This window comes from Nicotiana attenuata, chromosome 6 (genome assembly GCF_001879085.1).
Source record: "Nicotiana attenuata strain UT chromosome 6, NIATTr2, whole genome shotgun sequence".
Lineage (NCBI taxonomy): Eukaryota > Viridiplantae > Streptophyta > Magnoliopsida > Solanales > Solanaceae > Nicotiana > Nicotiana attenuata.
This window is the reverse complement of record NC_031994.1, coordinates 79,745,562-79,817,650: the sequence shown is the minus strand read 5'-3', so window position 1 is coordinate 79,817,650 and position 72,089 is coordinate 79,745,562. Positions and strand designations below refer to the sequence as shown.

General features: G+C 41.6%; 1 pseudogene; it reads right to left on the bottom strand.

Annotated features, from left to right (window-relative positions):
- Window positions 11,874–67,497, bottom strand: LOC109228019 (annotated as a pseudogene).

Here is a 72,089-nt window from a genome sequence, read left to right as displayed (position 1 = left end):
ACTTGTTTTGTTCCTGTATATAATGTCATTTGTTGTGTGGTACTCGAGACTGTGATGCACGAGGTTTCTGCCGTGCTGTCGTTGATACTATGATGCACGAGGTTTCTGCCGTGCGGCTGTTGGTACTATGATGCACGAGGTCTCTGCCGTGCGATTGTTGTTGAAGGGTTGCACGAGGTCTTTGCCGTGCTATTGTTGCTATTGATGTTTTGCACATGCGGGGTAATAAGGCGGAATATGTTATATGCTTATATGTGGGTTGTGCATGTGGCGGAATAAGGTGGGAACATTGTGATGCACGTGTAGCAAAATAAGGCGGTGCCTATTATATTATTATTTGCACGCGTGGCAAAATAAGTTGAGCTATGTCAGGGGTTGATTGTAAAGAATTGTGACGACCTGTGGAGGCATTCCTATTTATTTAATATTGTGATTGTGGGTTGCTTACCTCTATGAGCTTATTCGTTTGGAAGTTGTGAGGAAACATCGTACGTGCGGTCCGTTCTCCTTTTCATGTTTACTAGTTGGAAGAATCCTTGTTATAATTAGTTGCACAAGCATACACGTAGTTGAACACCCCCATTAGAGGTGAATTCCTTCCGATTTTTCCAAGGATGGAGATACTCCCTCGTTTATCCATTATATATAAGAGAGTGACCCTAGATAGCCAGTTAGTTGTCATCATGACCATGAGATTGATGGGGCACAGGATGCCAATTGTTAGATTTCAGATGCTGGGTCTTCGTGAGTTGTGGTTTGTCTGAGACTTGGTAAAATTGTGGAAAGAGTTGAATAAGACCTTATGTGAACATCATTGTAGGATATGAGTTATTGACTTGTTTTTCCCTTTGCTGTGTTGTGACCTCAGGATTTGGATTGTGATTCTGCCGTCATTTTGTATCATCATTTATATTCTTGTTGTTACTTGTTGTCCATTTCCCTTGTTGTGAATTGTAGTATTCTTGGCCATTCATGCAGTCTTTACACATTTATATATCGTTTTCGTTATTCCTATGATTATACTGTTATTTAACCGTTAGGTGTCTTGACTGTTCCTCGTCACTACTCCACCGAGGTTAGTCTTGATACTTACTGGGCACCGCCGTGGTGTGCTCATGCTACTCTTCTGCACATTTTTGTTGTGCAGATACAGGTACTCCCACTCAGTTCTGTCAGCCTTGGAAGGAGGCATATCAGTAGAGACTTCGAGGTATATCTGCTACGTCCGCAGACCGAGGAGTCCCTTTCCAGCTTTCTGTAATAAGTATAGCTCCTTCAATATTTCTCCTTTGTATAGACATTCTTGAGTCAGAGCCTCTTATGTATCCCTTTGCTTGTGATTTGTGAGTTTCCGGGTTTTGGAAATTTTGTTAGCTTCGAGAATTGTTGTGGTATGTGCCGAGCGACACCTTAAACACCGTTTTATTTTACTAGTTCAATTTTGTTTACTTTCTTTCGCAATTATGGTTTATCTTCCGCATTGTTAGGCTTACCTAGTCGTAGGGACTAGGTGCCGTCACGACATGTTCATAGAGGGCGAACTGGGGTCGTGACAAGTTGGTATCAGAGCTCTAGGTTCATAGGAGTCACTGATCACAAGTCGGTTTATTAGAGTCTCGTGGATCGGTACAGAGACGTCTGTACCTATCTGCGAGAGGCTATGTAACCGTTAGGAGAATTCTACTTCATTTGATTTCCCTGTCGTGCGAGATTTTGACATTCACAATCCTGAACCTCTGTCTTCCACTCTCTCACAGATGGTGAGGACACGTACTACCCGAGGTGATCAGGCACCCGCGCCCCCTACTGCAGCCGTCGGAGGTCGGGGCCGGGGTAGAGTTCGAGGACGCGCACGTGGTGCAGCGAGAGCACCTGCGCGAGCTGCCGCCGAGGTACCACCAGCAGATCCAGCCGGAGTTCAGGCACCTGACACGCCTATAGCTACTACTACTCCAGTACTTCAGGAGACTTTGGCACAGTTCATGAGTAGGTACAACACTTTGGCTCAGGCAGGATTGCTTCCCCTTGTTGCAGCCACCTCCCGGGCCGGGGGAGGAGCACAGACTCCCTCCGCCCGCACTCCTAAGCAGCGAGCGCATGTCGAGCAGGTCCCTGAGATTATTCTTGCGCCGCCTGAAGCACCAGTTCAGCCCGAGGGCATGGCAGCGGCTTCCGAGCAGGTGATGAGACTAGAGAGGTTCAAGAAGTATGATCCTCTGATTTTCAGTGGATTAGCATCAGACGATGCCTTGGGGTTTCTTGATGAGTGCTACTACATTCTCCATACTATGGGTATTCTCCATACTATGGGTATCTCTGTATCGAGCAGGGTTTCTTTCACTACTTTCCAGCTTCGAGGAGCCGCCTATGAGTGGTGGCGCACCTATGATTTAGACAGCCCAGACGAGGTAGCTTCACTAACTTGGAATCAGTTTTCAGACATGTTCCTGAGAGAGTTTGTTCCTCGGAGCCTCAGGGATGCATGGCGCGAGGAGTTTGAGCATTTACGCCAGGGTGTTATGACCATCTCGGAGTATGCTGTCCGTTACACCAGTCTGGCTAGACATGCCCCAGCCTTGGTTTCTACTGTTCGCGAGAAGGTTCTCCGGTTCATTGAGGGGCTTATTCCCAGCATCAGATCCAGTATGGCTCGTGAGTTGGAGATGGATATTCTATATCAGCAGGTGGTGAACATTGCTAGGAGGATAGAGGGTATGCATGCTAGAGAGAGAGAGGGAAGGTAGGGTCACGAGAGAGAGGGCAAACGAGATCAGGAGAGAGAGTTTGATGAGGCGAGGAGGCCTCGTAGACCGGGGAGATATACTGGTCCTTATTTTGGAGGCAAGGTGTGTCATGGTAGAGGTTTTGCGGGTCAGCCAGTTCAGTTCGCGCTTCAAACTTTGCATGGTGACTTAGGTGCTCGTGGGTCTCGGAGTACCCATATCGCACAGTTCCCACCGCCTCATCAGCAGAGAGGGTGCTTTGAGTGTGGAGATACTAGCCACATGGTGAGAGATTGTCCCAGACTTTGGACCAATGTGTCACAGCGAGGTATTCAGGCAGGTAGAGGGCGCCCAAGAGGGGGAGGCCCGACTCGTTGATGTGTTTCATATAGTAGGCTTGAGGCCGGTGCACCAGTTGAATGTCATTCAGGTACGGATTTGGTTTGTTATAGGGGGCACTATCTATAGTTCATCACAGTTCTGCTTATCGGGGTGAGTTCCCTTATTTGTTGATTCCAGTTATGGGTGCATTTCATGATTTGCACTTTGTTTGTGTGATTATCCCGTTGGTAGGTTTTATGAGTGATAGTCGTGTCTATCGTCTGTTCCTAGCTGTTGTCGAGAGTTATGAGGCTAGTAGTAAATTCATGTTGTCTGTTTCGGTAGGTTTGATGTGATCTCTGAATATTCTTGGTTACGAGCTATGAATTCTACGCTCCACCGGTGTGGGAGCCAGCCTGTGTTGTAATTTGTAGACGGAATTGATCTAGTGAGAGTCTCTAGATGGGTTGATGTGTTCCCTACTTGTGATTCAGTGTTGAGGGCGGGACCCTCGTGATTTTAGGTGATTTGATATGTTGAGACCGGGCTATGTACTACGGTGAGAGTTATATCAGTATAAGATCCTTGTGAGTCTTTTATGTGCTTTCACTCTTTCTTGTTAGATGTTTTTGTCGATTTGTGTTTTAGAAGAATTTGTGCTTGTTTGATTTGTTTGTTAGCTCCCTTATGTGTTTCCTTTCTCATATTCAGTCATTTTCATTCTATGCTTCTTGAGTTTTAGCTTGTGGGGTGTGTACCCGTTGGTATTGGCTGAGATTTGGTTATTCAGGTGTTTTGTTATGCGGTTTTCGTGGTTATTGTATCATCGCCAGTATTGTGGAGGTTTGAAAAGAGTTCCTAATGCATATGAGGCTTATGGCCAGTACGGATTTGATCTCAGGCAAGTATTGCTATCTGAAATGTTATTGTGGCCTTATGTGTGATGTGTCATTTTGTGTTGTTGTACCCTGTGTGTGTTGGCTTGTATTGAAGTAGCTGGTTGAGACTGATACCGGATATGGATTTAGGATCTGGCCTTTTGGAAATGGATGGAAGGTGAGAACTCTGGCTTGAAGGCCAATTGGTATTGCTAGAAAGGTTAAATTTCAGATGAGATGGTGTCGTTGGGCTTAAGTGGATTGGGGTGACGTGAGATCACCCGCGGGTGTATGTTGGAAGTGCGCACTCGGCGGCTTGAGGACTTGGAGGCAAATCTTAGCACGTTCGAGGACGAATGTTGGTTTTAAGAGGAGGAGGATGTAACGACCCGATCGGTCGTTTTTGGAATTTACGCCCCGATCCCCTAGTAACTGCTTTCCCTAAGTTCTTTTCTACTATTTTGGTTTGTCGGGACGTTCGGCTTTGAGTTTCGGAGAGTTTTGGGACACATAGTCCCTAAAGGAGAGCTTAAGTGTTAGAAAATGGTCCATAGTCAGAACAGTGTGAAGACGGCCTCGGAATGGAAATCTGATGGTCTCGTTAGCTACGTTAGGTAATTTTGGGGTTAGGAGCGTGTTCGAAATATGTTTTGGAGGTCCGTAGCTAATTTAGGATTGAAATGCCGAAGTTTGAAATTTTGAAGTTTCCAGTCCGATAGTGAGATTTTGATCCGAGGGTCGGAATGGAATTCCGGAAGTTGCAGTAGCTCCGTCATGTCATTTGGGATGTGTGTGCAAAATTTCAGGTCATTCGGACGTGTTGCGGTTAGGTTTTTGATCGAAAGTGTGTTTTGTGAGAATTTGAAGTTCTTAGGCTTCAATCATTGATTAATTCGAGTTTCCGGCGTTGTTTTAGGTGGTTTAAGGATTGGTACAAGTTTGAATAAGGTATTAGGTGTTATTGGTGCTTTTGGTTGAGGTCCCAGGGGCCTCGGGATGATTTCGGATGGTTAACGGAAAGATTTTTGAAGTTGAGGGATTGCAGCTTTTGCTACTTTTGATATTTTTGCACCTGCAGTTTGGGGACCGCAGATGCGGCTAGGTGTACCGCAGATGCGGATTTTTGGGTGGCTTTCAGGTTCCGCAGATGCGGATGTATAACCGCATAAGCAGTTTTGCATCTGCAGAAGAAAGACCGCATATGCGGCTCCTGGCCCTTTTAATGAAGTCGCAGATGCGGCAAATGAAGCGGGACCGCAGGTGCGGTCCCTTGACTGCAAATGCAGAAATAGCTGGCCAGAAATAGTGAGTTCGAGGGTTTAATTTCAAAGTTAGAAAAATCAATTTGGAGCTCGGGAGAGGGTGATTTTGAGAGGGATTTTCACCTGGGCATCTTGGGTAAGTGCTTCCCAGTCGATTTAGACCAATTTCCATGAATCTCCTCTTAATTTCATCCTATAATTTCAGATTTTGAATGAAAAATGGGTAAAAACTTCATAGACCAAATTATTGAGTTTTGAGGGGGTGTCTGACCTCCGATTTGAGAGATTTTTATTTGGTTAGACTCGTGAGAGTATGAGGGTTATGAAAATGTTAAATTCATCCGATTCTGAGGCGTTGGCCTGAGGGCGTTTTGGTCATTTTGCCTAATTTTGCGCTTTAGCTTTGAATTAAATAGTAGAATCAGTTGCTTGAGATGTTATTTACAATGTGTGATTTAGTTGAATAGATTTGGGCCATCTGGAGTCGAGTACTCGTGGCAAGAACGTGGTTGCTAGTTGATTTTAGACGGATCGAGGTAAGTATCTTGCCTAACCTTGTGTGGGGGACTTCCCCTTAGGATTTGAGTCTTCTTTGTTGATTGTATTCCTTATACGCGAGGTGACGAGTGAGTGCTCGGATTTATTTGTGAAAAATTGCCCCTTTTAGGCTCTTAGATCCTTGTAATCATCGAATATGAAGTTGTTCTTGATACGTTTAAGTTCCCTGTTATTAGTTGCACCTCTACATGACTTACTTGGAATTTATCTGCCCTTTTTGGTTATTCTTGTTGCCTAATTGGCTTTTACTTGTTTAATTGTAGTCATTTACCCTTCTATAGTCACATTATCATTCCTAACTTCTTGTCTTTATCTGGAAAGCATTATTTCTATCTCTCGTGTAATTAATTGGTCTTAATTGGAAAGAAGCTAGCTATCCTATGTTTAGTTGATATTTCCTTAATTGTAATTATTTGATTCATGTTAACTTCATTGTTGTTGAACAAAGCATTATGGAATCACTGTTTCGTATTATTTCTCCCTTGTTGAGTTGTTCTTATTGCGCTTAGTATTTCTCTGTTACGGTTATTCCTTATGAGTTAGTTGTATTGGTGAACGAAAATACTTGAGTTGATTCTCTTGCTTTGTTCCTGTATATATTGTCATTTGTTGTGTGGTACTCGAGACTGTGATGCACGAGGTTTCTGCCGTGCTGTCGTTGATACTATGATGCACGAGGTTTCTATTGTGCGGCTATTGGTACTGTGATGCACGAGGTCTCTGCCGTGCGGTTGTTGTTGAAGGGTTGCACGAGGTCTTTGCCGTGCTATTGTTGCTATTGATGTTTTGCACATGCGGCGTAATAAGGCGGGATATGTTATATGCTTATATGTGGGTTGCGCATGTGGCGGAATAAGGTGGGAACATTGTGACGCACGTGTGGCAAAATAAGGCGGTGCCTATTATATTATTATTTGCACGCGTGGCAAAATAAGGTGAGCTATGTCAGGGGTTGATTGTAAAGAATTGTGACGGCCTGTGGAGGCATTCCTATTTGTTTAATATTGTGATTGTGGGTTGCTTACCTGTATGAGCTTATTCGCTTGGAAGTTGTGAGGAAGCATCGTACGTGCGGTCCGTTCTCCTTTTCATGTTTACTAGTTGGACGAATCCTTGTTAGAAATAGTTGCACAAGCATACACGTAGTTGAACACCCCCATTAGAGGTGAATTCCTTCCGATTTTGCCAAGGATGGAGATACTCCCTCGTTTATCCATTATATATAAGAGAGTGACCCTAGATAGCCAGTTAGTTGTCATCATGACCATGAGATTGATGAGGCACAGGATGCCAATTGTTAGATTTCAGATGCTGGGTCTTCGTGAGTTGTGGTTTGTCTAAGACTTGGTAAAATTGTGGAAAGAGTTGAATAAGACCTTATGTGAACATCATTGTAGGATATGAGTTATTGACTTGTTTTTCCCTTTGCTGTGTTGTGACCTTAGGATTTGGATTGTGATTCTGCCGTCATTTTGTATCATCATTTATATTCTCGTTGTTACTTGTTGTCCATTTCCCTTGTTGTGAATTGTAGTATTCTTGGCCATTCATGCAGTGTTTACACATTTATATATCGTTTTCGTTATTCCTATGATTATACTGTTATTTGACCGGTAGGTGTCTTGACTGTTCCTCGTCACTACTCTACCGAGGATTGTCTTGATACTTACTGGGCACCGCCGTGGTGTGCTCATGCTACTCTTTTGCACATTTTTGTTGTGCAGATACAGGTACTCCCACTCAATTGTGTCAGCCTTGGAAGGTGGTGTATTGGTAGAGACTTCGAGGTATAGCTGCTACGTCCGGAGATCGAGGAGTCCCTTTCCATATTTCTGTAATAAGTATAGCTCCTTCAGTATTTCTCCTCTGTATAGACATTCTTGAGTCAGAGCCTCTTATGTATCCCTTAGCTTGTGATTTGTGAGTTTCCGGGTATTGGGAATTTTGTTTGCTTCGAGAATTGCTGTGGTATGTGCCGAGCGGCACCTTAAATACCGTTTTATTTTACTAGTTCAGTTTTATTTACTTTCTTCTGCAATTATGGTTTATCTTCCGCATTGTTAGGCTTACCTAGTCGTAGGGACTAGGTGCCATCACGACATGTTCATGGAGGGCGAACTGGGGTCGTGACATTATTGCTCAACATGGTAGACTTTGACGTTATCTTGGGCATTGACTGGTTGTCTCCCCATTCTGCTATTGTTGATTGTCCCACCAATACCGTGAGGCTGGCTATGCCAGGTTTACTGCGATTAGAGTGGAGGGGTACCTTAGATTAACTCCCAGCAGAGTTATTTCATTTCTTAAATCTCAATGAATGGTTGAGAAGGGGTGTGACATGTATGTAGGTTTTGTGAGAGATGTCAGTATTGATACCCCTACAGTTGAGTCGGGTCCAGTAGTGAGGAACTTTCTAGATGTGATTCTAGTTGATCTTCAAGGAATGCTGCTAGATAGAGATATCGACTTTGCTATTGATTTGTTGTCGGGCACTCAACCAATCTCTATTCCTCCTTATTTTATGGCTCAACCTGAGTTGAAGTAGTTAAGGAACAATTGTAGGAATTGCTTTTTAAGGGCTTCATTGGGCCCAATGTGTCACCTTGGGGTGCTCCTATCTTTTTAGTGAATAGAAAGAATGGTTCTATGTGTATGTGCATTGATTATCGCTAGTTGAACAAAGTTATAGTGAAAAACATGTATCCTTTACCTCGTATTGATGACTTATTTTATCAGTTACAAGGTGCCAGAGTGTTTTTCAAGATTAACTTGCGTTCAGGCTATCATCAGTTGAAGATTCGAGTGCCAGACATCCCGAAGATTGCTTTTAGGACTCAGTGTGGTCATTACAAGTTCCTTGTGATGTCATTTGGACTGACCAATGCCCTAGTAGCCTTTATGCATTTGATGCAGATTGTATTTCGACCATATCTTAACTCTTTTATCATTGTGTTTATTGATCACATTCTGGTGTACTCCCGAAGTCGAGAGGTTCATGAGCAACACCTGAGGACTGTGCCTCAGACCTTGAGAGAGAAGAAGTTATATGCAAAGTTCTCAAAATGTGAGCTTTGATTAGATTCTATGGCATATTTGGGTCACATAGTGTCGAGTGATGGGATCAAGGTGGATCCGAAGAAAGTGGAATCAGTGCAGAGTTGGCCCGGACCTTCCTCTGCTATAGAGATCTGGATTTTTCTTGGCTTGGCGGGGTATTACCGTCGATTTGTTGAGGGATTCTCATCTGTTGCAGCACCTATGACCAGGCTGACCCAGAAGGGTGCTCCATTCAGGTGGACAGAGGAGTGTGAGGAGAGCTTTAAAAAGCTCAAGACAACTTTGACTACAGCCCCAATATTGGTATTGCCTATGGGTTCAGGGTCTTATACAGTTTATTATAATGCGTCGCAGATTAGTCTAGACGCGGTGTTGATGCAAGATCGTAGGGTGATCGCCTACGCGTATAGACAGTTGAAGGCACATGCAAATAACTATCTTGTCTGCGACATTGAGTTTGCTGCTATTGTTCATGCCTTGAAGATTTGGAGGCACTATTTTTACGGTGCCCTTATGAGATCTACACTGATCTTTGGAGTTTGCAGCATCTGTTCAAGCAGAAGGATCTTAACTTGCATCAGCGAAGGTGGTTAGATCTGCTTAAGGATTATGATATCATTATTCAGTACCATCCCGGGAAGGACAATGTGGTGGTCGATACCTTGAGTAACAGGGCAGAGAGTTTGGGGAGCTTAGCATATTTGCCAGCAGTAGAGAAGCCATTATCATTAGATGTTCAGGCCTTGTCCAACCAGTTTGTTAGATTAGATATTTCTAAGCCGAGTAGAGTTTTGGCTTGTGTGGTCACCTAGTCTTCTCTTTATAATTGTATCGGGTAGCGTTAGTATGATGACCCCCATATGCTTGTCCTTAAGGACACGGTTCAGCACGGTGACACTAAGGGGTCATTATTGGAGGTGATGGTGCATTGAGGTTGCACGGCGGGCTATATGTGCCAATGTAGACAGATTGCGTGAATTGAATCTCAAAGAAGCTCACTGTTCGTGATACTCCATTCATCCGGGTGCCACGAAGATGTATCAAGACTTGAGGCAGCATTATTAGTGTGGTAGAATGAAGAAGGACATAGTGGAGTATGTAGCTCGGTGCCTAAATTTCCAGCAGGTGAAGTACGAGCATCAGGGGCCGGGTGGATTGCTTCAGAAGTTGGAGACTTGAAGTGGAAATGGTAGCGGATAACTATGGATTTTGTTGTTGGACTCTCACGAACTCAGCAGAAGTTTGATGCAGTTTGGGTGATTGTGGATAGGCTAACCAAGTCAGCTTATTTCATTGTTGTGATGACTACCGATTCATCCGAGCATCTGGCTCGAGTTTATATCCACGAGATTGTTGGGCTCGTGGCGTGCCGATATATATCATGGCTGACCGGGTATGCAGTTTACATCACAGTTCTAGAGGGTCGTACAACACGAGTTAGGTACTTGGGTTGAGTTGAGCACAACATTTCACCCTCAGACAGACGGACAGTCCGAGTGCCCTATTCAAATTCTAGAGGATATGCTCCGTGTCTGTGATGGAGTTTGGAGGTTCTTGGGATCAGTTCTTTCCACTTGCTGAGTTTGCCTATAACAATAGTTATCAGTCCAGCATTCAGATGGCTCCGTATAAGGCTCTGTATGGTGGGCAGTGTCGATCTCCCGTGGGTTGGTTCAAGCCGGGCGAGGCTAGATTATTGGGTACAGACTTGGTTCATGATGCTTTAGAGAAGGTTAAGGTGATTTAGGATAGACTTTGCACAGCCCAGTCCAGACAAAAGAGTTATGCAGATCGGAAGGTTCGCGATGTTGCAGTCATGGTTATAGAGCAAGTCTTGCTTCGGGTTTCGCCTAAAAGGGCTTTGTGAGGTTCAAGAATAAGGTCAAGCTAAGCCCAAGGTTCATTGATCCATTTGAGGTGTTGCGGCGAGTTGGCAAGGTTGTTTATGAGCTTGCCTTACCTCCTAGTCTAGCAGGAGTTCCTCTGGTATTCCATGTTTCTGTCCTCCAGAAGTACCACGGTGATCCGTCTCAAGTGTTGGATTTCAGCTCAGTCCAGGTTGACGAGGATCTATCTTATGTTGAGGAGCCAGTGGCTATTTTGGACAGGCAGGTTCGAAAGTTGAGGTCAAAGAACATTACTTCAGTGAAGGTTCAGTGGAGGGGTCAGCCGGTCGAGGAGACGACTTGGGGGACCGAGCAGGATATGTGCAGCCATTATCCTCATTCACCGCTCCAGGTATGTCTCTATACTCATTCGAGGGAGAACAATTATTTTTGTTTTTCGAGTGTTTTGGGACACTTAGTCCTAAACGGAAGCTTAAGTCCTAGGATTTGGACCGTAGTAAAAACTATGTGAAGACGACTCTGGCATGGAGTTTCATTTGTTTCATTAGCTCCGTTCGGGGATTTTGGACTTTGGGGCATATCCGGATTGTGTTTTGGAGGTCTGTAGCTTATTTGGTCTTGAAATGGCGAAAGTTTAATTTCTGGAAACATTGACCGGTAGTTGAGTTTTTGATATCGGGGTTGGATTACGATTCCCGAAGTTGGAGTAGGTCCGTATTGATGAATATGACTTGTGCGCAAAATTTGAGGTCAATCGGACGTGGTTTGATAAGTCCGGCATCGGTAATTTGATCAAGTTAAATAAGTTTGAATTGGAGGACGATTTGTGATTTTAGCATTGTTTGATGTGATTTTAGGGCTCGACTAAGTTCGTATGGTGTTTTAGGACTTGTTGGTATATTTGGTTGAGGTCCCAAGGGCCTCGTGTGTATTTCAGATGCCCAACGGATCATTTTTGGACTTTGGAAGATAGCAGATTTTCTAGTATTTTTGTTGCAGACGTTTCTACATCGCGTTCGCGAGAGAGGTCTCGCGTCCACGTAACGTATCTGCGACGCCAGCTGAAGTTGTTCTTCGTGTTCGCAAAGATGGGACCGGGTTCGTTAAGGGGTTGTTAGGCAGTGCATCGCGAACGTGAGAAGGGCATCACGTTCGCGTAGAGAAATTTGAGCGGCTAGGACCCCAGGCCTTTTTGCCTACGCATTTGCGATGTTGGTCCTCCGTTAGCTAAGGGTTGAGCTGAGTGTTCTTTGCATGCGCGAAAAGTTTACCATGTTCGCGATGAAGGGATTCTGGGCTAAAGTAAGTTTGTGCTTCGCGAACGGAGGGTCTTTCCGCGTTCGCGAAGAAGGAATTATCTGGACAGAATATAAAGTATCAAAAATGAGGGTTTGGCCATTTCTACCAAAACTTGAGTTAGGGAGCTCCGATTTGGACGAGATTTTGAGGGATTTTCAGCGATATTAATAGGGTAATGATTCTACATTTTATTTGGGTTACATGCCACTAATCTATCATTAATATCATCATTTAATTTCGGATTTGGGGTGAAAATTTGGAAAAAATGGGAAGAAGTTCTTCAACTAAGATTTTGGGTTTTGATTGAGATGTTGACGTTGGATTTGGATAATTTTGGTACGAGTGAACTCGTGCGTGAGTGGGTTTTGTAACTTTTACCCGATTCCGAGTCGTGGGCCTGGGGAGACTTTTTAGAACGATTTTCTAATTTCTTTCTTTAGCTTTGATTTCATTAACTAGATTAGTTTCATATAGTTATATTTATAATATGTAATTTATTTTGGCTAGATTTGGGCCATTCAGAGTCGGATATTCGTGGAAAAGGAATTGTTACAGATTGATTGAGCTTGGTTCGAGGTAAGTGGCTTGCCTAACCTTGTGTGGGGGAAATCCCCTTAGGATTTGGTGTTGTCATTATATGTGAGCGTCATATACGCGAGGTGACGAATGCGTCATGAGCTACTTGTTGAAAAACCTAATTTTACTGAGTAATAACCAGTTTTTCATCCTATTTGAGAATACTAGCATGTGTAGTTATTGTGTCAGCCTAGAATAGCATGCCTACGTGTCTTGAATGCTCATCTGTACTATTTGCAGCATGTTTAGCATATCCTGCTTCCTTCTCGACTTGTACTTAGTCTAAATTTTTGTTGTTGTAACTGTTATCTTCATTATGTTTGAGGTGCGTATTTATTTTGGGACTACGGGACGGTATCCCGGGAGCACATTTACTTTTGAGACTATGAGGCGGTTCCTCGGGAGTTGTCCCTGTACATTTACCTTTGAGACTACGAGGCGGTTCCTTAGAAGTTCTCCTTATATATTTACTTTTGAGACTGTTGGCCGGTACCTCAGGAGATCTGTTTGCACATTTATTTTGGGACTACGAGACAGTATCTCGGGAGGTCCCCTACTGTTTATACCTATGTACTATATTGCTGTCATTGATGTGCTTTCTTTTGTTTCCGTCTAGTCTTTTATTATACAAGTACCAAACGAGCGGTTTTTAAACCGCGTCGGGGTACCAAACAGTGGTTGCATAATCAAAATAAGATCATTTTTAGAAGGGGGAAGAAGGGCAATAAAATGTGCTCGAGGTAGGGGCACTTACACTTCATATTCTATTCCTCCGGGAATGGCATCCTATCAGTCGGGATGATGTCCGAGGTCCGTACTCTGACAAACCGGCTCATCCACCCCCGGTCCTTGTCCTCATCGATGCTTAAAAAGAACATCTTCGCGGATCGAGGATGAAGCTTGATAAAACCTCGAAAGAGACGGGGGCTATATAATACGACCAAGTGAGTGAGGGTGAAGCTCATACCCTCGACCGGGTTGGAAAAATATTGGAGCATGCAAACGATCCTCCAAAAAGGAGGATCGATCTGACCGAGTGTCACTCGGTACTCACGACAAAAGTCGAGAATCATCGGATCTATCTCCGGGGAAGAAGGATCTATGGGACCTAGAGTGAAGGGGTATGTATATATGCTGAGGAAGCCAACTTTGTGGTCTACTATGCTTTCCACAGGATTGGGGATCTCTACTTGCACTGCCTCCCCCCATCGACAGTCTTCCTTTACCCTCTTCGTGTTGGTCACCATGCTGATGTACCGAGACACGGGCTCACATCGGCCTGATGTAGAAAGGGATTTTTGATGGAAAAATCGGAGACCGCATCGAACTGACCAGGGGTACATTGCTCGATAGTTGGAGGTATTTTTGGTTTTCCCCTGGACGGGCATGACGAAGAAGTGGTGCCCTTTTTCTGAGGTACCGTTCTAGAGGTTCTAGCCATAACAATAAAAAAGGTTTCTAAGAAAGAGGATGAAGAGGCAAGCATAGAAGGGGGATGAATGCAGAAGATGGTGAACTTAGCTTTGGAAACTTGAAAATATTGTAAAAGTGTGAATGATAAACGATTAAGGTATTTATAGAAACCATTTGGGAAACGTTTGAGAAGCGGAAGAGTCGAACCACTAACGGTTCGTGGGCTTTTCGATAGTCATGTTGAAAGCGACCCCTGCGCAGTCTTAAGTCATGGCATTTAATGCTCAGACGGCCAGACGTCATGATGATAGTATCGAAGAAGCAAGAATTCAAGACCGTTTCTTATCGTTTTCATTGTAAGAAATGCGAGGATTATCTATAAATGGTGAAAATCAGAGAGTCCGATTTTAAGGTCATTATGGCACTTCATAAGCTCGTCTCTAGAAGGCTCGAGCCGCAGCTCGAGGTTCGACCCCGAGGGTTCTCAATGTTCGACCCCGGGGCAGTAAAAATCGGTGGCTATGATGGACAAATGGGAAATTCCCAAGGCAGTAAACCCGCTCATGACTCGTAAGACCTATGTAACCTAGGCTCCGATACCAACTTGTCACGACCCAAAACTAACCCTATCGTGATGGCGCTTGTCGTGGTACTAGGAAAACCGACACAATACCAGAATAAAACAATATTTTTAATTTTTAAGAAAATTTCAAGCTACTTAACATAAAACCTTCATAATGAGTTCAAATTAAAACAAAAGTGCAGAAAGGAAAAGCCCGACACCGAGGGGTCACTAGCCATGAGGATCTACTATAATGTATCTGATAATATCAAGACAAACATTGTCTAGAAAGTAACTAAATAGATCCAAAGGAAGATAAGAGGGAGGAAAGAAGGGTTGTGATCGCGAGGCATCTACCTTGCTAACTCTGATGGATCTGCAACTGATCAATCAACACTCGCTACCGAGTCTAGAAACGCGTGGATCTGCACACAAGGTGCAGGGAGTAACGTGATTACGCCAACTCAGTAAGTAACAAAAGTAAATAAAGGCTTAGCAGTAGTGACAAGCAATAAAGCATGTAAAGTTCATATCATGAAATCTCAGTAAAAATATAACAACATTTAAAAGTAGAGTTTGAATCAAATTATTTTGTTTAAACTCAGTTCCCGTAAAATCACTTGAAGATATTTTCAACAGTTCTCAAATAGAGACTCAATGCAATAATGAGTAAAATAATGGAATCATAAACAGCCCCTCGGGATAAACATCACTCATATACAACCCTTCGCTTAAAACATCACTCATATACAACCCATCGGGAAAACCTCACACTCACTCATATACAGCCCATCGGGCATACCTCACCATCACTCATATACAACCCCTCGGGAAAAACATCACTCAGTAGGTACCAGCGTTTACTGGGGGCGTGCAGATTTTGGAGGGGCTCCTTCAGCCCAAGTGCTATAATAAGCTACCTCGTGGCATAAATCAGTAAGGCCCTCGGCCTCACTGAATCATGAATCAGTAAAACATGCTGCGGCGCACAGCCCGATCCCATAAATATCCTTACAAATTAGGCCCTCAGCCTCACTTAAACATGAATGAGTAAAATATGCTGTGGCGTGTAGCCCGATCCCATAAATATCCTCACATATCAGGCCCTCGGCCTCACTCAATCATAAACCTCTCAAGCCACTCGGGCTCTCAGTAAAAAACAGGGTACTCGGCCCAAAACAACGTTTATATGCATCAAAATAGAGTAATAAAGACTGAGTTATGAAATCAGTAAGTATAACATCACTGAGTATAGATTTTCAATCAAAAACAGTGAGAGGATAGTAAGAACAAGGCCCCTAAAGGTCCAAACAACTTTGGCATAAGGCCCAAACATGGCATTCAGCCCAATTTACAAAAACTCTTTCTAAAACACATAAGTATCATATAGTTTCAACAAAATACGCAACTTATAGTTGCTACGGGACGGATCAAGTCACGATCCCCAATGGTGCATGCCCACACGCCCGTCACTCAGCATGTACGTCACCTCAAAATAGTAAAATGATACAAAATCCGGGGTTTCATACTCTCAAGACTAGATTTACAATCGTTACTTACCTCAAACAAGCCAATTCAATACCGAGCAAGCCAAGCGATGCTCCAAAAATGCCATCTCGCGCGTATCGACCTTTGAACGGCTCGAAACTAACCAAAAACAACACAAATACATCAAATAATGCTAAAGCAACCAATCCCAATCAAAACGGTCAAATTTTTAATTAAAATCTCAAAATCGGCCTAAAAGTCCAACCTGGGCCCGTATCTCGGAAAACCAACAAAACTCACAAAATCCGATAATCCATTTAATTGTGAGTCCGACCATACTAGTTTCATTCAATTCCGACTCCAAATCGATGTTCACAACATAAATATTCACTTTATGAAACTTTAGGCAAAACCCCCCCCCCCCCCCCCAAAATTTCACTTTGTAATCATCAATCAAATGCCAAAATAAAGATGGATTCATGAAATATAACTAAAACCGAGTAGATAACACTTACCCCAGTACACATGGTGAAAATTGCCTCCAAAATCGCCCAAATCTGAGCTCCCCAACTCAAATTATGACCAAATGAACCACCCTTGTTTTATATAAATTTCTATTAGTTATTCTGCCTCACTTCTCATGCCAAACAATATCGAAAATCTCTTTTTGATGCCTCTAAAGGATTCCTTGTGGAATTTTAGTCATGTTAGGCTCTTGAATCACTCCATTTGACCTTATATTGAAGGAGAAGTATTGGTTTCAATATTTGAAAATAGTTCAGATTTGTAAATACGAATCCAGTGGCAATTTCATAATTAATCTGAAAAATCTGACAACCCATGTCACGGCCCAAAATCCACTAAGGGTCGTGATGGCGCCGGACACCACTGTCAGGCAAGCCAACACCATTTAACTAGAAATTTCTTGTTTTAAATATTTCTGAAATCACTTCTTTTATACATTTAAATAATAAATAATAAGTTCCACTGAATAAATAATGATTTCTTTACAAAACTACTGAATAATCCCGAAATCATCCCAGAACCCAGTGTCACAAGTGCATAAGCAATTACTAGGAATCCAGTAAAGTACAATAGCTGTCCGGAATACAAACTTGGAAAGAAAGTAAATATAATACACTGAAAGGGACTCTGCTGGCTGCGGGTCATCTCGAGGTATGCAGCTCACCTAAGTCTCTGTATCATCTGTACTGCTACGCCCATTAGGCCACTAGAGGTAAATGTTCCTATGCAACAAAAATGTACAGCAAGTGTAGCATGAGTACAACAATAACGTGTACTCAGTAAGTATCCCGACTAACCTCGAAAAAGTAGAGATGAGATGTCCACTTCAACACTTACTATTGGTCTAATAATAAAATACCAATTGTACAATAAATCAAGGATTTCTATAAACATGGCTATAACTCAATAGAATAATGGTCTAATAATAAAATACCAATTGTACAATAAATCAAGGATTTCTATAAACATGGCTATAACTCAATAGAATGGAGTAAGTAAACAATTCTTTGTTTCATAGGGAAATTTCAAAATTTGTTTTCATCATTTATACATTTATTCTTAATCCGGGAAAGCCTCATTTATAAATATCAAGGCAAGCAATACAAGCATACGCAAATCATGCCGAGGTCCTACGGCCCTATCCAACAATATTAAACTATGCACTGTCAGAGGGTCGAATGGCGCGAACCATAGATGCATCTATTACCCGCTCGCGAATCATACATGTGACGTGGTCAAATATAAATAAAAAATTACCCTGCTCGCGAATCATACATGCGACGCAGGTACACATAGAAACACACATTCAAACAATCAGTCAAGACTTCATCAGGGAAACAATTATTCAAGGAGCTATAAATTTCTCTTTTACAAGTCAAGAAGATGATGTTTGATTCTTTTAAAAAGTCATTTTCCACTTTGATATGATTTGAGAAATTTAAACTATCAACAAGGTTACAATTATCACAAGTAAAACATGATTTTGGGTCCTAGACTACCCGGACATAAGCATGATAGTAGCTACGCACAAACTCTCGTCACCTCATGCGTACATAGCCCCCACAAATAGGAGCACATAACCAATTAAATCACCTATGGGGACAACTCCCTACAAGGTTAGAAAGGAGACTCACCTTGCTCTGAAGTTCCATAACCGTTATTCCATGCCCTTCCGAAAACTGAAATCGATGCACATTGCTCCAAAACTAGCCAATAATTATGTAAACACATTTATATATGACCAATTAATTATTATAATCCAATTTATAACAATTCCTAGCCCCGATCGAAAAGTTGAAAATATTAACCCCGGTCCCATGTGCCCGAATTCCAAAATTTTTCGAAGATAAAGTCTACCCATAACCACACAAACTCAAATATAAAATTTACTCCCAATTTTGTGCCCAAATCGTGGTCAAATTCCAAGTATACCAAATTTCTAAGTTTTTCTTCAAAACCCCAATGATATTTCATGTTAAAATATCAAAGCAATTAACTTACAATTGGTGGGAATCACTTACCTTGACATGGATGATGAAAATGGAGCTCCAAAATCACTCCTAGGTCGGCTCCCATGGAGGAAATGAGATGAAATGAGCCAAACCCATTTCTTTACACTTATACACTGCCCAGACGACTCATCTTCGCGTTCGCGAGAACCCCGTCGCGTCCGCGAAGAAGAAAATTTCCGAAAACTATTTTTCAAACTCTTCTCAAACAGCCTCTAGTATAATGGCCATAACGTTTTAAACAAAACTTCAAACGACAAAACGTTTAATGTTTTGAACACTAGACACCAAGATCTACAACTTTCATGTTTTGTAAATTACTCAATTCTTTATAGATTTTGAGATATAAGCTGCCAAAGTAAGCCTTGTGCAACACAAATTTCTTCTTCATCTTCCCGGACAGCCTGTAGTGTACCAGCTATAATATTTGGTACACAAATCCAAACTCTAAATGGTTAAAATTTCAAAAAACTAAAGACAGAGGGCTACAACTTTTATTTTTGGATGATCTCCAAATTCCTTGTACATGGGGAGATATGAGCTTCTGAAGTCATACTTGTGCAATAAGATTTCCTTCTCTGCGAACGCGAGGATCTCTTCTCGAACGAGGAGAAAAGAGTCCCTGAAGCCAAATCCTTCTTCGCGAACGCGGGGGGATCCTCGCGAACGCGAGGAACATTACCAGACACCGGCAACACCTATTGCAAAATAGCCCGAAATGATCTGAAACCACACTGAAACACCCCCGAGGCCCCGTCCAATGACACAAACAGTCCCTTAACATAACATGAACCTGTTTGATGCCTCAAATCACATCAAACGACATCAAAATCATGAATGACTCCCCAATTCAAGCTTAATGAACTTTAGAACTTCAAACTTCTACATTCGATGACGAAACCTATCAAATCACGTCCGATTGATCTCAAATTTTGCACATAAGTCACATTCGACATTACAGACCTACTCCAACTTCCGGAATTTGATTCCGACCCCGATATCAAAAAGTCCACTTCCGATCAAACTCCTCAAAAACCTACAATTTTCTATCTTTAGGCAAATAACTCCAAAATGACCCACGGACCTCCGAATTCACCTCCGACCGCGCTCCCAGCAACAACATTACCATACGGAGCTATTCCCAGACTCAGAATCCCAAACTTATGAAATTCTTCCAAAAATGCTAACTTCCATAATAGGTGCTGAAATGTTCCCGGGTCTTCAAAAACCCGATCCGGACATACGCCCTAGTCTGAAATCATCATACGAACATGCTAAAACCTTCAAATCCCGATTCCGAGAACATTTACTAAAAAAATCCAATCTTAGTTAATTCTTTTAACTTAAAGCTTCCGATATGAGAATTCTCTTTCCAAATCAACTCCGAACTTCTAGAAATTCAATTCCGACCATGCGTACAAGTCATAATACGTGAAGTGAAGCTGCTCATGGCCTGAAACTGCTGAACGATGCGGTAGAGTTCAAAACGAGCGGTCAGGTCGTTACAACCCAATTCATAGTAAAATGACCATAAAATCCTCATACGATTTCAAAATTTGGTGATTCTTTTTGTTATGGCTCCATAATTACAATATAGATCTAATTATTCAATAAAAAAGAAATCATAGGAGGTTCGCTTAATATAGTACCATTTATGCTTGAAAAATAACATCCAAACATGAAAAACATTGATATATATATATATATATATATATATCATACTCGAGCAAAAACTTTGAACATGGTTGAAATCATATCTCGACTACCGACATTCAACTAAAACATCAATATGCATCAACTGACTTTTAAGAAATTTCTGAAACATCACAAAATAACAGTAGCCTTAGAAAACAGAGGAACCAATTCAAAAGCAATAGAGTAACAGAGGAGAAATCAATTCAATCAATCGACTATCAATCTAACAACAACCAAATATCACAAACGACTTAGTAAACACAGAAAAAGCTATACTTTCACTAATCCCAAAAGGCAGTTGTAACGTACCGACAGTTCCATGAGTTGATTAAACATTGATATTGAAGAGATTAGGGGTGAAAAATTAGGAATTGGGGATTGAAATTGGGAATTTGAGGGACCATTTGAGTTCCAATTTTGATGTTTTTGTTATGCATGGACTCGTTGGAGGATAAGGATTCTAGTGATGTAATTTTTATCGAATTCCGAGACGTGGGCCCAAGGGTCGGGTTTGGCTAATTTCGGGATTTTTGAGTTGATTTTATTATTTTTGTGTGGACTTTGTTCCTTTAGCTAGTATTAATGATGTGACACTGATTTTGGTAAGATTTACAGCATTTGGAGGCCGAGTCAATAGGAAAAGTCATCGCGGGTTAGAATTTGGACCGGTTTGAGGTAAGTAATGATTGTAAATGTTGTCCTGAGGGTATGAAACCCCGGATTCTACATTGTTGTACTATTTTAAGGTGACACACATGCTAGATGACGAGTGTGAGGGGCGTGCACCTCTAGGGATTGTGACTTTGTCTGTCCCGTAGCAACTATTAAGTTTCGTATTTGGCTGAAACTACTTGATATTATCTTATGTTCGAAAGTATTATTATATTTGGGATGAATGCCATATTTGGGCTTCGTGCCAACTGCTTGGACCCTTACGGACGTTCTTCACTGAAATTACTCACTTTTTTGATTTAATAACTGTACTCGGTTATGCTATATTTTGCTGAATTCATAATCCAGTCTTATTTACTCTAATTTGATGCATAAATAATATTTTGACTGAGCATCCTCTTTTACTGTCAGCTCGAGTGTCTTAAGAGGTATTCTGACTGAATAAGGCCAAGGTCCTGTGTTGTAAGGATATCATGGGATTGGGTTGCGTGCCGTAACAAGTTGTATAGCTTTTGTGATATATGAGAGGCCGAGGACTGATTTTTTATGCCACGAGATGGCTTGTGATAGCACTTGGGCTGTAGGAGCCCCTCCGGAGTCTGTACACTCAAACTGGGCGTGAGTACCCGGTGTGAGTGATGTGATGTTGCCCGAGGGGCCGATTATGAGTGATTGTAAGTTAGCCTGAGGGGCTGGTTCTGACTGATGTTATGCCCGAGGGGCGATTTATGATACATGTCTTGCTCGAGGGGCAGTTTACGTTTTTCATCATTTTTACTCACTATTTCCTCACTTGTTTGAAAAATTGAAAGGTGTTTTTAAAAGGTTTTACTCAAATTGAGTTTTTATGAGATAATTGATTTATGTACTGTTTTACAAACATACTGTTTTGCTGTAGTGCTATGACATGGAATTACCTGATTTCTTACTGCTCAGCTTGCATTTACTTTTATTACTTATTGAGTTAGCATACTCGCATTACTGCCTGAACCTTGTGTGCAGATCTAGGAGTTGCGGGTCACGATAGCGAGCGTTGATCGTTCTTCTAGAAGATCTTCGGAGTCGGCAAGGTAGCTGCTTGGTGTTCACAGGCCTGCACTTCTCCTTTTTACCTTACTTAGACTGTTCTTAGTAACTTTTTTTCTGGACTATGATAGCCTTATTGTACTTAGATATGCCTTGTAGTTTGGTCATGAATTGTCACCTCGATGTCGGTCTTGTGTTATTATTCCGCACTGGTTATTTAGACAAATGTTATGAGATATTATTAGTTAATAGCTTAAAAAAGTCTTTATGATTTAGTAGTTTGATTTGGAATTTGTGTTGGCTAGCCTAGTTTCACGATAAGCGCCATCACGTCCGGGTCCGTTTTAGGGTCGTGACAAGTTGGTATCAGAGCCTAGGTTACATAGGTCTCACGAGTCATAAGCAGGTTTAGTAGAGTCTTGTGGATCGGTACGGAGACGTCTGTACTTATCTTCGAGAGGCTGCAGAACCTTTAGGAAAGACTTCATATTCTTGAATTCCTGTCGTGCGAATCTGTTGATTCTTGTAACTGAACTTCTGTTATTCTATTCTCTCATATATGGTGAGGACACGTGCTACCAGTCAGGATGGACGACCACCAATACCACCAGTTGGGGCCACTAAAGGCTGATGATGCGGTCGAGGTTGTGGTAGGGGCAAGGGTGTAGCCCGCACAGCAGCTAGCGCAGCACCTGCAAATCCACCAGCTGCCCCAGTTCCATGATCAGGTCCCAATTGGGGACGCTCAAGCAGTACCTGCTCACACACCGGCTATGCCTATTGTTATCCTAAGTCTTTAGGAGGCCCTGGCCCAGATTCTATCAGTGTGCACTGGTCTGGCTCACGCAGTCTCAGTTACTACGGCCGTGGTCTCAGTTACCACGACCGCAACTACTTCTCGGGCTGGAAGAGGCGCCCAGACTCCCGCTGCTCGTACACCTGAGCAGGTCGTGCAGGGACTTTAGACACCGGTGGCACCTCTAGACCAGCTGGTTGCAGCTGCTCGGAACTATGTAGCTCCTGTTATACCAGAGGACGAGCAGTGCAGGTTGGAGAGGTTTGGCAGACTTTAGCCTCTATCATTTAATGGTGGTGAGGGTGAGGGTGCATAAGGTTTCTTGGATAAGTGTTAGAGGAAGCTTCGAACCGCAGGTATTCTGGAGACCAGTGGGGTCTCATTCACTACTTTCTAATTCTCCGAGGCTTTACTGAGTTGGTGGGAGGCTTAGGAGAGGCGTAGGTTGGTTGGCGCAATACCCCTTTCTTGGCAGCAATTCTCCGTTCTCTTCCTAGAGAAGTTTGTACCCGAGTCTCGCTAATAGGAGCTGCGCAGACAGTTCGAGAAACTTCGTTAGGGCGACAGATCTGTTACACAGTATGAGATGTGGTTCACTGAGTTGGCTCGCCAGAGGATCAGGAGGTTTATAGATGGCCTCAGTTTTTAGCTTCGGTTTCTTATGATCAGAGAGAGAGAGTATCTGGTGCTACCTTTGATGAGGTTGTTAAAATAGCTCGATACATTGAGATTGTTTGTGGTCATAAGAGGGTTGAGAGGGAGGCTAAGAGGCCTTGTGGTTAGGGTGGATTCAGTGGCGCTCCTCATTGAGGTCAGTTTTAGCATGACAGAGGCCGCCCGTTCAGGCATGCTCAGTCAGCTCGCCCAGTCTATATTGGGGCATCATTGGGCCATGGTTCTCATAGTTCTCATTAGGGCCATTCCTCACTTAGTGCCTTTCCATCCCAAAGTTCGTCCCGTGCTCCATCAGTTCAGGACTCTTCCATTCCAGGTTCTTCTCCTAGTCATCCCAGTGCTAGGGGTTCCCTTCAGTCCCCGTCGCTAGCACCAGGGGGTTGTTATGAGTATGGAGAATTTGGGCATATGTGGAGACAGTGTCCTCGTCGTCTTGGGGGTCCGTCTTAGAAGAGGAGTCAGCCATCGACTTCGGCACTAGTTACTTCACTACCCACCCAGCCAGCTAGGGGTGGAGGGCAGTCAACTAGAGGTCGCCCTAGAGGAGGAGGTCGATCGGGCGATGGTCAGGCCCGTTTCTATGCACTTCCAGCCAGACCCGATGCTATTGTTTAAGATACTGTGATTACAGGTATTGTCTCAGTTTGCCACAAAGATGCCTCTGTATTATTTGATCCTAGTTCCACTTTTTTGTATGTGTCATCATAATTCGCTCGTTATTTGGATGCCCCCCGTGAGTCTCTTGTTTCATCTATTTGTGTATCTACTCCGGTGGGCGATACTATTATTGTAGATCATGTATATCGGTTGTGTGTGGTGACTATTGGGGGTTTGGAGAATAGAGTTCACCTTTTATTGCTTTGGATGGTAGACGTTGATGTGATATTAGGCATGGATTGGTTATCTCCGTGTTGTGCTATTTTAGACTGTCATGCTAAGACAGTGACGTTGTCCATGCAAGGTGTGCCACGGATTGAGTGGCGAGGTTTGATTGATTTTGTCCCCGGTAGGGTGATATCATTTTTGAAGGCCCAGCGGATGGTTGGGAAAGGTTTTCTTTCTTACTTGGATTTTGTGAGAGACGTCGGTGGAGAGACTCCTAGCATTGTTTCAGTCGCGATAGGGAGGGATTTTCCAAATATGTTTCTTGCAGACCCGCTGGGCATGCTACCGGACAGGGATATTGACTTTGGTATTGATTTGGTGCCAGGAACTCAGCCTATTTCTATTCCACCATATCGTATGGAACCGACAGAGTTGAAGGAGTTGAAGGAGCAGCTTCAGCAACTCCTTGATAAGGGGTTTATTCGGCCTAGTGTGTCGCCGTGGGGTGCGCCAGTTCTATTTGTGAAAAAGAAGGATGGCACGATGAGGATGTGCATTGATTATAGGAACTTGAACAGAGTCACAATAAGGAACAAGTATCCTCTGCCTCGTATTGATGATTTATTTGACCAGCTTCAGGGAGCGAGGGTGTTCCCCAAGATTGACCTCCGGTCAGGGTATCACCAGTTGAATATCAGGGAGTCAGATATTCTTAAGACAACATTCAGGACCCGATATAGTCATTATCAGTTCCTTGTGATGTCTTATGGGCTGACCAATGACCCGACAACGTTCATGCATTTGATGAACAACGTGTTTCGGCCTTATCTCGACTTGTTTGTCATTGTATTCATTGATGATATGCTGGTATACTCTCGTAGTCAGGAAGAGCACGCGGAGCATATAAGAGTGGTATTGCAGCGGTTGAGGGAGGAGAAACTTTATGCAAAGTTCTCCAAGTGTGAGTTTTGGCTTAGTTCAATGGCTTTCGTGGGGCACGTGGTGTCCAGCTAGGGTATTCAGGTTCATCCGAAGAAGATAGAGGCGATTCAGAGTTGGCCTAGACCGTCATCAGCCACAGAGATTCCCAACTTTCTTGGTATGAAGGGTTATTACCGTCGATTCGTTCAGGGATTTTCATCTATAGCATCGCCCTTGACCAAATTGACTCAAAAGGGTGCGCCTTTCATGTGGTCGGATGAGTGTGAGGTGAGCTTTCACAAGCTCAAGACTGCCTTGGCCACAACTCCAGTGTTAGTTTTGCCATCAGGTTCAGGTTCATATACAGTGTACTGTGATGTTTCGAGAGTTGCTATAGGGTGTGTGTTGATATAGGATGGTAGAGTTATTTCATATGCTTCTCGTCAGTTGGAGCCCCATGAGAAGAACTACCCTGTTCATGATCTAGAGTTGGCTGCCATTGTTCATGCGTTAAAGATTTGGAGGCATTATCTTTATGTGTGTCTTGTGAGGTGTTTACTAATCATCATAGCCTCCAACACTTGTTCAATCAGAAGGATCTCAATTTGAGGCAGCGGAGATGTTGGAGCTACTAAAGGACTATGATATCACTATCTTGTACCATTCGGGGAAGGCCAATGTAGTGGCCGATGCTTTGAGTAGGAAGGCGGTCAGTATGGGCAGTTTGGCATATATTCTTGTTGGGGAGAGACTTCTTGCAGTTGATGTTCAGGCCTTGGCCAATCGGCTTTTGATGTTGGATATTTTGGAGCCCAGTCAGGTCTTAGCTTGTGTGGTTTCTCGGTCTTCCTTGTTTGATCGCATTAGAGAGAGCGAGTATGATGACCCTCATTTGCTTGTACTTACGGACATAGTTCAGCACGACGATGCCAGAGATGTGACTATGATGGGGTATTAAGGATGCAGGGCCGGATATGTGTGCCCAATGTAGATGGGTTTTGGGAGTTGATTTTGGGGGAGGCCCACAGCTCGCGGTATTCCATCCATCCGGGTGCCGCGGAGATGTATCAAGTATTTGAGACAACATTGTTGGTGGAGGAGAATGAATGGGGATATTGTGGGATTTGTATCTCGGTGTATCAATTATCAGCAGGTGAAATGTGAGCATTAGAGACCAGGTGGCTTGCGTCAGTGGCTAGATATTCTAGAGTGGAAGTGGGAGCAGATCACCATAGATTTTGTAGTTAGACTTCCACAGACTTTGAGGAAGTTCGATACTATTTGGGTGATTGTGGATCGGCTGACCAAGTCCACGCATTTCATTCATGTGTGTACTACCCATTGTTTCGAGCGGTTAGCAGAGATTTATATCCGAGAGATTGTTCGCCTGCATGGTGTCCTAGTTTCCATGATTTCAGACTTAGCTACTCAGTTCACTTTGTAGTTTTGGAGAGCTGTGTAGCGAGAGTTGGCAGGTTGAGTTGAGCATAGCTTTTCACCCTCAGACAGATAGGCAGTCCGAGAGTACTATTCAGATATTAGAGGACATGTTGTGCGCTTGTGTCATTGACTTTGGGGGTTCATGGGATTAGTTTTTACCTCTCGTAGAGTTTGCATATATCAACTTTTATCAGTCGAGTATTCAGATGGCTCCATATAAGGCTTTATATGGGTGATGGTGTAGATCTCCAGTTGTTTGGTTTGAGCCAGGTGAAGCTAGGCTTTTGGGTACAGACTTGGTGCAGAATGCTTTGGACAAAGTGAAGGTGATTCAGGAGCGGCTGCATACAAAAAAATCGAGACAAAAGAGTTATGCTGACAGGAAGGTTCGTGATATGTCTTACATGGTTAGGGAGAAGGTTCCACTAAAGGTTTCACCCATGAAGTGTGTTATGAGATTTGGGAAGAAAGGTAAATTGAGTCCTCAATTCGTTGGGCCTTTTGAGGTGCTTCAGGGGATTGGGGAGGTGGCTTATGAGCTTCTTTGCCGCCTAGCTTGTCGAGCGTGCATCTGGTATTTCATGTTTTTATGCTCCGGAAGTATATTGGCGATCCGTCTCATGTTTTGGATTTCAGCACGGTTCAGTTAGACAGTGATTTGACTTATGATATGGAGCCAGTGGCTATTTTGGAGCGGCAGGTCTGAAAGTTGAGGTCAAAGAATATAGCTTTATTGAAAGTGCAGTGGAGAGGTCGGCCCATAGAGGAGGCTACCTGGGAGGCCGAGCGAGAGATGCGGAGTAGATATCCACACCTGTTTGAGGCTTCAGGTATGTTTCTTGCCTCATTTGAGGACGAACGTTTGTTTAAGATGGGGAGGATGTAACGGCCTGGCCTGCCGTTTCATGAGTTACCGCTCCGTTTTCCCCATTTCTGCTTCCTTGTGTGTTTTTCTGCTGTATTTCATCATATCATGTTGGTGGAGTTGTGTTTGGATTTGACTTAGGGTGGAATGAGACACTTAGTCTCTTAAGTTGGTTATTTAGTTGGTAAAGTCAACCAGAAGTTAACTTGTGGGTAAATGATCTCGAAATTAGGGTTTTGTAGTTTAGATAGCTTTGTTAGGTGATTTGGAAGTTAGGAGCATGTTCGAAATGTATTTTGGAGGTCCGTGGTAGATTTAGGCTTGAATTGGAGAAATTGGAATTTTGGCATTTTCCGGTTGGCTGTGGAAATCTTGATATCGGGGTCGAATTGGAATTCCGGAAATTAGATTAGTTTCGTTGTGTCATATGTAACGTGTGTGCAAAATTTTAGGTCATTAAGATGAGGTTTGATAGGTTTTTACATCGTTTGCGGAATTCGGAAGTTTTGAAATCCTTAGTGATGTTTTATACTTCAATACGACACAAGAGGGGGAGGGGGGGGGGGCTGATTTGTGTGGTACCCAATTTTCGCTTAGCTTGATTATAGAAAGACGTGGTTCTTCTATATGTTCCAACTACTACTGTTTGCGGAACAGTAAGTAAAGAAAATAAAGAACACAGAGATTTTTACGTGGAAAATTCCTGGCTCAAAAGGTGAAAAAACCACGACCTACTACTCGGTCGGATTTTCCCAAACTTCCACTAAAATCACTGAGTCAAAAACTGCATTTACAAAAACTCTTTGTAAACCTAGGATTAACTCTAATCCCGTTGTGGCACACAGCCTCAACTATTGCGACAACTTCAAGTTAACTGTAACTTGAACACTCTAAGTACCTAATACAATTGCTTCTATAAAAGCTGAAAGGTACAATGTAAAATCACCTACTACAACTGAACTAGAATAAAAGATAGACACTTGGAACTAGTTCTTCTATCTTGTTCAAGTAGCTTCAGGATTGCACGCTTGAATCACACATAAATTGCTTGCAAAATAGCCTTGCTATTTTGCTCTCAATTTACGTTTAACTTCTGCTTATGTGCATTACCTGTAAAAGAGAACAACACTGATATTTAATAGGTTAGTAATTAGAGATTGACTAGGATAACGCTACTCTTCTATGGTAGAAGAGTTCTAGTTGATCTCGTACTCTAACACTATCCTCTTTCTAAACTGATTTCTCTTCGTGTAAGGAGTCTTTCTCTCCTTATCCAATATGCAACCTTTTCGATCAGATCAGGAGATATTACATCTGATAAGTTGGATTTATCTTCTTCACGTGCGTCTCACATGTTTGGATTGATCATGACTGTGCTTCACAAGATGGACCTGGTTCATGTCTGAGTTCTTTTGTTAGTCTTCAAAACTAGACCTTTACTTAAGCCAACAAATTTCCCCTTTTAATGATGACAAACTCTGTGCTTTTTACTTACTTGAACCGTGTATGAACTCAGCTTAACCATCAGTACAATGTTTAAAAATTTCACTTATCATCAAGGACCGGGTTAATCGGGTTATAAATATCACTTATTTAGAATATTTAAAGCACAATATCTCTTCCCCCTTTTGGCATCATCAAAAAGTTGCATACACAAAGTGTGAGTCCCGGATTTTAATAATTACTCATGGCCACTGGGGCAACTGCAAGTGCAATCATGGATTAATCATCAGTAATCAAGCAAACATATTTAAACTATCAAGGAAATATTAACATTTAATCAAGAGCAAAAACAGTAGATATCATTGATAGAAGATATGTTGCTACCATAATCCACAACCAGAAAGCAAAAATATTCAAAACATGAGCAAAAGGAAAGAAAAATCCCTAATCCGGGTAACTGAAGGTACTAGACAAGTTCAGAAGTTAAATGCTAGAATTCCTAAGGCTTGGGGGAGCTAGAGGGTTGGTTTTGGGCTTGGAAAAGATTCAACATATTGTGAAGAATTCCATCATTCTTCTCTTTTTACTTGGTAAGCTCAGTTTTGAGAGCATCCCTCTCAGATTCCACCTCTGCCACACGAGCCTTTAGCCTAGATATCTCAGCATCCTTGGCTTCACTTTCCTGAACAAGAGCCTTGACTTTACTGTTGATAGGTGTCTTCTTAGATGAACCAGGTTCATTTGGGATGGCATTGACTAAATAGTCACAAGCAAGCAGAGTATTAATGCCAAAGTAGTCCTTGCTTGTGGCCATTTCCCATTTCTTCAGAGGCACATTGCACCTATCCAGAACTGTAGTCAGAATAAAGCCATAGGGGGTAGCATGAGCCTTGGAGCCATTAATAACCCTATCTAGTAGCTTGATGATGAATGCATGCCAATTAATTTGCCTTCCACTTTCAAGGCACTCCATCAGAACTAAGTCCATATAATTTGCAATATGCCTTCTCTCCTGTTTGGGCAGTAGGCACTTATTGACAAACTCAAAAATAACATTGTGTTGTGGCTTCATTTCACTCTTGTGAACAAACTTGGCCTCATTCACTTCTTCAACATCATAGAATCTCCTGGTGATTGTAAGGGCAGACGCAAGGGAATCCAGACTTGGCCATCTCTGTATGGTGTAATCATCATATCCCTCAGCAGGGATGTCAAGAATCTCTCCCAGTTTTTCAGCATCAAATGTCACTTGAACTCCTTTGACTTTGCTTGTAACTCGGCCATCTTTGACTTCAGCATTTTCCATGAATTCAATGATTTCATTTCTGGCCAATCTCCCATCTATCTGAAGGACCATGTCCTTACAGCTCTGAGCAGCTAAGGTGTCAGCCAAACAAACCATTCCTGGTTCCACCAAATCTTTCAACAATCTACCCTTCAAAATTTTCCTTTTACCACTTGGCAAGCTTGTCTTGTTCACCATCAGACTCCTTTTCTTCTTCACCACTCCATTCCTCATCTTCAAAAACTATAACTTGTTTACTTTTTACTGCAGACCTTGTCCTCTTGGCCAATGAAGGTTCAACAGTCTCAGACACAGAGGAAGACTTCTTGGAAGAAGTCTTGGTCTTTTTGGGCTTGGGGATCTGAACCTCCACTGTTGTAACTTTCTCCTGATGGACCTGTTCCATCTCCTCAACATCAATAGCTTCTGAGCATTCTGCAACCTTACCTTTTCCTTTCTCCATCCTTTTCTTCTTACTTTCAGCCAAAGCTTGTTGCAGTTCTCTCTCGCTCTGTTTCACCCTGCTTCTTGTTGCTCTTCCCTTTCGCAAGGAAGTTTCAGTAGTTGTTGGGGAGGGAGCCTTTCGTTTCTTGGAAGGTTTAGCAGCACTGGAGGGTTTTGGTATGGTTGTTCTCTTTTTCTTTGGATCATAACTTGCACCTACCTTTTTCAGAAGGTCTGGTAGGGTCTCTTCAACTGATGAACCAGGTTTATCTCCCTGTGAGCTTAGATTAACTAGCCCCTCAGCAGCCTCCCATGAACCGCTTCCCCCTAACTTCTTGCCACTTTCTTCAACATTTTCTTGAGTAACCCCACAAATAGCAGGTACAGACACTCAAGCAGTGGGTGAATGATCAACCACTCCTTTCCCTTTTCCCCCTCACAGTACCACATTGACCCTCTTTCTCTTTTTCTTTTTCGGATTTCTTTTTACCTCGACTCCTTCCTAACCCAAGTAGTTCCACATCCCTTATAGGTCCAACCAACACAAACCTATTTTCTAAATTTTCAGCAAAAGAAGAACTTACCTTAGAAGTGGATTTCTGAGCCTTATCAGTGTTAGAAGACTCAGATCCTTCCCCCTCACTAGCGGATTTGAAAGAAACAGACTCAGAGTTAGAATCAGAATCTTGGACCCGGCTTGCCTTTAATTTCTCATTTTATTTCTTTGAAAGAGCACTAGAAGCCACAGTTTTTCGAGCAAGCATTTTTACTCTCCTTCGCTTGGGTTGGGGAGTTGTGCTAGGTGAAGGAGGGGTAGATGAATCAGAGGGAGTAGGCTGTAGAGGGGTTCCGGGGTTGTCTTGTGGGTTCGACATTGTAGCTTATTGCTGGAAAAAATTGGTGAGTTAAACCTTTGGAGAAGAAAGCAATTGAGAGTGAAGAAAATTTTTGACGGTTTTGAATTATGAGGAGGGCAGGAAGTAATAATGAGTATTTAAAGAGAAAGACTCATTTAATGGATAGTGGTAGCTTTAGCAATCAATTAGAGGTCTAATCAACCTGAAATTGCAGGTTGAACGAGTGGTTAAGCTTCCCTAGATTTTAGGCAATTTTTTTGATTGGTTAGAATTCTAATGAGGACGGAACTGGTTCAAAAACAAACGGATAGAATTTTCTAAGGAGTTGAACAATTATAGGAATTCTGCTCATGATTTAAATATTTATATTTCTAATTATGTAGAGTATAGAAAACATACCTTGGCATTCAGATGAAACAATACTGATGATCCAGGTTCTTCATTTAGAATTCTCTTGACCATGCCTCAATTTACCACAATAGAGAAAACTTTGTAAGAGATCAATGAGTCATATTAACACATGTCACAGGAGTATACTATTTACAGTGTGAAGCTGAGTAAAAATTAATCTAGATATTTACACAAGTTCAGATTTCCTAGTCAAAAAAGATATTTCTTTTTTCAATTTTTCAATTTTCTTTTTCTTTTCATTGTGCATTCTGAGCTGGTCCCATTAGGTGATCTTAATCATCCCCAATTCCAACATGTACCTTTCAAAGCTTTCTCTACTCAATGCTTTAGTAAAGATATTAGCGATTTGTTTATCAGTAGCATACAATTCTATGGTAATCAATCATTTCTCATAGTTATCTCTTAAGAAGTGATGTCTCACATCTATGTGCTTAGTCCTCTTATGATGAACAGGGTTCTTTGTCATACTTATAGCACTAGTGTTATCACAGAAGATAGGAATGCAACCAACTTCAATGCCAAAATCTATCAGCTGCTGTTTGATCCACAACAATTGAGCAAAACAAGAGGTAGCAGCAACATATTCAGCCTCAGCAGTGGATAAGGACACTGAATTCTGCTTTTTAGTGGCCCGTGATACAAGACATGAACCAAGAAAATGAGCCATACTAGAGGTGCTCTTCCTATCCACAAGAAATCCTACATAGTCAGCATCAGCATACCCTACTAGATTGAAATTACTACCTTTAGGTTACCAAAGTCAAAGATCAGTAGTGCCTTTCAAATATTTCAGTATCCTCTTGACAACAGTCAAGTGAGATTCCTTAGGATTTGCCTGAAAATGATCACAAAGCCCTACACTGAAAACTATGTCAGGTCTGCTAGCAGTAAGATACAAAAGTGAGCCAATCATACCCATATACAACTCTGATCAACAGATGAACCAGGTTCATCTATGTCTAATTTAGTAGCTGTTGTAATGGGCGTGTCTATTTCCTTTGATTCATCCATTTTAAACTTTTTAATCAACTCTTCTGCATATTTCTGCTAATGGATCATGGTTCCATTTGGGTTTTGTTTGATTTGTAGGCCTAAGAAGAAGTTAAGCTCACCCATCATACTCATTTCAAACTCATTCCCCATTAATTTGGCAAAGTCCTTACTTAGTTTGTCAGTGGTTGCCCCAAAATATTATGTCATCAACATATATTTGCACTACAAGAAGATCCTTACATTTTTCCCTCGGGAATAGAGTACTGTCAATTTACCTCTTTTGTAGCCATGTTCAAGCATAAATTTGGACAGTCATTCAAACCATGCTTTAGGAGCCTGCTTGAGTCCATAGAGAGCCTTGTCTAATTTGTACACATGTTCCAGACAATCCTTGCTCTCAAACCCTGGAGGTTGTTTGACAAACACTTCTTCTTTTAGGTAACCATTCAGGAAGGCACTTTTGACATCCATCTGATGACGAGTGAATTCCATGTGTGTTGCAAAGGCTATGAGAAGTCTTATTGCCTCCAGTCTTGCAACTGGAGCAAAGGTCTCATCATACTCTATGCCCTCCTCTTGGCTATAACCTTGGACCACCAGTCTTGCCTTGTTCCTTGTAACTATTCCATCTTCATCAAGCTTGTTTCTGAAGACCCATTTAGTCCTAATTACTGATCTGTCCTTGGGTCTTGGAACCAAATGCCAAACTAGACTTCTCTCAAACTGATTCAGTTCATCTTGCATTGCATTTACCCAGTCTGCATCCTGCAAAGCCTCAGCATCATTTTTAGGTTCAATAAGAGATAGGGAAGCATCAAAAGCACAGAAATTCTTTAATTGTGATCTAGTTTTAACTCCAGATGTTGGATTAGTGATTATGTTCTCAATGGGATGAGAACTTTGATACTTGTAAGGTTTCACAACCAACTGATTTCTGTTTGATGTTTCTCCCATGTTCTGTTGCTGAGGAACAGGGTCATGAACATGTTCCCTTAGGGGATTGGTTTCAGTTCTTTTTTGTTCAGTTCCCCTTGTCAGGTTGCCCTGGATGGAAGAACATGTTCTATCACCTGTTCCTTCTTTTGGTTCATCTTTAACTTCAGCTGAGACTTCACTCAATTCTTTTGCCAGCCCAATAGCTTCATCTTCATGTTCCTGTCTCTCAGAAAGAATGTTAGTTTCATCAAAAACCATATGTACACTTTCTTCTACACACAAAGTTCTTTTGTTGTACACTTTATAAGCTTTGCTATGTGAATAATATCCCAATATTACTCCCTCATCACTTTTGGGGTCAAAATTACCTAGGGAGTCCTTTCCATTATTTTGCACGAAGCACTTGCATCCAAATGCCCTAAGATGGGATATATTTGGTTTTCTCCCTTTAAGTAACTCATACGGAGTCTTCTCTATAAGAGATCTAGTCATGTATCTATTAATAATGTAACATGCAGTATTTACAGCCTCTGCCTAGAAGCTGTGAGGCAGTTTACTAGAAAGAAGCATAGTCCTAGCCATATCTTCAAGAGTCCTATTCTTTCTTTCAACTACTCCATTTTTTTTAGGAGTCCTAGGGGCAGAAAAATTATGATCTATACCATGCTCATCACAACATTTAGCAGACTTAGCATTTTCAAATTCAGTTCCCTGATCAGACCTGATTGATGCAAGTTGATTACCTAGTTGTTTCTGAGTTTTTCTAACAAGGGCAGTAAACATGTCAAATGCTTCATCCTTGGATGTTAAAAATAGTACCCAGGTAATCCTAGAATAATCATCATCAAGTACAATTACATATTTCTTACCACCTCTGCTCAATGTTCTCATTGGACCACAGAGATCCATATGAACCAGTTCCATCGTCCTGGTTGTGCTTACCATTTCTTGCTTTTAAAAGATGATCTTACCTGCTTCCCCCTTGCACAAGCCTCACAAACTTTATCTTCCTTGAACTTAATGTAAGGTAACCCTATCAGCAGGTCCTTGGACACTAATTTGTTGAGTTGATTCAGACTTGCATGACCAAGTCTTTTGTGCCACAGGAGGGGATCATAGTCCAACTCACTCAAGCAAGTGAGTTCATTTTCTGAAAGAGTGGACAAATGTACAATGTAAATATTGCTAACACTTTTTCCCTGCAGAACAATCTTGTCAGTGGTATGATTAATCACAAAGCATTTGGTAGAGGTAAATGCTACAAGTTTACCTCTGTCACATAGTTGTGATACTCTGATTAGGCTATATTTCAAGCCATCTATCAAGTATACAATCTCAATGTAATGTGAGTCTGTCTTACCTACCTTTCCAACCCCAATAATCTCACCTTTCTTCCCATTTCCAAAGGAGAAATTACCTCCTTTTAAGTCCTTAAGTGAAAGGAACTGGTTCTTGCTTCCAGTCATATGTTTTGAGCAGCCACTATCCATGTACCATATTTGGCTACTTCCCTTCACTTGGACGTGCAAAAAGAAATCAGGGGTTAGTCTTAGGAACCTAAACTAGTTTGGGTCCCTTTTTGTAGGCAAAGGGGTAAATTAAATTCCTTTTGGCCTATCCAGGCAGCCTATTTTTCTCTTGAACAAAGGTTTTGTTCTTTTGACTGGCCTTTTCTTTTGCATTACATTCACTTTTGTAATGACCAGACTTGCCACGGTGTGTGCAGATTTTGTTTTCAGGAAGAGTGATTTACTTGCTTTTGGGATCCCACTTAGGTGCTTGGGTCCCATACCCAAGTCCTCTCTTATTGCTACTGTGGTGTTCTTTTAGCCAGGATAGTGCATCAGAAGCCTTATTTCGTTTGCAAGTTCTCTCTAGTACATGTTTTACCTTCTCTAGGTCTTCTTTTAAGACTCTTATTTGTTCATCTTTCTTGTATAGCTCATCCTTCATTTTTCCTAGATTTTCTTCCAAGGTAATATGTGTGTGATCAACTTTCTTTTTACATGTTCCTAATTTTAGTTTTAAATTTTCAGACCTAAGTTCTAAGACACTGGTGTCAAGTTCAAGAACCTGGTTCTTCAACTCAGCATTTTTCCTGTCACTCTCATTAGCCCTAGATTCTAGATTTTCACACTTGGGTTTTAAGATCACACACTCCCCAGACAGCTGCTCCTTCTCATTGTTTATTACCTCAGACTCATCGATGAAGTCTAGCAATAATTCACATAACCTTTCTTTAGACAAAAAATTAATCTTGTCTTCGAGATGACTCACACTGACCTCTTGTTCATCATCTGATTCTCCGATGGCCATAAGTGCTTGCTCATCTCCAGCTTCATCTTCTGAATCCTCATCTGATGTTTCTCTCCAAGTAGCAACCATAGCCTTTGTTGATCCTTTGTTCCTTTTGGGTTGAACCTCTTCCTTCTTCCCGTTCCTTCGTTCAGCCCTTTCCTTCTTCCATTCAATTTCTCACTGAGGATAATTCTTGATCATGTGGTCAGTCTTGCCACATTCGTAGCAGCCCTCGTTGGTCTGTTTCTTAGGAGCCCTTGGTTTGTTGAAGGTTGTACCTCTTGAAGAACCCTTTCCTCTCATTGGGTACTTTTTGAAATCCCTTGTGATCATGGCCTTTTCATCATCCTCTAGATCTGCACCTTCAGCTATTCTGAGAGCTAGACTCCTTTCCTTCTTGGGTGTATCAATTTTCATGGTTTACCTTCTAGTTCATAAGATTTCCAATCAGTTCATCCAACTTGAGAAATGTTCTTTGATTCTTGAATAGCAGTGATTTTGCTTTCCCATGTTACTGGTAAGACCCTTTTCAAGATTTTCTCAACCTTGTCTTCTTCAAGGATAATTCTCCCAAGAGATTTAAGTTCATTTGTTAGTGTTGTAAACCTTTTGTACATCTCCTAGATAGTTTCTCCTTCATTCGTAGTGAAATTCTCATATTGAGAATATAGCAGTGTTCCTCTTGATCTCTTTACTTGAGGAGTTCCTTCATGAGCCACTTGTAAAGTGTCCCATATCTCCTTAGCAGTGGTACAGCTTTAAATCCTGTTGTACTCGTCTGGACCTAGTCCACACACAAGCCAATTCTTGGCCTTGGCATTCTTTTCCCATTTCTTCAAATCTTCAGCAGTGCAGTCAGCTCTTGTCTTTGGCACGTCCACTCCTTCACCATTCTTCTTTGTAGTAGCCATGGGACCATCAGTGACTATGTCCCAGAGTTCATAGTCTTCTCCTATGATGTGGTATCTCATCATGTTCTTCCACGAAGAATAGTACTGACCATTAAATAGTAGGGGCTTAGCAGTGGATTGCCCTTCCCAGTTTCCAGGTGGTTCACTCATCTTGATGTTTTTCTAAGGTGTTAACCTCTTCAAGGATAACCCACTCTGATATCAATTGATGTTTTATACTTCTATACCACACAAGAGGGGGCGGGGTGACTTGTGTGGTACCCAATTTTCGCTTAGCTTGATTATAGAAGGACCTGGTTCTTCTATATGTTCCAACTACTACTGTTTGCGGAATAGTAAGTAATGAAAAAAAGAACACAGAGATTTTTACGTGGAACACACCTGGCTCTAAAGGTGAAAAAACCACGACCTACTACTCAGTAGGATTTTCCCAAACTTCCACTAAAATCACTGAGCCAAAATCTGCATTAACAAAAACTCTTTGTAAACCTAAGATTAAATCTAATCCCGTTAAGGCACAAAGCCTCAATTGTTGCGACAACTTCAAGTTACTCTAACTTGAACACTCTAAGTACCTAATACAATTGCTTCTATAAAAGCTGAAAGGTACAATGTAAAATCACCTACAACAGTTGAACTATAATAAAAGATAGGCACTTGGAACTGGCTCTTCTATCTTGTTCAAGTAGCTTCAAGATTGCACGCTTGAATCACACAAAAATTGCTTGCAAACTTGCCTTGCTATTTTGCTCTCACGTTTAACTTATGATTATGTTCATTACCTGTAAAAGAGAACAACACTGATATTTAATAGGTTAGTAATTAGAGATTGACTGGGATACAGACGCTACTCTTCTATGGTAGAAAAGTTCTACTTGATGTCATAATCTAACACTATCCTCTTTCTAAACTATGTTCTCTTCGTGTAAGGAGTCTTTCTCTCTTTATCTAATGTGCAACCTTTTTGATCAGATCAGAAGATATTACTTCTGATAAGTTAGATTTATCTCCTTCACGTGCGTCTCACATGTTTGGATTGATCATGACAGTGCTTCACAAGATGGACCTGGTCCATGTCTAAGTTCTTTTGTCAGTCTTCAAAACGAAACCTTTACTTGGGCCAACACTTAGGCTTGAATCCGTGGAAGATTTGATGTTTTGATGTTGTTTTGAACATTTCGAAGGTTGGAACGAGTTTGAATAGTGTTATGTGACTTGTTGGCATGTTTGGTTGAGTTCCCGAGGGCCTTGGGATGGATTTTTGTGGTTGACAGAAGGTTTGGAGTTGAGTTGGAGTTGCAGATTTTTGTTGCTTCTTCTATTTCCGCACCTGTGGAGTGGGGACTACAGGTGCGATGATTACAGGCGCGGGAAGTAACCGCAGGAACGGAGATTGTCGCGGGAGCGAAGAGATTGACCGCACCTGCGAGTCCATATGTACGAGGCCTGGAGAGCAGTTGCGGAAGCTGGTGACTTAAGTGAAAACCGCAGGTGCAGTTATTTTGACCGCAGATGCGGTCCGCATAAGCGTGTTATGTGCCGCATGTGCAGAAATGCCTAGGCAGAAAGTATAAATTAAACCTTTCGCGAATTTTTGCTCATTTCCACCATTTTAGAGACGGGATTAGAGCTTTTTGAGGGTTTTGAAGAGGGATTCAAGGAGAAACGCGTTAAGGTAAGATTTTTTAACTTAATACTTGTATTTATGGTGAATTTCAGTTGATTAAACATGGATATTGAAGAGATTAGGGCTGAAAAATTGGGAATTTGGGCTTGAAATTGGAGAGTTTGGATTGGGAATTTGAGGGACCAATTGAAGTCCAATTTCAATGTTTTTGACTCATGGGAGGATAAGAAATTTAGTGATGTGATTTTTATCGAATTCCGAGACGTGGGCCCGGGGGTCGGGTTTGGCCAATTTCGGGATTTTTGAGTTGATTTGATTATTTCTCTTGGAATTTGTTCCTTTATCATGTATTAATGACGTGATACTTATTTTTGTTAGATTTGGAGCATTTGGAGGCCGAGTCGAGAGGCAAAGGCATCTCGGGTTAGAGTTTGGACCAGTTTGAGGTAAGTAATGATTGTAAATGTTGTCCTGAGGGTATGAAACCCCAGACTCTACATCGTTGTACTATTTTGAGGTGATGCACACGCTAGATGACGTGTGTGAGGGGCGTGCACCATTGGGGATAGTGACTTGGTCGGTCCCGTAAAAACTATTAAATTGCATATTTGGCTGAAACTACTTGATATTATCTTATGTTCGAAAGTATTATTATATTTGGGCTGAATGCCATATTTGGGGTTTGAGCCAACATGTTTGGAACCTTAGGGTCTTTCTTTACTGAAATTCCTCATTGTTTTGATTTAATAACTGTACTCAGTCATGCTATGGTTTGCTGAATTCATAACTCAGTCTTACTTACTCTGATTTGATGCATAAATGATATTTCGACTGAGCATCTTGTTTTACTGTTAGCCCGAATGGCTTGAGAGGTATTCTGACTGAGTAAAACCGAGGGCCTGTGTTATGAGGATATCATGGGATCGGACTGCACGCCGCAACATGTTGTACTGTTTTTGTGATATATGAGAGGTCGAGGGCCTGATTTATTATACCATGAGATGGCTTTTGATGGCATTTGGGCTGTAGGAGCCCCTCCAAAGTCTGTACACTCCAACTGAGCGCGAGTACCCAGTGTGAGTGATGTGTTGTTGCCCGAGGCGCCAATCTTGATTTATGTTATTGCCGGAGGGGCCGATTGTGAGTGATTGTGAGGTAGCCCGAGGGGCTGGTTCTGACTGATGTGATGCCCGAGGGGCGGTTAATAATACAAGTCTTGCTCGAGGGGATGTTCATATTTTTCATCATTTTTACTCACTGTTTCATCACTTGTTTGAAACAATTGAAAGGTGTTTTTAAATGGTTTTACTGAAACTGAGTTTTTATGAGATAATTTATTTCTGCACTGTTTTGGAAATTTACTATTTTGTTGTAGTGCTATGACATGGAATTACCTGATTTTTTACTACTCAACTTGCATTTACTTTTATTACTTACTGAGTTGGCGTACTCACATTACTCCCTGCAACTTGTGTGTAGATCCACGAGTTGCGGGTCGTGATAGCGAGCGATGATCGTTCTTCCAACAGATCTTTGGAGTCGGCAAGGTAGTTGCTTGGCGTTCGCAGCCTTGCACTTCTCCTTCTTACCTTACTTAGATTATTCTTAGTATCTTTATTTCCGGACTATGATAGCCTTATTGTACTTATATAGACCTTGTAGTTTGCTCGTGACTTGTGACACCCCGATATCGGGCTTGTGTTATTATTTTGCACTGGTTATTTAGACCCATGTTATGAGATATTATCAGTTAATAGCTTATGATAATAGCCTATATTATGCGATGTAGATGCTATTTATGCTCTAAATTAACCATACCTTATTGATGTTTTAAGTGATAAATGATAACAAAATGTTCTAATTGAGGTTTTTATGCTTTGGAGGAGCTACTCCGAGTTAGGAGGAGAATATAGAGTGTTTTGGGGTCAAAATGAAGATACAAGGCCAATCGAGAAGAGCCCGGAGGAAAACTATCAAGAAAAGGCGAAGAAAAACTGGGCAATAGTCCACTGCGACCGCGGTCGGGCCGCGGCTATAACGCGGTGAAAGAAAAGTGGAAAATAGAATAGTCGTAAATCACCGGGGTCGTGCCGCGCTTGTCCCGCGATCGCAGTCGATCTGGAGAAAGCCAAGAAGTTTAAGGGCTAATGTGAAAAGTGTGGAAAACTTATCCTAACCCTATATAAACTCAACAAACTCGCCCAAGTCAAGAAAAAGCTTGTTTTTAGACTCAATTGGAGGCAAGAACAAGTGTGAGAAGATCAAGACACCATTAGAGTTTTCATTCTTCTTCTTGTTATCATTATTTTGTGAATTATGAAAGGATTTATGGTTTTATCTTGTTTTACTATGAGTAGCTAAACATTTAATCTAGATTTGATGGAACCAATTGTAAGATGAAGTTTTGACTCAGTTTTGTTATAATCGAGTTGGGTTTATTACATGATTGTTCAACTATGTTTTGTATGGTGATTAATTGAATAGGCCCTCTATTAATCGTGTCTAATTGCCTTGTGTTGCTTGAGAAAGAATACTAGGTTAGATTGTTGTTGAACAATACCACTTTTGGGTAATTGAAGAGATTCATTACTTGAATTTAAAAGTGGGGTTAGAGATAACGAAACTTTGGTGGGATAATTAAGAGCTGCATAAATTATCAGCTAGAGTAGTTCGAGAGAATGCTCTAGTAAACCATCGTAGTTGATCGAGAGATAATTGCGGTAACCCATAGCTCATAATCCTCATAGAGTATTACAGCAAGATTATAGCAAAAGAGTTAAGAATTAAGTTAGCAATTGGGGAAATCAACACCCTAGATCTTTTAACCATTGAATTATCTTTAATTTGGAATATTGTTAGTTTTAATATCCTTTCACTTTAGTTAAACAAATCTCACTATTTATTGATAAAAATCTTGCTTCCCGAAATTGTTCGAACTTGTACTAGCATTACTAAGAGTTGTAATAGATAGGTTAGTTCCCTGAGGATTTGACTCCGTACTTGTAAACTAGATCATATTTGCAATGACCACTTTGTCTTTTATATGGCATAGTTGGGCGTGATCAAATATTGGCACCGTTGACGGGGAACTAACGGTGTAGTTGTAGCTGTATATATTGCTAGGGTTCAAGTTTGAACTTTTATTTGGTTTTATTTTTTTGTATTTTTTTAAAACTATTGATTTGAGAAACATGACATCTTGGACTTATGGTAATTCTATTATTGATCTCCATACATATTGCGAAGGAAACCACCCGTGGCAAAATTTTCAAAACGTTCCTGAGAGCAAATTATGTGCACCAACTCAATCTTATTCGCGGAATGTGTGATATTTGTGGTGGTAAAAATGGTCACTTTTATTGTTATGCTTATATTTCTTATCTTCCCTCAACCGCTTACTATGATGGTTCTACCTTTTCTTGTGAAGTTAACAGGAATAAAGAACCTGGGGATGCAGACCTGAAGAAGATCAAGGATATGTTAAAGTGCCTTCTGAAACAAAATAATAAAAAACAATTGCAGATAGAAAGGCAAGAGGCAACTATTTGCAAGTTGGAGGCTCAATTGAGTCAAGTGGTTGGTGCTTTTAATGCTCAACAACCCAATATTGAGGATAGTAGCGAAGAAGAGCATGAATCTGAGGTGTTAATTGGGGAGGTCAGAGTAGAACATCAATAACCTAGACAACTACAATTTGAGGATGTCAATGTTGAAGAAGTGAGACTAGAGCAAGCCAACACTACTGAAAAATTGGTCTATGGTAACGCAGGGAAAACAATTCCAGTAGGTAGATAAACCGTTGCCGTAGCGATATTGGAACGGTTTACAGAACGTCACATCCGCTCGCGTGCCAATAGAGCTATGGGAACGGTTCTTGGAACGGTTTTCATATCCGTTGTTATAGAGACGTCTATCGCAACGATTTTCCTTTTCTCTATTGGAACGATTATTCCTTCCAATTGGGACGGTTAAACCGTTACTATAATATGTATGCAACGGCTCATAACCGTTACCATATTATCTAATGCAACACTTTCGTAAGCTATTGTTACGGTTATTTATGGATATAACAACGGTCTCTTTAAGCTATTGTAACGGTTGTTTTTGTATCGCTACGGTTTTAAATACCTATTGGAACGGTTTATATGGCATTTTGGAACAGTTTACTGGATCTATTGGAACGATTTACATTCTAATAGAACGCCATTTGTGTCCTATTGCAACGGTTATGGGAGGCTATTGTAACAGTTCATATTAAATAGAAATATAGCTCCTACTGTATATATATATATATATATATATATATATATATATATATATATATATATGAAATTATTAATATTATAACTTGTTCAACAGGCTAATAATATCCATGAAAGTAAATGTTCTACCCCAAGTGCATAAGTTTAATACATTTCAAGATAGTAAGTTCCAAAATGTTGACAACAAAAGATTCCTAGAACATTCATCTATAGCAATTCAAAATTCATTTTAAGTAAGGTCTAGATCTTCCTTAACCTTCATTTTCTATTTCTTGATCTACTTCACCTACAAAAGAGGATAAATAAAGTCATTACCTTTCATCTGGAATGCCTAGAATAAATAAATTGATCAAAAAAGAAAAAGAAAATAATGGACATACAAGATGCTAGTCATGAGCCAAGCTCTTCTACAGAAATACATTACCTAGACCCAAATTTGGATATTAAATGTACATGCAAGCTACTAAAAAAGAACAACATATCCAGTTAATCCCATTATAGGATTTAAAAGGAAAAGAAGTCAGTTTGCACAAATTTGGTTTTGTGACCACTAGCTAATCCCTGTTCACATCATGCTAACAAACAATTCTTCAATAACGGGACAAAAAATAGATCAGACATACATGTCTGGCATTAAAAAAAGAACTTATATGATAGTCAAATTTTAATACCAGACTAAATCATCCCTGTCTATATATACCAGACTAAATCATCCCTGTCATATTGAAATCTTCATAAGCTAAATTCTAAATAACCTCCACATGTCAGAATTTAGGTAAGTGAAGTCTGCTTTACTATACCTGTGGGTATCATTGGGAAAGTGTATGTGATGAATCACTTGGAAGTTCAATGAATTCTCAGAGAGATACTTAAAAAGCCTGCAACAGATGATATTTTCAGGTTACTAGAGAAAAAGTTAGAGACATGAAAATTTAGCAGCTAAGTATGTTTCCTCTCGTAATGTCTGCATTTAAGAAAGTTTATACAAGTGAGATATGTATGTATATGTATGTCATATTGATTAAGCCGTCAAGACTAACTGGTAGCAGCTTTACTGTAAAAGAAGTTGAATATTTTCAATACAAATGCAACATACCTCCTGGATGCATGAACTCTGCCAATTTTTTCTTCTGTATATGGAAGATTATGAAGAATCATAGTAACATCAGTTCTCTTTAGGATTTCCAATCATCTTTTGATTCATCACCACGCACAGACACAACCAATCGTGTACTTGAAGAAGGTTCCCAGTTTAGCCTGATTACTAAACTTTTGGAATATAATTAATTCAAAGAACATAAAAAACTAACTATCACACCTTCTGGAAGAAGCTTTTGAGCACAACCAGATAACTCCTTCAGAGTAACCAATACCATGGCATTGGGTAACGGCTTTGTCAATTGCTCTGACAAAGGAGTAATGACTCTCATGCTTATGTCAACCAATCTTTTGAGAGCCAGACGTTGTTCATTTTGCAAAGACACAATCAAGTCATTCTCAAAGATTCCATAAACAAAAGGGATTGAGCAAAGTAATCTGCACTAGAAATGCTAAATTTTAACATATTCGTCCGAGCATCATGAAGATAAAACTTAGATACTTAAATTACTACATAGAAAACACAAGGGTCCTCATAGAATCTTTATCATCTACTGGTGGAAGTTCCCTCAAAAGGATTGAGTCCACAGTTGCCAGATCCTGCAAAACCACTGATTATAATTTAGCACAAAGATGGCGCACAAATAAAGGAGAAGAATTAGTTCTAGAATCAGACCTTAAATGGCATGCCCACGACAAGCTTTGCCGCTAATGATCTGTACAGAAGTTCAGGGGTCTGCAAAACCAAAAGATAAGGCTATTTTACAGGGAAGATAATATAAAGAAAATAATTTTGGCTAGAAAATTCACAAAAAATTAGCATGTAATAAAATCGATTAGTAAAATCATATATAACAAGTTATTCTTAGAGAAGTGCTAGATAAGACCTTCAATTGATCCAAGAAACAGACATGAGAACAGAACCATCTCGATGCAACACGCCTCTATAGTCTACTTCATCACCCTGTTACAAAAATCAAAACATTTGTTTGCTTCACAAAATGAAGCCTCATATAGCAGATCTGCTCAGGGTTTTTACCTGACCTCCTTTTGAGCTGGCAATTCCCCTGACCTACGTTGAAAGTCAAAATAACGTCTGTTCTTTTCTTCAAAAGGGGCCTGATAAAGGAAGTAGAAATTTTACTACACTGTCAAAACTTAAGGTCCTAAACCACATTCATAAGAAATCATGTACCACTCCTTGTTGAAGCTCAGCTGCTCTCTTTCCAAGGTTTGCCAACCGTCGACAGGGATCTATCTCCTCCTCTGGAGGTTCAGTTAGGGAAACCCTTATTGTATCACCCAGACCATCCTGCATCAATAGAAAATTTCACCCAGACCATCCTGCATCAATAGAAAATTTTCTTCTTTAGAAAGTCGAGCAATACATTTATGATGATAAAGCCACACAAATGAGGAACATGTATGAGAATAGACTACCTTATCGTAGTAATTTGCTCGCATAAATACACTTTAGCTTTTAAAATTCCAAATATGATAAATCACAAGTAAGTATTTTCTGTCACTCAAATGCTGATTCAACCTCAAATGCTGATTCAACCTGTTACCACATTTAGATGATACAAAATAATTAAAGAATACAACAACAATGACTAGAATAGAGTATTCTAGATAAGTAATTCAGTTACTGCTCACCATTCCCCTAGGTAAGTATCCATAATAGCTCATAATTTGATATGAAAGGCTCCTGTGGTTAGTTCCAATACGTATTGCACGTCCGTACTTTTTACATTTTTCCACCAATGGTGTAAAAACCTAAACCATTTCAAATCAAAAATGGATTGAACTCTGCAAAGAGGTAGATTGTCCAAGAATATGCTCCGTAATAAAAGGGAATTTTTTTTACTAAATGCGAATAATGAGCAGGCATAGTTTCCAATATAGGATGATTATAGACCCAGCATCAGCTTGAGAAGCAATTCTTGTTTAACATTGTCCGTCTTAGCATAACAACAATAACAACATACCTAGGATTATCACACACCCGTCTTAGCATATTGCACACATTTTTATTTTTTGACAAGCAGTGAATGAAAAGGATCTTATAATTAAATCAATATGATTCATACCTTATAGGACAAAAGAAAGGTGAAAATCAACTGAAAATAACTACTCCCTCCGTTTAATTTTATGTGTCTTGGTTTGACTAGGCATGGAGTACAAGAAAAGTAAGGAAGACTTTTGAATCTTGTGGTCTTAAATTAAAGATGTGTGTAATGTACCCAAGTGCCCTTGAATCTTGTAGTCTTAAATATGCTACGTGGAATGTTGGAGTTAAAGAGTTACTAGTGTGGCATATTCTAACCTCCTCAATGTGCTCAAGTTCTTTCTGGTAGTCTTCTTCTGTGTACTCTAATTGCTCAAACTGGGCTCGCCTGTCAGCTGAAAGAAATTAACCGATTAGATCATTGCTGTTCTCCTGGCTCTGCCAAAAAAGATCATCACATTGACAGAGCAGAAATACCAAAGTTTTCAGGATTGACACGTATTTTTTCAAAGCACTCCGCAACTCGAAGTGCAATAGGAGGAGTAAAATGAATGTCAGCCACCAGAGGGATATTGTAACTGCATATATGCAGAACACACACGAGATAAGGTAATACTCATGTCATCAAGTCCATCGACTCTTGAATATATCGGTAAAAATTTGAGACCTACTTCTTTTGCACAAGAGAATTTTTAATTTCAAAACATGCATTAGCTTCTTTCTTCCCTTGGACTGTAATTCGAACTATGTCAGCTCCTGCGTCAGCTATTTTCATCACCTGTATAAACAGGAGTTAGCATCAGCGCTAAACTTACTTGGCTTAAAATTTTCATGCCCATTGAGGAAGTAATGAGGTTCTATATATACCAGCTTCGCAACACTTGAACTCAGCATATTCCAAACAGTGAACAAAGGAGACAAGTTTCATTCGCAATCACAATACCATAATTGAAGGTTAAGTTCCAATTTTATACTCAGAAAAATCAAACTCAACTGAAATTGCTAGTTCGAAGTTAATCAATGAGATCAACACAATTCAAGTTCCAAGAATTGAACTCCAGCAAGTCTAGCAATTCTCACTCACAAATCAGTAGCAACAATATCTCAGTTCAATATGAGGATGGCAACCAGCTTAAGAACTGAGCTCACATTCCTTCTACAGATTCATTTATCAACAGTAAAACAAGAGTTAATTCAGTTTTTTTACAAGTTCAGAGTTTTGGACAGAATGAATACATTTTCTCAAAGATCACAAGTTAATCCAACTGATGCAGCAAGGAATTAGACTTCAATAGCAATAGACACTATCGAATCAAATAGTAAGGAATACCAAGATCAATTTTAGCTCAACATTCAGAAACAAAGTAGTAAGCAACGCGAGCCGAACTCATTCAAATCAATTAACTCAGATGATCGAGTCGAAGTTCAGCTACAACTCAAACTTTCTTCAAAATTTTCAGCACATAAAACTAACTTTCGACTTAGAAGAATCAAACCTGATGTCTTTTGGAATTGGATACGTATTGACGCGTAGGGACGATGCGTAGGCTACGCAGCTTCAAACTTAATCCCAGAAACTGAAGTTGTTCTTCGAGCCTCAACACTAGAAAATCTGATTATCAAACAAACCTTCACCAAATCGAGCTCAAGCTTTGGATTCTACTTTCGAACAGCATAAAAATCAAACCCCCAAAGATTAATTTCTAGAAACAATCACGAATTCAGAAGAATCCAGCTCGTCGTTCTCTCCGAAATTGAAATTGAAATTTTCAATCAAAACCCTAGAAATTCAGTGTTAATCGGACTGACTCACAAGTTTTTTATATATAAATTCCCTAGGAAGATAATATGCAAGTGTCAGAGCAGCACCGGCGAAACGCCGGAAAGACCGACGAAACTGTCCTTGGGGTTTTGGGCTTTGGGAACTCTAGGGTTTGATGATTATGGTGGTCTAATGAAGAGGTATTAGTTGACACTCGGCCGTTAATCTTAATCTCGGCAAAGATGAAAAAGAAAAGAGATCACACAGGCGATTTTGGGTGATTAGACGAGGGAGCTCCTGTGATCGATGAGGGAGTTTGGATATAGTACTGGGGAGCTACTTTTGGGACTTTGGGTGTATCGATATAGTTAGGCCAGTAATGTCAAAAATTAAAAAAATAAAAATATGACAGGTCAATAATTAGCTTGGCGGGCCACTAAAAATTTCAGCGGAAAAAAGGAGGGAATTGGATACCCGTTGCCATAGCAATTTTTTCCCAAAACCGTTGCTATATACATGTCTATTGGGACAGTTCACAAAACCGTTACGATACAAAACTCTATAGCAACGGTTTTTGTTACATTTGCAACGGTTTGATGTCTAAGTGTGCTGGTACCTCCCAAATTCTATTGTAACGGTTTGAACAGTTACTATATCATCTCTATGGCAACGGTTGGTGAACTGTTACCAAAAAAAGTGTTCCTATAGGCCCATTTTCTTGTAGTGCAAGGACTTTGAGGATATAAATTTTGTTGACTCTAGTATCATTGATGTTGAAAGTCTTGAAGTCCATGTGTTTGAGAGCATTGGTCCACACTCCAAGCATTTTTCCACATTATTTTGGATGATGATATGGAAATAGAGTCATCTGAACTAATTGAAGAGTCAAGGAATGAGGAAAAAGGTGCATATATTCTGGAATGCTTCTTGCCAGAAAGTCTGGATTACATACCTCACACAAAGGTCAGGGAGTGCAGAATACTACATTATTTCCTTGGGCTAGTTAGATTCGTTTCACCACCCCTTGACTATAATCATAAGCTTGAATCAAAACTTGGGTTCAATTCATAAGCTCGAGGTGGATGCAAAAAGTGATTCACGTCATGCCGCAACGTTAAATCAAGCGTCTGTTGGGAGGCAACCCAACTATATTTTTTTATTTTTAATTTAGTTTATTTTATTATTTATATTTTTTTATTTTTTTATTATTCTCGTAGTGTCGATTTATGAATTCTAGGAACATGGAAAGCAAAGCTATTGGAAGGATGCAACGGCAAAACCAACTGGTTGGAACTAAGTGTGAGGTATCCGCACAAATGACCAAGCTTAGAAGAAGTCTGAGTACCCCATGAGTTGTTAGTGCTCCGGCCTTTGGCCTACCAGAGAGTCTCTTTTACCCTTTTATTGGTTATGGTGTGCATTAGGAACAATGCAATTTTAAGTGTGGAGTGAGGAGATTGTCTGGGTGACTTTCTATGCTATTTTAGTTGTGTTAGTTTAATAGAATATATTTTTTTTTTAGAAAAATGAAAAAAAATTGGACTTTTCCCGACGATGGATCTATTAGACAATTTTCTTGAGGGATTTAAGTCTAAAGAAAAAGACAAAAAGATTTTCTGTTGTTAGGTTGTGTAGCAATTACCTCTTGATTTCTCTTTGTGCCGCGGTTCTTTTCCAAGGGTTTTGTATAAACCGGGTGTAGTTAGTTTTTTTTAGGAATAGGAGCCATTGTGCTGTATGTTGAATTGAAGCAATATCTGTTAACTTTGTCATGCCTTGAGAATAGTAAGTACTCTAGTTGTGACGCTTAGGCTCAGTTTTTGACTCTTGTATAAGTACCTTAAATTGTATGATCTTAACTTTCCTTAACTGCTTTGACTAGAGTGTCTTGATGAAGCCAATCATGAGTGAGTTATTTGCCATGTGTGTGTGAGGTTTGGGTATTATTTTGTGCATTGCATTTGATGCCTAGAACTTGCCCCATGTGTTTGCAAAGCAAAATTGTAGTTTTGTTCAGTCTTGGAAGTGATATAGGCGTTTCTTTGTTGAACCAATATGTATATTTTACCCGCCTAATTGTTATGTATCGTAGTTAACCCCTTTGAGCCTGTAATCCTGTTTCTTTGGTAACCACATTACAAGCCATACCCATTTGTGTGAATTAATCATCTATTTGAACGCACTTGAATTGTTATGAATTTTCTAAATTTTAAAGTGTGTGGTGTTTGGTTTGGCTTTTGAGTGGAACTAATGAAATAAAGAGAAAGGTGCACTATTTTGAACAAGTAAGAGCCACTTGAATTGGAAAAAAAAAATAGTTGGATTGTTGTGAAAAAAAATATTCTTTGATAAGTGGTGGCTTTTGAAGTAAGTGTGCTTAAAGAAGAATGGGGTAATATACATTGATGTGAAGGCGGAGTTTGGTTTGATATAAGTATGGGGTTTGAATGTTAAAGAATATGTATTAAAGTGCTTAGGGAGGTGTAGTCACTCTTATACCTAAATGTATTCTACCCGTCCCTCAGCCTACATTACAACCAATTAAAGTCCTACTTGATCATAGACTGAATGAGCTCGATTAGTAGAGTAATACACTACGCACAAGCCTATGGTGCATCTTTTGTGGCATATGAATGTTATTTCTGAGAGTGAGTGAATTCTTTCTATCTTAAGTTCCTAAGTGTTCTTAAATTTTATTGTGTGAAACTACTCTCTTTTGTTGTGTGAGGGCACTTGATTCATGAAGGAAAGGAAATATCAGTGACCTCAATGTTAGAGTAACTGGGTGAGTTGTGAATAATGTGTGGTACTTATGAGTCAAATCTTGAGGTGAAGATGTTACGCTTTTGTGCTTAGTCTATTTTAAATATTCTTGGTGTGATGAGTTAGGAGAATTTATAAAGTGTAGTTTGATTGCTCGAGGACGAGCAATGGTTTAAGTGTGGGATGTTGATGATAGGCTATTATTATGTATTTTAGTCGATTATTGCATTCCAATTTACTGCACTTTAATTGAGTTTGAGCTTTAATCGCGAGTGTTTTGCAATAATGGTGTGTTTTATGCCTTGTAGGAGTGATTCTGAGCTATATAGATGTTATTGAATGAATTATATTGATTTGGAGCTTTGAAGTCTGAGTAAAAGCCCAAGGAATTAAGTCGGGTTCGTGTTCAGGGGTCAAATTTGATAGTTAAGAACAAACAAAGACTCGAGTAGGTGTATTGAGCACTGTCTAGTAAAAGGCACATAACATTTCGCTAAGAACTCCATTTGGGCTGCACAATGAATGATTGAAAAGCTAGGTCAAAGGGATACAACTTTCATGTTTCACGTTTTGCCAAATTCAGAAAGGAACAGGGTGAAAAACGCGATCGAAATCGCAACCGCGGACCTGCATGCGGACCGAGGCAGTGCACTGGGAAAATACTGCGCCCGGACCGCAATCGCGAGTGTCCAGACCTGAGAAATTGTCCTTTTTCGCGTAGGAGAAGGTATAATAGTTTGGGCTCGACCCTACTTGGTATATATACATGGAAAAACGGTATTTTAAAAGGTTGGACATACTTTTGACACAGATTCGACCTAATGAGGCAAAGACACACTGGGAACGAGGCAGAAAATTCTTCCACTAGTTTTTCACTACCTTCTTCCTATTTCCTTTATTGGTTACGGATTCTAGTATTGTATTCTTGCATACTATTATGAATAGCTAATTTGTTATCTAGAGTTTTGATAGAACGTTTTGTAGGATGAATTCTTGTTATATTTTTATATAATTAAGCCGTTGGATTTCTCTACTTTTTCAACTGCTTGTTCGTTGTTGTTAATTGAATGGCCATCAATTGACTGTGCCTATTTAGTGTGTACTGCTCGAGAGAGTACATCTTTAGTTAGTTGTTGAACAACTTCACTCCTAACGTATGTGACAAATCAATACAGTGGGTTTAAAGGCAGGTTTAGAAATAACAAAGCCTTGACATGGTCATAATGAGCGGTTAGATAAAGCCAACTAGCATAGTTCGAGAGAATATGTCTAGTAAATTGTTGTAGTTGCTCGAGAGAGAATTACGGCACCTAAGTGCTCAGGATCAGTAGAGAATACATTGGAAAAACTGTAGGGAACATAGCTAGAAGGATTCGGACAATTGGGGAAATAATAACTCTAGACCTCCATAATTTAGTCTCCAACCCTTTGTCTCATTAGTTGATAATTTTACCCCTTTCTTTATTTACTAGTTAATTAGTTAGAAATATAAATCTCAATCTTTATAATTTAAAAAATTGTTCAAACTTGTCTTTTTAGTGATATTAAACAGATATAGCTAAGCCTTAGTTCTCTGTGGGATTAGACTCCGGACTTTTAGAACGGATTATATTTGTAGCGACCGCTTATCCTTTTTAAGACTAGAGTGGGGCGTGATCAAATTTTGTTGCAAATTAGAAGTGGATTAAACGTGGCCGTTGATCATTTTGATCAACGACCTGGATTAAACGGGGGATCCGGGCGGGTTATGTAGAAGGGTCATGGGTAGGGTAATTTTAGGAGTTGGGCTGGGTAATTGAAATTAAAATTAGGTTGGATTAGGGGTGCCAAATCTGGCCAAAACTGAAATAAAAACAGGCTAGCATTTAAATAGCCATTTTCCCTCATTTATTTTATAAAAAATAGTAAAATATTTTCTGTAAACAAATAAAAGATACTAAACTAATTAATAATATATAAATATTAGATTAAAAATACCGAACTCAATTTTGTAAGTATAAAATACAATTAAATCTTAAAATAGGCTAATATTTTAAAAATACCAAATAAATTTATAAAATATACAAAAATTATGTTAGCTACATTTTAGCATAAATATAAAATTCCAATAAATAAACTACCGAAAATAATAATTATGGAAATAATCGTTGGGTTTTTATAGATGATAAAGGGAAATAAATCATTTTAGAAAACCTTAAAATTATGGGGGAAATAAATTTGGATATATTTATATATGCGTATATATGCTATTTTAAAGATATTTTGCATATAAAAAGTATACAGGGAAAAATTGGTTATCAACAGCTACCCCTCTTTACCCGGGAAGGGTGAAAGAGTTGTCGGGTAAAGACATGATGACCAATTTTTACCGAACGAAATGTTTTGAAGAAAATCTGGTCGTGCTCTGGCTTCTGAGCTGCCTACATATCCCTGGTTTTACAGGAATCAGGCCGTATGTAGTTCAGGATTCGTCGGCGGAGTATTCTGATGGAGACTTCTCAAGAACGGACGCAATATTCAGGCTGGGATGAATGGTTAAGGTTTAGTAGGGTTGCGGGAACTGGGGCGGAATCACTCCTGTCAAGATGGCAGCTGCTGCCGTTTTACCTGCAAATAAACAATACAAACGCATATCATACATAAATTTAAATGTGATGCAAGTTCCCGTTGGACCATGAATGTTGTCGTCGGACGATTAGGATGACGTCTTTAGACCATGATGTCATGGGCCATGAAGCGTATAATAAAGGATTCGTAGGCTATGAAATGATGCTCTCGGGCTATGAGATTGATGCCTCCGAACCATGATGCCTTTGAATAATGATATGCAAAAGATTAAAGGGATCCTCAGGACATGGCATGGTGTTCTCGGGCTATGGAAATGGTGCCTCTAAACAATGACGCCTTTGGACAATTTGGCGATCTTTCAGCCCATGAAGATGTAAGTAAAACGGCGATCTTTCAGCCATGCAAATGTAAAGTAAAGCGGCGATCTTTCAGTTATGCAAGTGTAAATGAAGCGGCGATCTTTCAGCCATGCAAATGTGAATGAAGCGGCGATCTTACAGCCATGCAAAATGTGAATAAAGTGGCGATCTTTCAGCCATGCAAATGTAAAATAAAGTGGCGATCTTTCAGCCGTGCAAACAGATGGAGACAGTGCTTAGTCTCGGAAGGCAGAATGGTAGCCTTATGCAATGCAAAATGCAGATGGAGACAGTGCTTAGTCTCGGAAGGCAGAATGGCAGCATTATGCAATACAAAATGCAGATGGAGACATTGCTTAGTCTCGGAAGGCAGAATGGTAGCCTTATGCAATGCGAAGTAAAGTGGCAGATGGTAATAGAGTTTCTTAGCTGATAGTGAGTTTCGATGTCGGGAGCGCTGGGGATACTCTGATATATAGGATATTACTGGCGTGCTGGGCTGAGTAATCGGTAAGCGAAACAATCCTGATAGTTGAATTCATGAATCGATGTCTGTCTTGTGGCTATGTAGTATGTCATATGCCTGCATCCAAAGAAAAATTGTGAGTTTTGCAGAGAGGAGGTTAGTTCGTATCCTTGCTGGCCTTGCTCGACCTGTTCGGCTTTAATCTAGTGATACGGTGTGTATCATTAGGGTAGCGTTGCTGAACAAAGCGATTTCGATAATAAACATGCATGAGTTTGTAAAAAATATGACATAAGTATATAGTTAAGAAATAGCTTTTAGATGAACCGAGGACTATGACGTGGTTCAGGACATTGCAACCTCTCCTGCTACAGAATTTTGAGGGTCCTCCTCAAAACTCTGCCCCAATTTAATGGGTTGATGTTTCTGACGGCTGCTTGCGATGACTGACTGACATTACTTCGGAATTTTGAGGGTCCTCCTCAAAATTCTGCCCCGGTTTCCAATTGCGGGGGAAATGAAAATTTTATTGAATTGTGACCGAACCCATAAGGCTGCCTACGTATCCCCTCTTAAAAGGGAATCAGGTCAGACGTAGTTCAAATTACATCATATAGGAAAGCATAGGATTACACATAGTAGCGCTTGACTGCATCTGAATTGATTGTTTTGGCCAAACTTCTCCTTCCATTTCTGCAAGTATAAGGGCTCCTCCTGTTAGAACCCGGTGAACCATGTATGGGCCTTGCCAGTTAGGAGAGAATTTCCCTTTGGCTTCATCTTGATGCGGGAAAATTTTCTTTAACACCAGTTGCCCCGGTGTGAACTGTCTCCGCTTGACTCTTTTGTTGAAGGCTCTGGATATTCTGTTCTGATAAAGCTGACCATGACATACTGCATTCATTCTTCTCCCATCTATAAGAGCAAGCTATTCGTAGTGACTCTTCACCCACTCTGCATTGTCGAGTTCTGCTTCCTGTATGATCCTTAAGGAGGGAATTTCTACTTCGGCGGGAATGACGGCTTCTGTACCATAAACAAGCATATAGGGAGTTGCCCCGGTTGATATGCAGAATGTGGTGCGGTACCCCAATAAAGCAAATGATAGCTTCTCGTGCCACTGCTTATGCTTCTCTATCATTTTCCTTAGTATCTTCTTGATATTCTTGTTGGCCGTTTCTACGGCTCCATTCATCTGAGGCCTGTAGGCTATGGAATTCTTGTGTTTGATCTTGAAGGTCTCACACATAACTTTCATTAAGTCACTGTTGAGGTTGGAGCCATTATCAGTAATGATTGACTCTGGAATCCCGAACCGACAAACGATGCGGTCGCGGACAAAGTCTGCCACGACTTTCTTAGTCACTGCTTTGTAAGATGCTGCTTCGACCCATTTTGTAAAATATTCAAATGCCACTAGGATGAATCTATGCCCGTTGGAAGTGGCATGTTCGATTGGTCCAATAACATCCATTCCCCAAGAGGCGCACGGCCATGGTGATCTTGTTGTATTAAGCTCGTTTGGGGGTACCTTTATCATGTCTGCATGTACCTGACAGCGGTGGCATTTCCTGACATACTGGATGCAATCCGTCTCCATAGTCATCCAGAAGTAACCAGCTCGGAGTATTTTCTTTGCCAAAACAAAGCCGTTCATATGTGGACCGCAGGTCCCGGCATGAATTTCCTCTAACAGCCTGGATGCTTCTTTTGCGTCGACACACCTTAATAGTCCCAAATCAGGAGTCCTCCTATATAGGATTTCTCCGCTGTGAAAGAAATTGTTGGCCAACCTTCGAAGTGTGCGCTTCTGAGTAGCGTTTGCAAGTTCTATTTATTCTCCTTTTGTCAAATATTCCCTGTTATCATGAAACCACGGTTTTCCATCTGCTTCTTCTTTAACATGGGCACAATAAGCTGGCTGATCATGGATCTTTACTGGAATGGGATCAATGAAGTTTTTGTCTAGATGTTGTATCATGGATGACAGGGTAGCCAACGCATCGGCGAACTCATTCTGGATTCTGGGAACATGTTGGAATTCCGTCTTTGTGAACCTCTTCCTCAGTTCTTGCACGTGGTGCAGATACGGGAGTATCTTGGAGTTCTTGGTTGCCCATTCTAATCGTACCTGATGTATGAGAAAATCTGAATCTCCAATTACTAGAATTTCTTGAATGTTTATGTCAATAGCCATCTTGAGCCCTAAGATGCAGGCTTCATACTCGGCCATGTTGTTTGTGCACGGGAACCTGAGCTTAGCGGATATCGGATAATACTGACCGGTTTCTAATACTAGAACTGCTCCTATGCCAACTCCCTTGAAATTTGCTGCTCCATCAAAAAACATTCTCCAACCATCATAGGATTCCGAATATCTTCTCCTACGAATGATACCTCTTCATCAGGAAAATACGTCTTTAGGGGTTCGTATTATCCATCCACGGGGTTTTCGGCAAGGTGATCTGCTAGTACCTGTCCCTTGACTGCTTTCTGAGTGACGTAGACAATGTCGAATTCACTCAACAGGATCTGCCACTTGGCTAGCTTGTCGGTGGGCATAGGCTTCTGAAAGATGTATTTCAAAGGATCCATCCTTGATATGAGATATGTAGTGTGGGCACAGAAATAGTGCCTCAATTTCTGAGCCACCCAAGTTAGAGCACAACAGGTGCGTTCTAACAGAGAATATCGGGCCTCGTATGGAGTGTACTTCTTGCTGAGATAATAGATGGCCTGCTCTTTCCTTCCCGTTTTATCATGTTGCCCCAAGACGCACCCGAAGGCACCGTCTAACACTGCGATGTAGAGTAACAGAGGTCTACCTAGTTCAGGCGGGACTAAGACTGGTGGTGTTGACAGGTATTCCTTGATTCTGTCAAAAGCTTTCTAGAAGTCATCAGTCCATTCGGTGGCGGCATCCTTCTTCAACATCTTGAAGATTGGCTCACAGATAACTGTAGATTGTGCTATGAACTGGCTGATGTAGTTAAGTCTTCCCAAGAAACTCATTACATCCTTTTTGTTCCTTGGCGGTGGCAATTCTTAAATGGCTTTGATCTTCGATGGATCCAGTTCTATTCCCCGGCGACTCACAATGAACCCAAAAAATTTTCCAGCTGGAACCCCGAATGCACATTTTGCGGGATTCAGTTTCAGGTTGTACCTTCTCAGTCTATTGAAGAACTTCCTCAAATCTTCCATGTGATCAGTGGCTTTCTTGGACTTGATGATGACATCATTTACATATACTTCGATCTCCTTGTGTATCATAATGTGAAAAATGGTAGTCATAGCCCTCATGTAGGTGGCACCAGCATTCTTTAACCCGAATGGCATCATCTTGTAGCAGTACATCCCCCACGGCGTAATGAAAGTCATTTTCTCAGCATCTTCTTCATCTATCCAGATCTGATGATAACCCGCGAAACAATCTACAAATGATTGCAACTTATGCTTGGCGCAATTATCAATCAGGATGTGTATGTTTGGCAAGGGGAAGTCGTCTTTTGGACTGGCCCGGTTGAGGTCCCGGTAGTCGACACAGACTCTAACCTTCCCATCCTTCTTCGGTACTGGCACAATGTTGGCTAACCATGTTGGATATTCTACTACCCTGAGAACTTTGGCTTTGACCTGCTTGGTGACTTCCTCTTTGATTTTCAAACTCATATCTGTCTTGAATTTTCTGAGCTTCTGCTTCAGCGGTGGGCAGTTTGTGTGCCACAATAGATGTACTTAGCCCAGTCATGTCATCATACGACCAGGCGAATATGTCCTCATATTCTCATAGAAACTCTGTGTATTCTTCCTTTTCTGATGGTGATAAGTGAATGCTGATTCGTGTTTCTTTGACGTTTTCTGCATCTCCCAGGTTAACAATCTCAGTCTCGTCCAGGTTGGACTTAGGTCTGTTCTCAAAATTCTCAACTTCTTTAACGATCTCTTCCGATATATCATCTTCCTCTGAATCTATGTCCGTTTGTTGCATTATCTCGTTGCATGTCACAGTCATTGGTTCATCAAGATAAGTAATAGTAATGTTATATAAGTAAAGTAATGAGAAAAAATAATAAGAGTAAGATTTATAAGAAAACCGAAATGCTTTGATAAATTCCATAACTGTTTTTGAACATTGGAGCTCTTTCTTGCAAAATAAAATAAAAAAAAGTGAAAGGAAAGTAAACTAGTAAAATAAAATAGTGCATGATGTTTGTTCAGCCTTGCTACCCCGAGGCTCGCCGGGCTCTGGTGGTTCTGATTGTCCAGTTATTGAGGTATTCTCCTCTGCTTACAGCCTGTATGGAAGGGCCTTCCTCCCCCTCCTCCTCGAAAACGACACAACAATCCATATTATCGTCTTCCAAGAACAAATTCCTGACTGCTGCCAGTGCTTCCTCTTCTTCTGACTCCTAGATAACTTCGGCCGGTTGGAAAGTCTGCTCCAAGCGGGGTATTGGCTACTCCAATGGGTAGTAAGGATCGCGCCATGGTGGCGACCAGTCGTTGAACTCTTTCCAGGTATACTCATACCCTAATCCGAAGGTGGTGCCATGTTTCTTGAGCTTGATGGGCTTAGTGATTCCTTGGAGATTCTTGCCAAGTCCCTTGCTAGGTTCATATCCGCTCCAGTTTAGTATGCTTTCAATTTTGTTGTCCCACCATTTATCCTTATCAACGGCGTTGACTCGCTCGATGTGGTGGTAAGTTTCCCCGCCTATCCTTCTTCTGCCTCCTATTGCTGGGACAGTCTGGCGACTGTATATGGGATTGCTACCGTCGCCGTGAATGATCACCTCTTGGTGGTTCCACTCAAACTTCACTACCTGATGTAGTGCTGATGCCACAGCCCCAGCGGCATGAATCCACGGTCATCCCAACAACAAATTGTAAGATGCTGGCACGTCTATCACTTGAAAGTCAACATCGAACCAAGTAGGACCCATTTGCAAACACAAGCTAATTTCCCAAATGGTGGACCTTTGAGAACCGTCGAAAGCTTTGACGTTGATGGCCCCGTCCTTGATTTCATGCAGCCCCTTTCCTAATGTCCTGAGTGTCACCAACGGACAAATGTTGAGACTGGACCCTCCATCGACCAGGATCCTAGTGATAAAATAATCTTCGCACTGCACGGTGATGTGCAATGCCTTGTTGTGACTCAACCCCTCTGGCGGCAGCTCATCTTCATGAAAAGTGATCTTGTGACTTTCCAGTACCTGGCCTACCATGTTTGCCATCTCTCTGCCGATGATGTTACTTGGTATATATGCCTCACTCAACACTCTTAGCAAGGCATTCTTGTGTGCATCGGAACTTTGTAGCAAAGCAAGGATAGAAATCTGTGCTGGTGTTTTGTTCAGTTAATCAATGACTGAGTATTCTTTGGCTTGTATCTTTCTCCAGAGGTCGTCGGGCCCAGTTTCAGTAATGGTTGGCCGACTAGAGGCCTGCTTGCTTGACTCAGCCAAATGTTCCGGGGTATAAACCCTGCCGGTTCTTGTCATACGCTGTGCCGCAACGGCTTCCCCGAACTTGACCTTCCCCTTTCTTCTGGCTTCGGCTGTGTAGTCCCATGGTATAGCCTTTGTATGGAATGGTGTTATGGCTGACATTGCCACTGGAATTGGCGTGGCTATCTTTACCCCAAACGGAGCAGGCCCCTTAGGCGGTAAAACTGCAACTTCAAAGGGTGTAGGTGAGTTTGCTGGCGACATAAACTCAACTTCAATCGGCGTTGGCGTCTTTGCAAAGGATGGTGCTTCAAACTCGAGTGGCATGGACATGTCTACCTCGACGTCCCCAGAGGGCTGAATCTGGACCACAATCGGATTAAGGGTGACTACTGGCTTCTTTGGATCATCGCCTTCTGTGATTAAACCAATTGATCCCTTGGGGTCCCAGTCGTCCTCTATCTCGATCATGTGAACACCTCCGCCCTTGTGGTCTGGCAGAGGGTTATTGCGGACATTCGGAGCAGGTTCCTTTGCTACAATGATCTAGTTATCAATCAAAGTCTGGATCTTATCCTTCAAAGAGCGGCATTCATCAATGGTATGTCCTTTCATGCCAGAATGGTATGCACGGGATTTATTTGGATTGACCCACTGAGAAGGGTTTTCAGGTGTTATAGCAGGGATAGGGGTGACATAACCAGCAGCTTTGAGCCTTTCGTATAGCTGGTCAATTGGTTCAGCAATGGCGATATACTGTTTGGGAGGTCTGCGGTCAAAATTTGGTCGAGGTCTAGGGAAGTTTTGATGTGGGGGAGGTGATTGATAGTGGGATGGTTGGGTGTTGTAGGCTTGGTAAACATGTGCTGGTTGGGAGTATTTAGGTGAAGTGGGCTGATATGCGGGAGGTGGAGCTGACTGATAAGTGGGTGGGGGAGTATGGTAAGAGGGTGAGGATGCTTGGTAATTTGGAGTGGGTTGATATGTGGGTGGAGGCATTGGATAGGTTTGGTATTTGATAGGAGATTTGGTCCTCTGTGCAACCATTACAGCACCTGCGTCCCTTTTCTTAGACGTACCACCAGATTGTAAAGCCTTATTGGTAGCCTGCAAGGCTTCAAAGTTCGTAACCATACCACCCTGATGCCTTCCATGATCCTTTCTCCTAGCTTGGTGATATCAGAAAATTTATGATTCTCGATCAGCATCGGTCTCTCATAATACTGTGGGTCTTGGGCCCGAACGAAGAATTTGTTCATTTGCTCTTCTTCCAAAGCAGGCCTAACCTTAGCATCTTCTGATCTCCATCGAGTAGCATACTCACAGAAGGTCTCTGTGGGTTTCTTCTTCAAGTTTTGAATATAGAACACATCTGGTGCATTCTCTGTGTTGAACCTGAACCTGTCCATAAAATCAGACGCCATGCTTACCCAGCTTGACCACTTATTCAGATCTTGTCTAATGTACCAAGATAAGGCGTCTCCCTTCAAGCTCCTCATGAAAAACTTCATGCGGATTTTCTCGTCTCTTCCCACTTCGACCAGCTTGTCACAGTATGTTCTTAAGTCGACCCTTGGATCCCCTGTACCATCAAACATCTCGAATTTGGGAGGTTTGTACCCCTCGGACAATTCGACATCGGGCTGTATGTAAAGATCTTCATAGTTTAGCCCCTCAATTCTCTTACTACCTTCAATGCCTTGAATTCTGCTAGTCAACTTTTTAAGCTTTTTGGCCAGATTTCTGATGAGCACGTCCTTAGAGTTGGACTCGGGTGTGCTTGAGATGGGCTGGGTGGAGTGTGCCACAGTCTCCACGTGGATGGGGGTATTATGTTGGGTGTGGCAGTGGTCATTTGTGGAGTTCTGGGGTTCTGGGATGAGCAGCGGGGTGTTATTTGAGGTATGGCAGGTATTGCAGTGGTGGTGAGGAATGGGATGGTTTTGTTGCTTTGGGATGTTTCGCGGAGGTACAGGATTCTGAGTTTTTGGGAAAGTAACCTCTTGAGTGGTGAGGGAAAATGACAGATTTGCCAGATTTCGGACTTGATCAAGTTCTTCCTGAAACTTCAACAACTTTTGTTCTAGTTGGGATGCATTTTCCTTGGGGACTAGAGTACCATGAGTGACCTCTACCCGTTCAGCTGAGTTGTTCGAATCTTCCATTTTTCCTTTGTTTCTGTGTCTGACAGGACTGGGAGGAGGAGTAGGTGGAGGGCCCCTGGATCTCGTAAAATATGATGATGTTGCCAGAGTTCACGAACTAACCTTTGGGGAGGGGAATAAACAAAAAGTAAAAACAAAAGGTAACAAGTCAGTGAAGATTATAACAAAATGTTGCAATATTTAAACACATAGTGTAGAAAAATAAAGCGTATCCTAATTTGGGGAACCTCTTTATGTCCGAGGTAGGCCTAGCGACAAGTTGATTTGGAGAACTTAGAATGCTAAATGCCTCATTTTATTGATAAAAAATAGACGAATCCCAAAACGACACTAAATATGCAAAAAAATAAAAATCACTAATGGACATTGGCCTTATTACATTTTATATAACAAAAAGATAATGTCCTATCTACTTGGTCCCTGAAGGACCCTCCCCAGACTCGGCATCCTTGGCTCCGTCGAACAACTTCCCCAGCTCGCGAAGTCCCAGTAGCAGGAAGGCTCTGGCTAGATGTCCGCCTTCGTTTTCCTCAGCATTTTGGCAGTCTTCAACCCTCTTCAGAAATGATTTTGGTCACTAGAGTGTAAATCTTTTCACCAGCTTAGCAATCTTGGGTGGGTGTTGGTGACCATGCCGAATCTGGGGTCTTCGTGCCTCATTATCTGCAAGACAGAAGGGTTAGACCCTTACCCCCACCAGACTCGACTATTAAATATCAATAATTGGCATAAAAGCATTTAGTTCTCCAACGAAATGCACAAAACATGGTAGTATCCGTTTGGGTTTTAGGGAAACCAAGTGGACTTTGGACAAGGCTATCTTAAGGAGTCATTATGCGGACAACATAATTAACTCGACTAGGTTTGACCATGATGCATGCACAATTTAAATAGAAAGGGTTTCTATGGGGTTTTAGACTTGTACCCTTGAGCGGACAACTCAAGAGGGAAAGGCGTGGAACCGTCGACTACACCGTTGATCGACTTGTTTTACTGCAAATATGCCTTTTCCGGATTTAAGGGGTGATAATATCGGAAGAGCGCAAGCACTCATTATAAGTGTTGCTATGGTATTTTGTTTGGCACGAGTGAAATATGATGTTGAAAACATTCTTATGCGATAATTAAAACAAGTTGTCACGTATTTGCACGTTCATAAAATAATAATTACAATAATTTAAAACAGTAATAAAGGAATGCAGTAAAGGAAGGCAGTAAAAGAAATGAGGGAAAGAAACAAAAGACAAGTCCGTTTTGTAGTAGGAGAAGGAATTAAACGCTTAAAGGATTAAACAAATAAAGGCATATAAGAAATGTAAAGTCACAATAATAGCTTGAAATGGTAAAAGCCTAAAAGAAAATCCCCAGCAGAGTCGCCATGCTGTCGTGCCCCCTTTTCCTCGCGAAATTGGGTTTATGACATTTGGGAAGACAACTCGTTCCCTTTTGGGAATTGGGTTTTGAATTGAAGAGTCGCCACCTAATGATTAAAGTGTATTAAGACACTAAGAAGGGTTTGAGTCTAGCAACCTGAGATTGGGTAAGGGCTTGAAATTATCCCAAGGGGAAGGTGTTAGGCACCCTCAGAATCCACTAGTGTGGTTCCCGGCCAAACTATTGTTGTGACTTTAGATACAAGTAACACATAGGCAAGTAAAAGCTTCAAATAAGAGGGGATTTTCACGTAATAGTTACAAATAAACAAAGTTAGAAAGAACGAAAGGAATACTGATTTTCTTAGAAGAAATGGTTTACAAAAAGATGTAAAAGAAACAAAGAAACAAAGGGAAGGAGGGTCCTAGGTTTATTAATAATATGGATCACCCCACACAACATCCGGTAATCACTCCTCAGTGAGGGGCTACACGTGATGTTATCGCGTGGTCATCATATACCATATCTACCCTTTCCCACCTCGTTAAGGTATTCAAGTGCGGAATGGTCTCGTTTACTTATTGCATGCCATTACCCGCCCCAATCCTATCAGCCCCAGAGGTACTTGGGACTACTAATCCTAAAGGGAGGAGATATTGGGCTTATTTGTGGTTGAAAAGGTAAAATTCTAAGGCGACAGGCAAAAACACATATAGCAAATTTGGGGAAAGCATATAAACAAATAAAGGCTCAAATACACCCCCTTTAAACAGAGAAAGCAAGTAGTTAGCATGACTTACACATATTGTTTAAGGTCTAATTGAAACTTAAAAGGTTGAGGCAGACTGATTTATTACATAGTTCAGGTAAGAAACCCGAATTAGGCCTGCCTGCTGGTTGTAGCTGATAAAAAATCTGATCCAGCTTATAAAATTTATCCTATGGTTTGCCTAAGTGTTGGTCGAAGATCCTATAGGCATGATATATACTGATTTCAGAAACAATGAATTAAACTGAATACATACTAATTTAAGAAAAAGTTGTCAGTTTATTAAAGAAAGGCGAGTTTTAGCAAAAGATCATAAATTTTGCGACTGGCAGTGCATTATTATTGCTGGTTTTAGACTTATAAGCGAGTGAGGCGATTCTGATTTGGTTGAAGCTCCTATAGGCATGCTTTCTATGCTTTTTTTTGACTTTAGAACACTTTTACAGACATAGAGAAATGCAGAAATCCTACAAACATGATATATAGGTGTTGTATTTTATATGAACATGATATCTAATTCTAGTTGGTTATTTAAGACCTATAAACATGTTTGCCTAATGAAAATGGATATGCAAGATTCAAAAAGACCTATAGGCGTATTTTCTATTTGCATATGAAGAATTCAGATTTCGAATAATTGTAGACATGGCATCCATATGAGAGAATGCAGGATCCCTATAGACATGGTATCTATATATCAGAGAATGCAGAAATTCAGAAACTCCTATAGACATGGTATCTATATATGAGAGTGCAGGATTTCTAAAGACATGGCATTTATATATGAGAGAATGCATAAATTCAGAAACTCCTATAGACACGTTATCTACCCTTCGCATACATGGTTACCCCTCCCTTCTCACTAGCCATCCCCAAGAGTTTTATTACAAAGTTATTACAGCCCAGAAAAAGTAATGTAAAGAAAAAAATACATCAGAATTTTTAAAAAGGTACAAAAAAGGAGAGCCTGATTCAGACTTACTGTCTGAAGTATGAAGTAAACCAACTCCAAGAGATCATATTTCAAAGCCTTTCTCCTATTTGGGGTGTGTCAAAGTTCCCTAAGAGTCGCACATGAACTCCGGGCAATGCTTACACCCAAATGCATTACCACGTTAAGACATAGTACAGTGTGGAAGGGCAAGCCTTCAAGTGTCCAAGTTCAGAGGGAACTCAACGTCCCAAGGCAAGGCTCACAAGAGGGAGGGGGGGGGGCAGAACTTAGGGACTAAGAGAGAGTGCAAGTGCAGAAGTGGAATTCTGAAAGGGGAAAGGGAAAGGGAAATAGCTTAAATCAGTACGCATAAGGGTATAGGGAATGGGGAGTTGCAAGAGGCAAAAGCAGGCTGGTGGGCATACCCGGGAATGGGGAGTTGCAAGAGGCAAAAGCAGGTTGGTGGGCATTACCCAGCAATGGGAGATGCTGGCACACCCTCAGGCTTGTTAACACTATTGTTTAGAGGTTAAGATCCCCATAGATCAAACTTAATTCATGGACAACAACTTACATTGCCATGACTCAAGTCATAACTCAAAACATATAGGGGTAATAGGGGAATGGGGGTTCATAACAAACAAACAGAAGGAAATTAGCATGCCAATTTAAGTGTTGAGATATACAGAAACAGCAAGCAAACATGGACACAAAAGCAGTAAATGCACATTGTTGTGGTGCTAAAAATTAAATCCGGACATACCAGTTTCAGTGAAACCAAACAAAGGAAAGCAGTAGGTCTTGTAAACAGGCCACAGTACAGACAAGAAGAGAATATTATTGTGAGAGTATGAGTTCAGAAGATTTCTGAATTGTGTGTGTGTTTTGAAGAATTGTCAATCGTGTGTGCTGTGTGTTAAAGAGTCATTCATTTATCACGCAACGTATCTTGTACTAAGTTTAGGCTCCTCCCTCCTAAAAAAGGGGAGCCATTAATACCTTGTAAGGGACTGATGTTGCTCCCACAATTCTACAAAGTGCAATAATACCTTTCTCTCTCTCTTCTTACTAAAACTTATTGGCTCTCTCTCTAGTACCGAGGATACCTCGATATCCTTTGCCTCTATATGTGTTCTTCATCTTTATATGTGTTCTTCATCGTACAACTTAGTTTCGGTTATAAATAGCTTCGTTTGATTATATCTCTAGCTGTTATACTACTCTCGATTGTCCCCGATAGCCCGAGCTCGACCTTGAAGCCCCCATCGGCCAAGCTTACATCCGTGAAGTTGGCCCTTCGGTTCGATCATTATCTCGTTTTAGCTCACGCTCCATCGCTAAATTTCATAATACTAGCATCATCTTCTCTAACAACTAGCTCAAGAATAGATCACGTATTTTTAGAGTCCTATTTCATAAATTTAATTTTCGTTACCATTTTCACTGTTAATAGTTTGGCGCCCACCGTGGGGCTAAAAATAGTAGTGATTATTTTCTTGCAGGTTTCATTACACAAACGCATATCATCTTTCACACTTTTTTCTTGTCCAAGATCCTTTGATTTCAGGTAAAAATGTCTGGCTCAGTGAACAGATCTGAGAACGACTGCCTCGAAGATCACGGGGAAAATGGTGTAGCTATCCCGGCTGCCGGAGAACCACTATAGGATCCCGACAACGCACCTAGACCAGTACTAGCGGACGCGGACTCACAAGACGCACAGTAAATCAACGAAACTTCTCACACCGACAGAAGCGTGGGACACAGCGACCGACAGGAAGTCCAAAAAACCCCGGCAGGGAACGAACATGAAGTTAGTCTTCACGTTATTTTTGAAATGTTTCAGGCACAACAACTGGCCATTGCTCAGTTGCAAAGCCATCCGAGAACTCCCAGCACACCAGCATTGGAGATAGCTCCCCCCCGCCGAGCAAATACCTGAAAGATCAAATGATATCGGGTCAACGGCTGACCCCATCATGGTGAAGATGCTGGAGGATCTACCAAAAGGATTGAATCAGGTGAAAAAATGATTGCAGCCAACGATAAAAAAGTCAAGACCTACAACTCTCGAGTGGATCATATCCCGGAAGCACCCCTGGTCCTAAAAGATCTAGATTCGATGAAATTTGTACAGAGGTCGTTCCCCGAGGAAGCGGCCCTGAAGCCCATTCCTAAAAAATTCAGGATGCCGGAACTCCCCAAATACAACGGCACCACTGATCCCAACGAGCACGTCACCCCCTATACCTGCGCTGTAAAAGGCAAAGAAATAAAAAATGATGAAATCGAGTCCGTGTTACTGAAAAAATTTAGAGATACACTCTCGAAGGGGGCCATGATATGGTATCACAACTTGGCTCCCGACTCCATAGATTCATTCGCCATGCTAGTAGACTCCTTCGTAAAGGCGCATGCGGGAGCCATCAAGGTAGCAACGAGGAAGTCCGACGTTTTCAAAATCAAGCAAAGAGAGAATGAGATGTTGCAGGAATTCATGTCCCGCTTCTAAATGGAACGAATAGAACTGCCACCCGTCTCCGACGACTGGGTGGTACAGGCCTTCACCAAAGGCCTGAATGAACGATGCTCAGTGGCCTCGAAGTAACTGAAGTAAAACCTGATCGAATACCCGGTCGAGACTTGGTCGGATGTCCACAACTGGTACAAGTCAAAGACCAAACAAAGAAAGGTACCAGTCGTACCTCGAAGACTGGAGGAACGGCCCGAGACGCAACCTACCTCGCAACGATAGAAGGATAGATCAAGGACAGGACCCTCGAGGACTCATCAACAGAACCAGGTTTGATTGAAATGTAGCACCAGCTAACGCGCCCCACTTATCGTAATACAACTTCTGCGTCGATGTTTCAGACATCGTGTTCGCTATCGGCACGATCAGGGACGCCAAGTGGCCCAAATCAATACAGTCAGACCCTTCGCAGAGAAATTACAACCTAGTATGCGAGTTTCGCAACACGTACGGTCACAGGATTGAGGACTGCCATCAGCTACGAAAGGAGGTGGCTCAATTACTCAACAAAAGGCATCTCCGGGAATTTCTCAGCGATCGGGCCAAAAATCAATTCCGAGAGAGGGAGGCGGCCAAGAAAAACGAGGCAAACGAACCACAACATATCATCCACATGATCATGGGGGGCGCCGATGCCCCGCAGGAACTGGTAGTGAGAAGAACAAAGATATCCATCACCAGGGAAAAGTGGACTCGGGGATATATCCCAGAAGACGCCCTCACGTTCAGCAAAAAAGACACTCAGGCCTTATCTCAACCCCACAACGACGCCTTGGTAATCTCCTTTCTTATAAATTCATTTCAGATAAAACGTGTACTCGTGGATCCACGTAGCTCGGCCAATATCATCAGGGCGAAGGTAATAGAACGACTCGGACGGCTCGAACGAATCGTGCCCACCACCCGGGTCCTTAATGGTTTCAACATGGCTAGCGAAACAACAAAGGGAGAAATCATCCTCCCGGTTACCGTGGCCGGCACAAACCAAGACGCCATGTTCCATGTCATCGAGGGAGATATGAGATATAATGCCTTATTCGGACAACCCTGGATACACTGCATGAGAGCAGTACCATCCACCCTCCATCAGGTGATAAAATTCCCGACAAAGGACGAGATCAAGACCGTATACGGGGAACAGCACGCGGCAAGGGAAATGTTCGCTATACACGACGTAGTGCCAGCGCTCACACTTCCACCCCCAAATGAAACCACGAGCAGACCAGGTCTCGCCCCCGGTCGAACTTGACAAAGCAAAATGGAAAATTCACGCTGCACCTCCGCCCCCGGAAAGTTATAATAGGCTAAGTCCCAAGACGTCGCCTGCGCATGTAACTTTAAGGTACAACCATTCCTTTTCTCATGTTATTTTTTCAAATTCAAGATTAACCCTCGCGCAGACACCCAAATCGGAAGCTGCCTAGACGTTAGTACTGCTACGAAACCCTGAAACCCCAAAGGCGCACCTGTTGCTCTCTTTTCCTTCGACCGAGTTTTTATCCTAAAAAGAAAGGTTTTTATCGGCAAGGTTTTTAATGAGGCAACGTCTGCAAGCCACCAGGAGGGGAACTCCACAAAATTTTTAGAACAAACCCAGCGGCCGTTAAAAAAGAGAGAAGGCATTCCCCCCGAAAAGCGGCCCGCTCGTGTGAATTTTGGAAAACACCAGACAAGGTTTCCTGTAAGAAAACGATGCATTGAAACACCGGTGTATTCAGGCCTCGTCGGCAAAAAGATGTACTATTGTATCAAACAAATCAAAAAATACTTTTCGGAGGAGGGAACTCCTTCCCAAAGTAAAATAACGAGTCTTTCCCTTGAAACATCCCGAAAAATGCAGGAACTGGTGCCAACAGTTCAAAACGCCCCAAACGGCCTCCGGGTCGAGGCTATGAGACCGCAATATTCTTTAGGCAGGACAAACCCGCAAGCAATCAGCCTTGGCTCGATATAGGTCGGGCCAACACAACAAGGTATATTGTGCCAACGGATCAAAAGACGCCTTCTAGCGCTCTGTTCTCCGAACGGGGAAATCACAATGCATTCCCGACAGGGTTGTCTTCACCAAATGCATCCCGAAATACTCGGAGACTTAATGCCTGCAATTGAGCAATCGCATAACTCCAGGACCGGAACTTCGGGCTCGTAAAACCCCAAAAACGCAGCTCCGAGTTCACAAAAAGCGGTCTTCACGCTTAAACAACTTGATGACTCGGAGACTGACGACAATAGCCATACTACATCACCGAATAAACTGTAAGACCTCAAAAGGCATGACCTGTTGTAAGACCTCAATAAGCATGACAAACTATAAGACCTCAACAGGCATGAAAATCCCGAAGTTTAGGCTATACGTCGCATTTGTAAGAATCCCGAAAGGGCATACCCTTGATGTAGACGCCTAAACTATCACTCGGGATCAGAAATGGCTACGGACAAACGCACAAGACTACGGTCAAAACAGCTGATACGGCCAGAATAACGCAACTCGGGGACGCCCGACCATCGCTAAACAAAAATCGCAGGCCACTACTTCGAATGTACTTCGGAAAGAACCGATTAAAATAGGCTTCCTCAACAAGCAAACAACGGGCTATGAACCTTCCGAGGTGCTCGAAATATCACCGATAATGACTTGAAATTGAGGTTCTTTTAGAACCAATGAAGGGTCAGGCAAAAATCTTTCAAAAGACCTTAACGAGCAGAAAACAAGCCTACAAAAAGCCCACGGGCAAAAAACAGCGTAAGAGCCATTGTCGCCAGCTAAGCAAGCCTACGGACCACATATCAAAAGGCCTCTACGACCAAAAAGCATAAGAGCCATTGTCACCAGCCAAATTGACAACTTGAGGATTAAAGTGAGCTTAAATCGTAACTCGATTCGGAGACCGGATCCAAAATAGTTAACTAAACAAGCCTACGGGCCACATATCAAAAGATCTCTACGACGAAAAAGCGTTAGAGCCCTTGTCGCCAGCCAAAACTAACAGCTTAAGGGTCAATTAAAGCACAAATCGCAACGCGACTCGAAGACTGGACCCTAAATAAGTTAAAGCAACCAAATGCCCAAAGGCGAGAAATAAAAGTCGTCATTGCTAACCCAGAAGAGCGCCAATATCGAGGGTAAGTTAAGCTCGAGTCGGATCCCAACTCGAAGACTGAACCCGATAACAAGTAAAGCATACAAGCCTTAGGGCAAGTCCGGGATCGACTCGACCCAATTGAAATTCCGACAAGCGGAAATACAAAATATATATATATATATATATATAAAGTTGCGGGGTTCCCCCTCTTATTGCTACATGCTGACGACAAGGCGCAACCCCAGCCTGCGTAGAATATTGAAAACCGTATCTACATAACAAAGGAGGCAAGAAACGATCATTCCGTTTCTTTCCGGCAGTCATAGCCCAACAGTCTCCTCCTCATCATCCTCAGCATCAGGCAGCAGGAATTTGGCATCATGCTTCTCTCCTTTGGCCTAGTCTCCCTCGAAAGATCAAAGCCCCTTGCGATAATCTCCTCTAAGACTTGGTCTTCTGCAAACTCAACTTTGGCGGCATCGGCGCTCCTCGAGTAAGCCGCCATTTTCGGCCCCGACCTAGTATCATTCATCACAACCTCGGCTCGAAAATTCGCCCACACCGGCGCAAAGAGATCGAATGATAGGAAGGCTCGACAAAAACCTAACTCAAGGCCTGAAACCGCTAGATAAAACGTAAAGGTTCTAACGCCTGCTCGCATCAGCAAATCACACTCAAAGGTCCCCTAGCCTAAATAGATCAGTTCTGAACCTGCGAGGGTCCCACCACAACACGGAAACCAGTCCGTCGGGTCAAAAGCAATACAAAGGAGGTAAAGGAATTCATGACTCCTCTCACTTTTTTTTTTATATATATATACATGCTCGAAAGATGCGCTCTCCGTCTACAAGCATTGACTGTAAAAGGAAAAACACAGAGTGGCAAGGTCGACGCTCCAAAAAAAAATGGCGTCTTATCGGCCCTGGCCTCGTTCTTCGGGGCATCAGTCGTAAACGAGCCGGGTACCACGCCCGACTACCTTCGCTCAAGAAAATTCTTCCAGAAAAATGGTACCCCCGGCATAAGTCCCTACAAGTAAATGCTCCCTTCGAAGGCCCACTCCGGCCTAGCTCAAATCATCGGCGATAAATCACCACTCCTTCACCATCCCCGGTTCAGCTTAGTGGTATGCCAGTCCGGGCACCGACTGTTCCCAATCCGGACTCTCTGAAGAATCAAGCTGCAGTTCTATGGCCATATCGACTCGGATCGAAGCTCAAAGATCCAAGACGCAGAGGGATCACGCCAAAACCTGCCACAACGGGAAGCCGGCAAGGCCTACTCAACGACCAAACACCCTCCTAAGTAGCCCTACCCTTGTTGGCCTTAAGGAACCGCCGCTCCAACGGACAACGCACTCTCCTCGGAGGCACGGGCCAGTCTCGCCTCAATAAAAGCTCCTTCACAAGTATGCAACATATATCTCATCTACCGTCATGCCCGGTTTAGGCCGTACCCCGGACAAGCAGCTACTAAAGGCATGATCCGCCAAGCGCCATAAAATCAGCATGCTCCGGGAATACCCAGGCGGAAGCAACTTCACAAGCGCAAAAGAAAAGGGTCGGAATGAGCCAGCGCCGATCAAAGGCACCGACCCCCAACACTAACTCCGACCCCAAGGACTTCCGCCATAACGAGACAATGCCCAAAGTAGACCAACAATGTCTCCATCAAATTGGCATACAGCCCCAAGAGGCCTTCTCCATAGAGGATGATTTACAAAGGGGGAGGCATACTTAACAAAAACACCCGTACAAAACGGGCTCCGGGTAATGACCAGGACGGCCCGAAGCACAGCCGAATCTCCATTCAGAGATCACCTCCGGGAAGTTGCCGGCGTTTCGATACCACAGA